At 37.9% G+C, this 72,089-nt stretch overlaps 1 pseudogene; it reads left to right on the plus strand.

Annotated features, from left to right (window-relative positions):
* Window positions 1-11,793: 11,793 nt before the first annotated feature.
* Window positions 11,794-25,868, plus strand: LOC101392323 (amidophosphoribosyltransferase pseudogene; annotated as a pseudogene).
* The last annotated feature ends 46,221 nt before the right edge of the window (window positions 25,869-72,089 follow it).

Raw genomic sequence — 72,089 nt, forward strand, 5'->3', positions numbered from 1 at the left:
TAAAACTAAGTGGCTGCCTATTAACAAATTCCATGCCAGTTTTATCCATCTGACACAAATTCATGACACATGTTTTCTATCTTCATTTTACCACAATTTCATACTGAAGACCCAAGGCTTACCAAACCAAATCCTCCTTTTATTTTCCTAGTTAGTCTTTCAAATATGTGTTGTAACAAAACAGTAAAGAAATGGAAGTGATCATAAGAGTGAGAACCAAATGGAGAGATAGGAAACATTTAGAGGCCTCTTGCCAGTATGGGATTGCTTTCTATGATTAGCCTTCAAAAATATTGCACAATTCATGTTGAAATGCTCTAAGTGATACTGTTACATCCTCTTGGAGACAATGCCTTATGTCTAAAAAGATTTTATTGTGAAGAAATTTTTAACTGATACTAAGCCCAAATTCCCCTCTAACTTTTACTCCCATGCTTTCTCATTAAACATTAGGCAATGGTAAAAAGAAAGTCCCCCCACCACTGTGACCTTCTTTTCAACAATTTCCACGGTTTCAAATCAAAACACCACAGTTGAATCCACTTTCTTTAGTCTGTATTCTTCCAGCTCTTTAACATAATCTCATTTTGACCAATTTGTTCTTCTTAAATTTGCTTGAGTCTCTTCCCATAAGACGATAAGGGATTTCTGGGTTCATCCATTGTCATTAGCAAGTGACTAGTTCCTTTTGCCAGTGGAAACTGTAGCTTGGTTTCAACAAAGGTGTTCTTCAGGTTGAACTTCTAACTACTGTATTCTAATTGCTCAAATTGCATAGAAAAGTCACCTACAGTGCTCTATTTATCAGAATAGAGACTTGATGTTTTGGGTAAGACACATCTTTAAAACTTGTTCCATGCTTGAAATCTTTCTGTCCACTTAACACAGTGGCACCTTTGTCCTATTTGAAATCTTGACTCTAATTGCTCATTTTGGTATGGCTATATTTGCTCAAAAACTGGAAATGTGTTATGGAAGTGTTATTTTTGTGAAGTACAAAACATTTACAAATGGCTCCTTCTCATAAATGTGGACCTCATGAGAAAATCATTCACCAAAGGATCCAGCTGTGTTGATACACTGACTTTCTTGGCATAGTCTGAAAATAATAAATTTGTAACAAGGGAAGTAGAAAAGTTCTGGCGTTCCTCAAGGGCTCCAGGGGTTATCCAAAAAATACGTTCCAGTTATGTTTAGGTTGTTGTGAAGTATATAAAGATAAATAATCATGGTTTCTGCCTTCATGGTGCTTAAGAAAGAGAAGTTATTCGTTATAAAAAACCATAATCCAAATATGGTAAATGCCATAAAAAAGGTACAAATTGCTAAAAGGATTCAGAGAATATAGATTGCTTCCAACTGTAGAAATCTGCAATAGCTGACTCAGTAACAAAAAATTAAATATTTCTTGACTGAATGAATGGATGAATGAATGATTGCATGTGGAGGACGTGGCAGATACTTGAGCTGAACCTTGAAGAATATACAGAATTCACAGGGAAAGAGATGGGGATGGTACTTTTCAAAGAAAGGAAAAACCACAAAGCTTCCTAAAGGGAAAGTTGGGATCATACTATGGAGAGATTAAAATGCAAGGGTAAACTCTTGAGTGTGCTTGTGTGTGTTTTCACTCCAGCCTCCCCTCTGACACACAGTCCTAGTCTTGTTTATCATCTGGAACTCTTTTGCCTGCCTGCATTTCTCTCAGGAGCATGCAGTACTCAGCTCTGACCTAAAGCTGGGTAGTCATCAAAAGAAAATTCATGCCTTTACCTTCAACTCCTGATGCCTGATACATATCCCCACCACAAAGGTTCAGTATGGTGCACTGTGACCTTGGTTATGGCCCTATTATAATGACAATCTGAAAATGGCCAGTCCCTACTATAGCAGGCTTAACTCCCATAATATCCTGAAAATTAGCCACTGGAGCATTCCTTTTTTCTCTACATATAATACCTTTCTCCACTCACTCCTTCCTACAAGGTCAAATCATGAGTTTCTTTCTTCGTGGAAGGTTAAATATAGTCTGGGAATATAGGGATTGTCCCAACCCCTTCACATCCTGGTTATTTCATTGAAATTAATGTTATGCATCCATCAGTGAATCAAGAAAGGGAAGTTGTACTGAATTAGAAGCAACATTGGTTTCATATGCTGTACACAAATTTGTGTACATCATGGGAACAAATCACGTACATGTCCAGGGAACTTTTAAGACTCACTGCTTTGAGAACATAATTATTTCATTTCTAAGGTTTCCGCAAGTGAGTTTTCAGGACTGTCAAATTGCCACTGTGTTCTACATCTCTAAGTCATCTCTCCAAGCTTACATAATATGCCAAGCATGCTTAATTCTGATCATTTTGGAAATCTGATGTTTTGTAACCTTAACTATACTAGATGTCAAAGATGATTGCATGATGTAGGAGTGCAGGGCCAAAAGTCTGCTAATTTATGTAAAGTTGCTTATAAAGGTTAAGTGGCATGATTCTTTTTCCTATATTTTATAATGCCAAACTGTAAACTCTTCAAGGACAGAACCTATGCCTTACCATTTTCTGCATCTCCAATACATAACACATAGTAACTGCACAGAAATAAGTTACTACTAATGAATGATGCCAAAGAAAACAGACAACCATTTACAAAAATATGTCCATAAAATATGTTTGCTCATTCTCTTCTACTTCATTCCATTCTTAGTTCTCCACTGTACTTGAGTTTGCCCTCCAGGTAGGGACATTGTATAAATTGGAAAAAAATGTTTCTTCCTCAAGTATAAATAAATAAATAAATAAACAAACAAAAAGTTAGTATATCATGCAACAATCTGAACAACCATACATGGCAGCCTTACGTGGAGGAGGAAACAGCCCTGGCTGAGTGTACAAACACACCAATACTCTTGCCAGTTCACACACACCCTGGATAGATGCTAAGGCACACATTTGATAGAAAGTGTTCATATTTTAAGGCCCTCTCCCTCACCCCAGATAAGGTGACTGTATCAGATTTGGAATCTTTCTGGGAGGTTAGAATCAGACACTGAGAGTGGTGAGAAAGAGAGAAAAGCAACCTTAGGGGACACATATGAAGTATAACAGGGACAAGGTGCAGCTTCACTTGTGTGTTTGCCAGTGAGTTTGTGCATGTGTGTTCTCTCAAGTGTGTAAGTGGCTGTATGTGCCAGTGTGGATTTACATAGGACAGTGCTCTCTTCTTCTTCTGTAGAACTTAATTGAGAGGTGTAGAATCTCCATACCCCCTGCCTCCTTCTCACATAAGTTAGTATCTATCCATAATATGAAAAGTGTCCCCTTAGATGGAACATCCTTTGGCAGTGAACAACCTGAACACCCATACATAACAGCCTTGCCCTCATCCTTGAGTTCTATCTGAATTTTACGCTATCAACTATACTAAGGGAAATCTAGTAGTCTTTTCTTTCTTTTTTTTATTTTTTTCTGTTATTATCTTTGATTAGTGGGGTGTGGGTGATTATGTTCTGTTCAACCTGCTTGACTAGAACAACTACAGCTGATGTGTCCAACCCAGTAGTATTTGGTGGTTGACACATTCCAGGCCAATTTCACTGGAGATTACCAAAAAAAAGAAAAAGGGTTCCAACAATCTAAAGAGTACGTGACTCCCCCATCTGGGACTCCAGCTAACTATATGTATAAAAATTATGGGCCCAGAACCTATGTTTGAACAAGTGGATTAACCTTACCAAAGATAATCTGGAGTTACAGTGGCCACAATGGGGAACTTTTAACCTAGATAAGCTTGTCCATTTATGAGATGCCCCAGAGAAGAAGGAGTCCCAAACTTCCCAAAGACAATAAGATGCATCTTTGATTAGTATGCAGAAGCTTCTAAGACTAAATGAATCAAAATCTGCCTCTTTAGAAGAGTTCAATACTGCCAGGAGTATTTACAGTTTGTCCTGGCTGAAACCTGATGATAAAATATTTGAAAGGATTTTTTTCTTTAAAAGGAACTCTATGGTTAGAAGTTGGCCAAGCTGGAGACTAATATTCATAGCCTGGAAGAAACTTTTTGAAGGCCTTCTTTCCTAAGCTAAAATGAAACTATTTACCCAGAGGTAAAGAAAAAATTCTGAAGCCTTTATGGAACAATTTATTTAAACATTCCAAAGACACACAGTTGTATATCTATAACATAGGAATCTTTCGATTTCCATCTTAGTTGGAAATCTTCTCCCTGATATAAAGAAGCAAATTGAAGATAATATAGTTGGATTGACGGGCTAGCCCCTTGATATCATTCAGGCTGCTAACCAATTCTTTGAGGAATTAAAAACAATTGTCCTTGTCTTACAAGTCAAGTCTTTACACAAAAACAAAAATGTGGCAAATTTTGTGGCAAAAATTGCTTCACCTTAAATTATGAAGCAATTTAAAGCCCACCTATCCTTTTAAAACATTTTTTTAAACAGTTTTATTTACTTATTTATTTATTTTTTGTGAGGAAGATCAGCCCTGAGCTAACATCCATGCTAATCCTCCTCTTTTTTTGCTGAGGAAGACCGGCTCTGAGCTAACACCTATTGCCAATCCTCCTCCTTTTTTTTCACCCAAAGCCCCAGTAGATAGTTGTATGTCATAGTTGCACATCCTTCTAGTTGCTGTATGTGGGATGCAGCCTCAGCATGGCCGGAGAAGCAGTGCATCGGTGCGCGCCTGGGATCCGAACCCGGGCCACCAGTAGCAGAGTGCATGCAATTAACCGCTAAGCCACAGGGCCAGCCCACCACCTATCCTTTTTACCAATATTTTTTTACCAATCCCGAGGGAGTAAAATACCCTGCACTGGTTACCAATCTCTGGGAGGACCCTAAACACTTGTACCTACTGCATCTTGGTATCAGAGTCATCAAGAAAAACACAACACAGTCAAACACTGGACAGAACAATGTTGTACTTACATAAGAAAGATACAGAGTGAGATCAGCTTCCATAGTGAGCATCAGTGCCCCATGGCCAGTGGGTGTCTCCCAGTAGCCAACACACAGCAATTGGCCTATGTGCATCCCTCTTGTGCTGCAGTGGGAAAACTTTGCTGTCTCCCAGCAGAGGACAGATATAACAGTGGGTTGGCCAGGTGCCATATGATGCACACACTTTAAATAGAGAAAAAGGAATACTCAGAAAGTTAAACAAGGAGGGATATTTCCATACAAGGTGATAAATTTGGCACAGGCTGAGTGGTTCTTTGTCTCTTGGTGGGGGTTGAAGGACTGGACACATGAAACTAGCTTTCCAGCAATTTCCAAATAAGATAAAATACTAAAATGGTAATTATTGAACATATTTTTATTGACTTCTGGCTTCTTATTACAGAGAAGCTAAGGATATTTGGGTCTGTTAATAAACAGGTCTTGTGTCACATTTAAAAATTTACTATGAGAAATAATATGCTTCTAAAAATTATGAAATGTATTCATAAATTTGCCAGTCTACAAAATGTTGGTGTAACAGACAGTCCACAATTGCTTGCTTCTTAGTTTTCACTAGAAATTAAAGTTTCTAAGGGCTAAGAATTCTAATCAATACATGTAATTAAAATTACTAGAAATAATTAGGGAAACAACTCTGTGTACAAGAAAAGTAGGATGCATTTTTTGTAAAAAAAAAAAAAAGTATAAGGTATGGAGATGCAGTTTTTTAAAGGAAAAGATAATATTTTTGTCCTAAAGTAAAATAATTGGTTGTTTTAGAACTAGAAAGAAGAGAATAAAGGGCAAAAACTAAATGGGTATGAAAATTAGGGAGAGAGAGAGCGAGTGAGGAAGGGAATATCTTATGTTGTCAAGCTCATTAAAATTGAATGAATTTGTTACAAGTGTTTTTAAAATAAACTTTAATATCAAGTGTATGCCAATGCAAAATTAAAATGTAATTTTCTTGCATTTGTGAAAAGTACAAAAAGTTTTCTTGGACTATTGTTCTGCTTTTGATAAGAAATTATGAAAAGTTTTCTTTACCTTTTGGGTAATCTACCTGAAAAGCAAAGATTGTGTGTCTTACCAAAATAAGTTCCTGTGCTTCATGTTGTCTTTATAAGGTCTCTGATTATTTGGGAGAGCTGAGTCTCCTCTATTAGAAGAGCTAAAGTTTTTACAAGAGCTACTTTTTTTTACAACTATGTAACTTTCTATGTTAGCCTTAGAAGTCTTTGTCACTTTGGTTGAATGGATAACCACGATCATATTTAATCAAGTGTACAAACTTTTTAATATATTTTACAAGTTTACCATAATCATATTCTAAATGAACTCTTTTTGACCTCAAACTAACTTGGAGGTTTTCCAGAGGGTCCCTGGAACATTTCAAAAGATTTGTTCTCTCTCTTTATAGAGATATTAAACTAATTAGGCTTATTTGATATGTTAAGTTACAGGAGAAATATTGTCAAATAAAAAGTGATGCTAAACCTGCTTTAGGTTATATGTGTATAAGTATAGGTTATTAATGTAACTGTTCCAGAAATTATGTGAAATTCCTAGAGATTTGATATGTGCCAGTATAAGGTTATCAATCATAATTCTAGTTATTACCTTAAATTGTCATTTTCCATAGAAATAATAAAATCTCCTTATCAATTGCATTATAATAAACTCTCATCAGATCTTTAATCACAACCACTTTTAAGTCTTTTGACATTTATAGTTATTGTATTACTCTGATGTTTTTATAAAAGTGCTTCCTCTTCAAAGAGATTCATGGAAAGGACTCTGACAAGTACAGGTTTCTGATAACTTTAAGATCATACTACTGCACTGTGGAAAAATTTTTGAACTCAAATGGAAAAACTGATGGATTCATAAAACTGCCAACCTATGATCAAGCATTAATCAAGAATTAATTACATGGGATTAAATGAACTGATGAGGATGATTATAATTTTTATGACTTTATTTGGATCATTGCTAATTCTTTAATGTTTTGTTTTCCAGATTTGAAAAATCATTTTCTTCTTTCTTGTAAGCTATCTCTAACTTCAGCAATTTGGTAAAGCATCCTTTTGTGAAAAAAAAAATGGAATATGTATTTTTTTCTCTATCTGTTCCCTCCAGTATTTGGAAACTCTTATTAAGTATTCATATTTTTAATGATAATGTAAGTATTTGCATAAGTTAAATAAGAATCTCTTCTCCTTGTAACAGGACACAATTGGGCAAGTCCTTGGCTTGGCTTCTTAGCCTAAAGAGGTTTTTAAAACTCTAATCTAAGATTACTTATTATTAGACAGTTTTAAGAAACTAAGGTTAACAAAGCCCTGTAGATACCACTAGAGCTTTAACTGGAATATCATACTTAAGAATATATATAAAATCTCGATTCTTGTTGCCCTTGTATAAATAATCAGGCCAAGTTTAAGGAGACTAGACTTATTTTACAAACAAATTAGTCATACTGTGATTAGCTTTGCTAAAAATTGCAGCACTTGTAGAGAGAAAAGTTATGTTTCTTTAGAAAACTATAACACACCCCTGTGGGTATCAGATTCTATTTCTGTTCATTGTCTTTGAGGTTTTGTTGTCTACTTGCAAACTGGACTGGATCCTAAATTATTCTAGTTTCCTCTGATATCTGACTACAACTCTCCAAACGTGTTTTTCAAATTTTCTTCCACCCTCTGCCTTGGAATCAGTAAGAACAAAAACTGCCCTTTTCCCAAAGCCCTACAAGCTGAAGCTAAACAACTTGATATAAACTTCAGAGAAATTATCACAACAGCTAGCGTACGGACAAACTTTGTGCCTGTTGTGCGGGCCACTCAAAAAGTTCACCAGAATCACCAGAGACATTCAAATTTCAAAAGATGCTTCAAGCCCAATGTTTAAGATCCCAAAATCTAGAAATCTTCTGGACTGGCTGTCCTCTGTATTAAGAAACCGTCTGAGACAATCATTAATCTTTGTTTTTCTTTTGTTTCTGTAGAAATGCCTGTTACTAAATACCTGATTGTTCATACTATATAGGCCTAATTTTGAAAGCCCACCTGCAATACTGCCTCCTGAAATGAGACACAATAGTTTAATTGAACTGACCTATTCTCAGGACTAAGAGACTGGTTCAATGACATAGGACAATCTACCAACTCAACTTCTAGACTATAAAACCTCTTGGGGAAGTTACAAAGACAGAGAATAAAGGTTGACAGAATATGCCACCCAAAATATGCCTCTTTGGCATAAAGAATTTTGTGAGGAGCTAAGGTGGTTTTAGATAATAAAATTACTTCAGATTACATGTTGGCTGAACAAGAGGAGTCTATGCCATAGAAAATACCTCCTGCTGTACTTAGATCAACACTTCTGGTATTATAGAAGCTCAAATACAAAAAATTAACAAGCTACTTGCCTAAAACAGGTTAATATCTCTTCAGGTACATTCTTTGATTCATTTGATACCAACTCATTTGTTTCATGGGGGCCCTGGTTAAGGAGCATACTTCAGTCTCTTGGTATAGTCCTCCTGATAGTCATCATTGTAGTCTCCCTGGTGCACTATGTTCTCTCAGGGGTCTTAAATACATGTTTGCAGCCAACAACAGTACATCAGATGGTCTCGCTGTGTTTGGAAAAACAGAAAAAAGATGAACAATGAGATGAATAGCAAAAACAATTCTTCCAGGGACCTGACATCATAACCTATGAGTTTCATGGCAAGATAAGAACAACTTAACCCTGATGGTGAATAAGAGTGGTGCTAATATCAAATTTTTGGTCAATCTCTCGTGTATGAGAGGATGACCAAAAGGGGAGAATTGTTAAAATAATTAAACAAGGAGGCCAGACTGGGATGGCTCTAATACCTTGGTAGCCTGTTGTAAGCAAACCAAAACTTAAGCCAGAGTCAATGCACTTGAATCCAAGAAAATGAAATTTAAGAACAACCAATCACAAACAGCCAACTAGACTTTCCCAAATAAGGCAACTACTTAAGCTGTAGCCAATCAAATAATTTCCTTGCTTTGCTTCCCCATATCTTCTCTATAAAAACCTCTCCCCTAGCTCATGTCAGTGGAGTGCTTCTATTTTTGGTTTGGTGCTGCCCAATTTGAATCAATGTATGCTTAAATAAACTCTTGAAAATGTTAATGTGCCTCAGTTTATCTTCTAACAGGTTATTTTAAATGAGATAACGATGTAGCGTCTGGCACATAATAAAGTGCTCAGTAGGTGGTAACTATTAATTATTCAAGTCACTTATAGATTAATGGGAAAATTGAAAAAACTCAGAGAAATAACTAAAATTGGAGGTAGAACAGGGTAAGTTATCACAAGAGATACATAAGTGAAAGTATGGTATTCCTTATTTTTTTGAGTACCTAGTATATGCTTTGCACAATGTTCAACTCTGTAAAAGATATAAGCATATAATCAGTCCCAATCCTCAAGGAAACTCAAGGCTTTGTATGGAGACAATAATGTGTATTTTCCTTTTATACATCCTTCATTTCTTCCATTTTCTTCCACTGCCACTACTGTCATTCCAGGCCAAATTCTTAACCATTTTTGCTGGCAATCATCTCCTACCTGGTCTCTGTGCGTCAGGGCTCTCCCCACTTGGGTCCATTTTGTGCATAGCCTCCAGATTAGGTAACTTAAAGCAACAGTTTTGCCTTGATGTTCTGTTCAGAAACTGTTAATTGTGTCTTGTTGTCCACAGTCCAAATTCTCCATCACTATAATATTTTAGCTGAGAGTACTGGATTCCTGCATTGAGCAGGAGGTTTGACTAGAAGATCTTTAAGGTTCACAGCAAATATGCTTTTATTCACCAAGCCCTGTGTATTAGTTCCCTATTGCTGCTGTGACAAATTACCACAAATTTAGTGGTTTAAAACAACACAGATTTATTATCTTAGAGTTCTGGATGTCTCACTAGGCTAAAATAAGGGTGTCAGCAGGACTTTGTTCCTTTCTGGAGGCATTACGTGAGAATTTGTTCTCTTGCCTTTTCAAGTTTCTAGAGGCTGCTTGCTCTCCTTGGCTTGTGAAACCTCTTTGATCTTCAAAGCCACCAATGGCTGGTTGAGTCTTTCATGATACCATCATTCTGGTTCTGACTCTTCTGCCTCCCTCCTCCATATTTAATTACTTTCTGATTAAATTGGATCCACCTGGGTAATGAAGGATAATCTCCTTATATTGAGGTCAACAGATTAGCAACCTTTATTCCATCTGCAGCTTTAATTCCCCCTTGCCATGTAATGTAATATATTCACAGGTTCTGTGAATTGGAACATTCATGTTTTTGGAGGAGGACAGGTATTATTCTGCCTATCACACCCTGTCTCTCCAGTCAGGTGGTAGTAGACTTCTTAAGGGTAAGACCTAGGTCTTAGTTATCTCTGTGCAAGACTATGATTTCAGTAATTGTTTATAAAGTTTACCCACCCAAAACAATTGATCACCAAATAATAAGGGTATATAATAAAAAATGCTGTATCATGACAACATGGATGGACATTGAGAGTATTATGTAAAGTGAAATAAGTCAGAGGGAGAAGGTGAAATACCGTATGATCTCACTCATTAAGTAGTAGATAATAACAACAATAAACAAACACATAGAGACAGAGATTGGATTGGTGGTTACCAGAGGCGAAGGAGGAGAGAGGATGGCGAAAGGGATTATTAGGCACATGTGTGTGGCGATGGATTGTAATTAGTATTTGGGTGGTGAACATGATGTAATCCATGCATAAATAGAAGTATAATGATGTACACCTGAAATTTATACAATGTTATAAACCAATGTTACCACAATAAACAAACAAACAAAAAACAATAAATAGCAAAATGCATGGCCCATGCGCACTCACTCTCTCTGTTTCTGTCTCTTTTTGTCTCTCTGTCTCTGTCTCTGTGTCTGTCTGTTTCTGTCTCTTTGTCCTTCTCTCTCCCTCTCTCTCTCACACACACACACAGTTTCTGACTCTGCTCTCTAAGGGGACATAACCCTGTTTGAGAATTACTATACCTTCTACATATCCCCATGAGTTAAGAAAATATTGCTCAATTTTACTTTTTGCCATGTGTATGATGAAAACTGCCAAATATAATGAAAACTGTCAGTTATTTTTTATTTTCCACATGTTAAATCATATTATAATGTTAATGGTTTTTTTCAAACTACTTAAAGATCCACATGGATTCTGATATTCTCCTACTTCCTCCCATAACTAAAAAATGCTAGAGATGGTTTTGTAAGTTGGTGAGCTTTGAATGACCGGGAAAATGTGAACTAGGAAGCAAGGAATGGGGTTCTGGGGGAGATAAATGGCATGAACAATGCTGGAAAAAGAAGAAGTCACATGGCGCATGGTGAGGCATTTAGAGGGGCCTTCTTGGCTAGAGGTAGTATTTCTAAAGGAAAAGGTAAGACCTTAGAAAGGTAAGACCAGATTGAAGAGATATTAAATACCAAAATGAGGTATTAGATATCTTCTAGCCAAATCTCATATCCTTCCCCATCCTCATTCAACCCAGGGAGAAAATCAGTTTAGTTCAATAGGTCTCTGCAGTCAACTTTTCACTTGTCTTATCACACTACTATTTTAGTTTGTAATAGATTTCTCTGTTTACTTCCCAATCAAGCTCTTTCTTCATTTACTGATTTTTTTCTTTTTATCTACCCTTTCCCTCCAAGTGCAAAGAAATGTCTTACTTAGAAATAGAAGAGAGGGCTGGAGCCTATTGGCACCCAGACCTCGTTGGGGATGGCAGGTCCTTCAACGTTTTTTGGAGGTGACATGGAACCTCAGGAGTTGGAGGTGTCAGAGGAATGTGGTGTATTCAGTGCATTGCCTCAGGAGAGCAACTCACACAGTTAGATGTGTCACATATAATCATCCATGGACTCATAGGGCCATAGCACCAGGATCAGGAGAGTGCTGATATTACGAACAGCGATGGGATTTTAGTGCCAAGATTCAAAACATACAAGGTAATGGGCCTTGTAAATCACATCTTTACTGAAGGCAATTTAAATAAATATATGTTTCAATTCTTGAAATTGGAAACGTGAGGTACACTACTGCAGAAAACTGAGTTGGAAAATTATCAAACATCTCATGGGAAAATAGTTGTGGCATACACTAGTGAATTGGTAAATGCTGCCACATTAAAGCTTTTTCCTTTTGTGTCACACTATTGATCCTGATTACCCAGTTACTGATGTATACACCTCTTCAAGAATGAGATAAAACGCCAGAGTGAGTAGCAAGGACTAAATACCTAATGAAGAAGGCCAGGACATAGTCCTGCTTATCATTCACAAAGATGCTAATTATGCATTAGTCATCTCATTCCTGTAACTGACATAAAGGCAAAAGGGAAATAAAAAACCTACAGAAACAGAAGGGTGAGTGGTGATTTCAGAATCTTGTAACTTTTTATCTATTGGTATAAGGTGTTGCCATGAAGTCTTGCCTAGAGAAATTGTGAAAATATCTAGACATTATGTCCAAACTCTTGACATTATATTAAGGTCTGAAGGAAATTCAATGGCTCTTTGTGTCTTTGAATATGCTTATTTTGCAAAACCAGACGGCATATTTGAAGACCAAATAGTAAGATACCATTTTGGTCAGCAGCTGGCAATTTAAGAACCTGTAAAAAGGATTTGGTAAGCATGGTTCCCAAATTTGCTATGCCTGCTGTTCTTGGTTACTCAGGAAAGTGTACACTTCTTTATGTGAAGGTGCTGTATAAAAGCTGATAGCTAGGAAGAACTTGCATCTAGTCAATAAGAGACTAAGAGAACTTGGTGTTGGAAAATGAAATTGTAGTATTATCAGACAACTTTAATGGTGAAATAATTGTTCCTATAGATGATTCACTTGTGAGAGACAATGTCATCCCACCCATAATAAAATTTCTCAAAGCACCTCATGCAAAAGAAATGCAAACTCGAGTAGCTTCATCACCAATAATATTTCCATGGTTTGTGAAAATAAACATTTCCACAAAAGAAGAGCTTATTGCCAATAAATCTGATCACGTTGCAGAATATCTGGGAGCAAACAGTGTCATGTATCTGTCAGTAGAAGTACTGGTTTCATCTCTCTCCCTCCTTATGTCTGTGACACCAGTGATACCAATGTTGGATATATTGCTATTATTCCACAAGTTCCTATTAGCTTTGTTAGTTTTTTTGGTGTGTGTCTGTGTGCATGTGTGTATTGTCTCTGTGTTGTTCAGTTTGGGTAATTTCTTTGGCTTGTCTTCTACTTCACTGATTCTATCATTTGTCACGTCCATTCTGCACTCCAGCTCATTTACTGAGTTTTTTTTAATTCAGTTACTGTACTTTTCAATTCTAAAATTTGCATTTGGTTCTTCTTTTCTTTCTGATATTATACATTTTTAATTTGTTTCAAATGTGTTTGTAATTTCACATTGAAATATTTTTATCATACCTGCTTTAAAATCTTTGTCAGATAATTTTTAGCATCTCTGTCATCTCAGTGTTGGCATCTATTGATTCTATTTATTCATTCAGTTTAAAATATTATTGGCTCTTAGTATGACAAGTGATTTTCAGTTGAACACTGGACACTTTCTGATTTTGTTATGAGAACTTGGATCTTATTTAAATCCTTTATTTTAGTTGGCATCCTCTGACTCCACCTGGTAGGGGAAGGGGGACACCTCATTACTGCCAAGTAGAGACAAAAGCCTAGGTTTCCCATGTGGTCTCCATTGACACCTGATGTGTGTGGGGAGAGGGGATCCTCTTTACTGCTAGGTGGGGGTAGGAGTTCTGGTTCTGCATGAGGTCTCCACTGATATCAACTGGAGGTTGTATTATTACTGTGGCAATGGTGAAAGTCCTCCCTATCCACTAGGCCTCAGCTGACATCATCTCAGCAGGGAGGTAGAGAAGCATCTTGTGTTGCCAAGTGGGGCAGAAACCAGGCTCCCCAAGTAGTCTTCACTGACATTGCAGTAAGATAAACTTCTTACTGGCTAGTAGGAATAAAAGTCTTGGCTTCTACATGGCTTTCCTTGACATCATCCTAGTGGAGGTGTTGGAACACCTCATTACAGGCTCACAGGCATGTAAGTTAAGGCTCTCCACTTGGCCTTAGATGGTATGGGTAGAACCATAGCTTTTTTTGTAGTGTTTGGCTGGAGTAGAGAAATTATTTTCTAAAAGGTTTTGATCTTATTAAGCTGCCCCTTTATTGGTCCATTGACTAGATAGAGCAGGCTTTTGATTGGGCATTATTTTGTCTGTACCTATTGGCATTCCTTGGTCACTTGTTTCTCCAAGACTAGAATATATGATGCTAAAAGAAAACACAGGGTCCTCACCACCATGTTGTCCCTAAAGTCCTGAGGTCCTTTTATGTTCAACCATCTCTCCCCTGCAACTTTTAGTCTGCTTATGTTTGTTTTATATATAATGTCCAGTGCTTTCAGTTGCAGGAGGAATAGGAAAAAGTACATTTACTCGATTTTCCTGGAAGTTCAAGTGATTTTAAAAAAGAGGTGACACAGGGTGAGTACTAAGCCAAAATCTCTAATTTGAATTTTGTGTTTGCCATTGTTTTTATTTTATTTTATTGAGATAGTTTATAGCAGAAAGTAGTATTTTTATGGTTTAGTGATTTCACAGATTTCTTAGTATATCTCTACATGACCTTATGTCATGAGTTTCTCAAGTCTGAATTAAATTATACTTTTGGAAACTAAAAATAAATTATAGGAAGAAAACTAAAACATTCACAAATACGTGGAGATTAAACAACATGTTACTGAGCAACCAAAGAGTCAAAGAAGAAATGAAAAGAGAAATCAAAAAATACTTTGAGACAAATAAAAACAGAAATACAACAAACCAAAACTTATGGCATACAGCAAAAGCAATTCTAAGAGGAAATTTCATGGCAATAAATGCCTGCGTCAAGAAACAAAAAAAAATCTCAAATAAACAACCTAATTTGATTCCAGGAGTCAAGATGGCGGCGTAGGCAGACTCTGAACTCACCTCCTCCCGTGGACACAGCCAATTTACAACTACTCGTGGAAAAATTACCCCTGAGACAGAACTGAAAACTGGATAAGAGGAACTCCTGCAACAACGGACAATCCTAACTGGGGTAGAAGAGGCAGAGACTCCCTTCCAGAGAGGCAAAACGCCGCCTTCACAAGCCGCCAGCGTCACGGCCGCCGGGAGCAGCACACAGGTACGCACCATCCCTGGAGGCGCGGGGCCCTGAGCCGGGGAGCGCCCCCGCTGTGGGCATTTTGTGGACCCAGCACAATCGACACCAGTGGCATAATATCTGACTTTGCTGCTACTAAAGCACTGAGTAGCACCCCCAGAAAACCCGGTTCACAAAGAAACTAAAACTGGCTCTTAAAGGGCCCGCGCACAAACTCACCCGTTCCAGAAAGCATCCTAAAATCACCAGAAAGAAAGGTGCACAGTGCTTTGGTGACAAGAGACTCACCTAATAGGCCCTGAGTGCATCTCGGTGAGGGGTGAGACCTCTCCAGGGACTGGGACATTGGCGGCGGCCATTGTTGTGGCCTGGTGTGAGAGTGCTGACACAGACGCCATTGGAGTTCTCCCTGAAACCTGCTAGCCCAGGGTCTGAACCACCCACTAGAGCACCGATTTAATCCAGCTCAGCCAGGGCAGGCAGCCCACCCTAGAGACTGACCCCACCCAACAACAAGCCCTCAGGCAACATGTGGGCCTGCATAGATTGGTGACTGGATTCTCTGCAGCCTGGCAACTGAGCTAACTTGAGTGGGGCAGGGTGTGCACAAGGAGCGGGTGGAGAGTGTGGGGTGGTGGCGGAGTGTGTGGGGCTCCCTCCTTGGAGAGACTGGGTCCGCTTGGGGAGGTCGGGGCGCTCACACGGGGCAGGACTGTGTTGACTGTGTGTGTGGACCTGTGGGCAACAGGGCTTGTCAGCTGCAGAAGACTTGTGCTTCTCAAAGACCCACATAGGAGGTTTGCCCCACCTTCCAAAGCCTGAAACAATTGGGTGCTCCTGTGCCTGAAGGCAGCCCCACACAGCTGCAATCCTCAGAGAGCTGACAAGAGACCTAATAGACTAGAGGTTTACAGCAATTGTAAGGCCCTGAGCCTAACAACCTGCCACACTGGGGGCCTACTCACTTAAAAGAAATACTGCAACACAAATGTGGTATTAGAATTTATAGCCAACTGTGCTGGGGCTCCCCACACCTGATAAAGAGACTGAAGGGCCCACAACAACTACAAGCAGCTGAGCATTACAACAGCTGGCCAGGAGCATAACTCAGCCTCGCTGGGCGCCTATAGGGAGAGCTAACAGGCCACAATAGAAGGACACATGTAGCCCACATAGGGGCCACCCCTGGAACATTGAGAACTGAGGGAAGCATACTGGAAGCCTCCTAAGGCATCACTTACATAAGGTCACCTATCCAAGAGCAGGAGACGTAGCTGACCTACCTAATACGTAGACACAAGCACAGGGAAAGAGGCAAAATGAGGAGGCAAAAGAATATATTCCAAGTAAGGGAACAGGACAAAACCCCAGAAAAGGAACTAAGTGAAACAGAAATGAGCAATCTACCCGACAGAGAGTTCAAACTAAGAGTCTTAAGGATGCTCACTGATCTGGGGAGAAGAATAGATGAACTCAGTGAGAATGTCAACAAAGAAATGGAAGATATAAAAAAAGAACCAATCAGAAATGAAGAATACAATACTGGAAATGAAAAATTCATTAGAGGGACTCAAAAGCAGAGTAGAGGATACAGAAGAACGGATCTGTAAGCTGGAAGAAAGACTAGAAGAAATTACCCAAGGCAAACAGGTAAAAGAGAAAAGAATTCAAAAGAGTGAGGACAGTCTAAGGGACCTCTGGGACAACATCAAGCGCACTAACATCCGTGTTATAGGTGTCCCGGAAGGAGAAGAGCGAGACAAGGGGGCAGAGAATTTATTTCAAGAAATAATAGATGAAAACTTCCCTAATCTAAGGAAGGAAACAGACATCCAGGTACAGGAGGCACAGAGAGCCCCAAAAAAGATAAACCCAAAGAGGCCCACACCAAGACACATCATAATCAAAATGTCCAGAATTAAAGATAAAGAGAGAATCCTAAAAGCCGCAAGAGAATGTCAAGTTACGTACAAAGGAAACCCCATAAGGCTATCAGCTGACTTCTCAGCAGAAACCTTACAGGCTAGAAGAGAATGGCACGATATATTTAAAGTGCTAAAAGGAAAAAACTTACAGCCAAGAATACTCTACCCGGCAAGGTTATCGTTCAAAATGGAAGGAGAGATCAAAATTTTCCCAGATAAGCAAAAATTAAAGGAGTTTGTCACCAAGAAACCAGTGTTACAAGAAATGTTAAAGGGACTGATTTAAGGGGAAAAGAGAAGACCACAAATAGGAAAAATTATCTATTTCCACGATTAGAACGTAATGGACACAAATGCACAAAAAAGAGGTTAGATATGATATCAAAAACATAAAAGGAGGAAGGAGGGTAGTTAAAGAGTACAGGTTTCAGACAGAGGTCAAACTAAAGTGACCATCAATTCTGTATAGAAGAAGTAAGGAACAGAGAAGGACTACTAAAACACTGAGAAAAAAAAAAGTTAAAAAATGGCAGTAAGTACATACTTATCAATAGCTACTTTAAACGTCAATGGACTAAATGCTCCAATTAAAAGGCATAGGGTGGCTGACTGGATAAAAAAACAAGACCCATATATATGCTGCATACAAGAGACACACTTCAGACCTAAAGACACTCACAAACTGAAAGTGAAGGGATGGAAAAAGATACTCCACGCAAATGGCAATGAAAAGAAAGCTGGGGTAGCAGTACTCATATCAGACAAAATAGACTTTAAAACAGAAACTGTAAAAAGAGACAAAGAAGGGCATTACATAATGATCAAGGGAACAATCCAACAAGAGGATATAACACTTGTAAATATCTACGCACCCAATGTAGGTGCACCTAAATATATAAAGCAATTATTAACAGACATAAAAACAGAAATAGACAGTAACACAATAATAGTAGGGGACTTTAACACTCCACTTACACCAATGGATAGATCATCCAAACAGAAGATCAATAAGGAAACATTGGCCTTAAACGACACACTAGAACAGATGGACCTAGTAGATATATACAGAGCATTCCATCCAAAAACCGAAGAATACACGTTCTTTTCAAATGCACATGGAACATTCTCCAGGATTGATCACATATTTGGCCACAAAACAAGTCTCCATAAATTTAAGAAGATTGAAATAATACCAAGCATCTTTTCTGACCACAACGGTATGAAACTAGAAATCAACTATAGGAAGAAAATCAGAAAAGCCACAAATAAATGGAGATTAAACAGAATGCTACTGAACAATGACTGGGTTAACGAAGAAATCAAAGAAGAAATCAAAAGATACCTGGAGACAAATGAAAATGAAAATACGTCATGCCAGAATTTATGGGATACAGCAAAAGCGGTTCTAAGAGGGAAGTTTATAGCGATACAGGCCTATCTCAACAAACAAGAAAAATCTCAAATAAACAATCTAACAATGCACCTAAAGGAACTGGAAAAAGAAGAACAAACAAAGCCCACAATCAGTAGAAGAAGGGAAATAATAAAAATCAGAGCAGAAATAAATGAAATAGAGACCAAAAAAACAATAGAAAAAATTAATAAAACCAAGAGCTGGTTCTTTGAAAGGATCAACAAAATAGACAAACCTTTAGCTAGACTCACCAAGAAAAAAAGAGAGAAGGCACAAATAAGTAAAATGAGAAATGAAAGAGGAGAGGTTACAACAGACACCTCAGAAATACAAAAGATTATAAGAGAATACTATGAAAAACTATATGCCAACCAATTCGACAATCTGGAAGAAATGGATAAATTCTTAGAATCATACAACCTTCCAAAACTGGATCAAGAAGAAGTAGAGAATTTGAATAGACCAATCACCAGTAAGGAGACAGAAACAGTAATCAAAAACCTCCCCAAAAATAAAAGTCCAGGACCAGACGGCTTCCCTGGTGAATTCTACCAAACATTCAAAGAAGACTTAATAACTATCCTTCTCAAACTCTTCCAAAAAATTGAGGAGGGGGGGAAGCTCCCTAACTCATTCTACGAAGCTGACATTACCCTGATACCAAAACCAGACAAGGACAACACAAAAGAAGAAAATTACAGGCCAATATCACTGATGAACATCGATGCGAAAATCCTCAACAAAATACTAGCAAATCGCATACAACAATACGTTAAAAAGATTATACACCATGATCAAGTGGGATTTATTCCAGGTATGCAGGGATGGTTTAACATTCGCAAATCAATCAACGTAATACACCACATTAATAAAATGAAGAACAAAAATCACATGATCATCTCAATAGATGCAGAGAAAGCATTTGACAAGATACAGCATCCATTTATGATAAAAACTCTGAATAAAATGGGTATAGAACGAAAGTACCTCAACATAATAAAGACCATATATGAGAAACCCACAGCTAATATCCTCTTCAATGGTGAAAAACTGAAAGCTATCCCTCTAAGAACAGGAACCAGACAAGGATGCCCACTGTCACCACTCCTATTTAACATAGTATTGGAAGTCCTAGCCAGAGCAATCAGGCAAGAGAAAGAAATAAAAGGGATCCAAATTGGAAAGGAAGAAGTGAAACTGTCACTATTTGCAGATGACATGATTTTATATATAGAAAACCCTAAAGAATCCACCAGAAAACTTTTAGAAGTAATAAACGAATATGGTCAAGTTGCAGGATACAAAATCAACATACAAAAATCAGTTGCATTTCTGTACACTAACAACGAAGTAGCAGAAAGAGAAATTAAGAATACCATCCCATTTACAATTGCAACAAAAAGAATAAAATACCTAGGAATAAACTTAACCAAAGAGGTGAAAGATCTGTTCACCGAAAACTATAAAACATTTCTGAAAGAAATTGAAGAAGACACAAAGAAATGGAAAGATATTCCGTGCTCTTGGATTGGAAGAATTAACATAGTTAAGATGTCCATACTTCCTAAAGCCATCTATAGATTCAATGCAATCCCTATCAAAGTTCCAACAACACTTTTCACAGAAATAGAACAAAGAATCCTAAAATTTATATGGAACAACAAAAGACCCCGAATAGCTAAAGGAATCCTGAGAAAAAAGAACAAAGCTGGAGGTATCACACTCCCTGATTTCAAAATATACTACAAAGCTATAGTAACCAAAACTGCATGGTACTGGCACAAAAACAGACACACAGATCAATGGAATAGAATCGAAAGCCCAGAAATAAACCCACACATCTATGGACAGCTAATCTTTGACAAAGGAGCCAAGAACATACAATGGGGAAAAGAAAGTCTCTTCAACAAATGGTGTTGGGAAAACTGGATAGCCACATGCAAAAAAAATGAAAGTAGACTCTTGCCTTACACCATGCACAAAAATTAACTCCGAATGGATTAAAGACTTGAATGTAAGACCTGAAACTGTGAAACTTCTAGAAGAAAACATAGGCAGTACGCTCTTGGACATCGGTCTTAGCAACATCTTTTCAAACACCACATCTGACCGGGCAAGAGAAACAATAGAAAAAATAAACAAATGGGACTACATCAAACTAAAAAGCTTCTGCACAGCAAAGGAAACCATCAACAAAACGAAAAGACATTTTGACAATTGGGAGAAGATATTTGCAAACCATACATCTGATAAGGGCTTAATCTCCAAAATATATAAAGAACTCATGCATCTCAACAACAAGAAAACTACCAACCCAATTAAAAAATGGGCAAAAGACCTGAACAGACATTTCTCCAAAGAAGATATACAGATGGCCAACAGACACATGAAAAGATGTTCAAAATCACTAACTATCAGGGAAATGCAAATCAAAACTACAATGAGATATCACCTCACGCCTGTCAGAATGGCTATAATTAACAAGACAGGAAACAACATGTGTTGGAGAGGATGTGGAGAGAAGGGAACTCTCATACACTGCTGGTGGGAGTGCAAACTGGTGCAGCCACTATGGAAAACAGTATGGAGATTCCTCAAAAAATCAATGATAGAACTACCATATGATCCAGCTATTCCACTGCTGGGTATTTATCCAAAGAACTTGAAAACACCAATTTGCAAAGGTACATGCACCCCTGTGTTCATTGCAACGTTATTCACAATAGCCAAGACTTGGAAGCAACCTAAGTGCCCATCAAGGGACGAATGGATAAAGAAGCTGTGGTATATATACACAGTGGAATACTACTCAGCCATAAGAAACGACGAAATCCAGCCATTTGTGACAACATGGATGGACATTGAGGGTATAATGCAAAGTGAAATAAGTCAGAGGGAGAAGGTCAAATACCGTATGATTTCCTTCATTAAGTAGTAGATAATAACAACAATAAACAAACACATAGGGACACAGAAAAAAAATAACAACCTAATTTTACACATCAAAGAACTAGAAAAACAAGAAAAAATGAAGCCTAAAGTTAATAGAAGGAAGGAAACAAAGATCAGAGCAGAAATAAATGAAATAGTGACTAAAAACACAATAGAAAAGATCAATGAAATGAAGACCTGCTTCTTTGAAAAGATAACCAAAATGACAAATCTTTAGCAGATTAACTAAGAAAAAAAGAGAGGACTCAAATAAATAAAATCAGAACTTATAGAGGAGATGTTACAACTGATACCTCAGAAATACAAAGCATCATGAGAGATGCCTATGATGAAATATACACCAAGACATTTTAGAAGCTAGAAGAAATGGATAAATTTCTAAAAACATACAGCCTTGGAAGGCTGAATCTTAAAGAAATAGAAATTCTGAACAGATTGATTACTAGTAAGGAGATTGAATCAATAACATCCCAACAAACAAAACTGCAGGATCAGATGGTTCCACTTATGAATTCTACCAAACATTCAAAAAATAATTAATACATTTCCTTTTCACACTCTTCCAAAAAATAGAGAAGGAAGAAACACTTCCAAACTCATTTTACAGGGTCAGCATTACCCTGATACCAAAACCAGACAAGGACTGCACAAGAAAAGAAAATTGCAGGTCAATATCCCTGATGAATATAGAAGCAAAAATCCTCAACAAAATATTAGCAAACCGAATTCAACAATGCATTAAAATGATCATACACCACAATCAAATGGGATTTATTCCAGGGATTCCAGGATGGTTCAACATCCATAAATCAATTAAAGTGATACACCACATTAACAAACTGAAGGATAAAAATCATATGATCAACTCAACAGATGCAGAAAATGCATTTGACAAAATTCAACATCCACTTATGATAAAAACTCTCAACAAAGTGGGAATAGAGGAAATGTACTGCATCATAATACAGGTCATATATGACAAGCCAACAGCTAACATCATACTCAATGATGAAAAGCTGAAATCATTCCCTCTAAGATCAGGAACAAGAAAAGGATGCCCACTCTCACCACTTTTATTCAACATAGTATTTGAAGTCCTAGCCAGAGTAATTAGTCGAGAAAAGAAATGAAAGGCATCCAAATTGGAAAGGAAGAAGTAAAACTGTCACTATTTGCAGATGACATGATGTCATATATAGAAAACCCTAAACACTCCATCAAAAAACTACTAGAATACAGGTATATTTCAAAGATGTCACATGTTCAGTTCCAGACCACCACAATAAAGTGACTATCTCAATAAAGTGAGTCACACAAATTTTCTGGTTTCTCAGTGCATATAAAAGTTATGTTTACACTATATTATAGTTTATTCAGTATGTAATAGCATTATGTCTAAAAAAACAATGTACATACCTTAATTTAAAAATACTTTATTACTAAATAATGCTAAACATCATCTCACCCTTCAACAAGTCATAATCTTTTTGCTGGTGGAGGGTCTTGTAAAAATGTAATATCTGCAAAGCACAATAAAGCAAAACACAATAAAATGAAGTATACCTGTAAATGAATTCAGTAAATTTGCAAGATACAAAATCTTATATACAGAAATCTGTTGCATTCCTGTACATTAATAACAAACAATCAAAAAGAGAAATTAAGCTACAATCCCATTTATAATTGCATGAAAAATAATAAAATATCTAGGAATAAATTTAACCAAGGTGAAATATCTGTACACTAAAAACTATAAGAAATTGATAAAGAAATTTAAGAAGACACAAATAAATGGAAAGATATTCCGTGCTCACGAATTGGAAAATTAATATTGTTACAATGTTCGTACTACCCAAAACATCTACAGATTCAATGTAATCCCTATCAAAATTCCAATGGCGTTTTTCACAGAAGTAGAGCAAACAATCCTAAAATGTCTATGAAACTACAAAAGACTCCAAATAGCCAAAGCAACCTTGAGCAAGAATAACAAATCTGGAGGCATCACACTCCCTGATTTCCAACTATATTACAAAGCTATCATAATCAAAATAGTATGGCATTGGCATAAAAACAGACACACAGATCAATGGAACAGAAAAGAGAGTCAAGAATTAAACCCACTTGCAGATAGTCAATTAATTTATGACAAAGGAGCCAAGAATATACAATGGGGAAAGGACAGTCTCTTCAATAAATGGTGCTGTGAAAACTGGACAACCATATGCAAAAGAATGAAACTGGACCACTTATCTTACACCACACACAAAAATTAACTCAAAATGAATTAAAGACTTAAATGTAAGACCTGAAATCATAAAAGTCCTAGAAGAAAATACAGGCAATAAGCTCCTTGACATAGGACTTGGTAATGATTTTTTGGATTTGACACCAAAAGCAAAGGCAGCAAAAGCAAAAATGAACAAATGGGACTATATCAACATAAAAAGCTTCTGTACAATAAAGGAAACCATAAACAAATGAAAAGACAACCTACATAATGGAAGAAAATATGTGCAAATTATATATGAGATAAGAGGTTAATATCCAAAATATATAAAGAACTCATACAGCTCAATACCAAAAAAATCAAATAATCTGACTAAAAAATGGACAGAAGATCTGAATAGAGATTTTTCCAAAGAAGGCATGCAGATGGCCAACAAGCACGTGAAAAGATGCTCAACATCACTAATCATCAGGGAAATGCAAATCAAAACCACAATAAGATATCACCACACATCTGGTAGAACGGCTATTATCAAAAAGACAAGAGATAACAAGTGTTGGTGAAGATGTGGAGAAAAGGGAACCCTTGTGGACTCTTGGTGGGAATATAAATTGGTCAGAATGTAAATGTAAAAAACTACCATATGATCTAGCATTTCTACTTCTAGATATTTATTTGAAAAAAAAATGAAAACACTAACTTGAAAAGATATATGGAACCCCATATATCTTTTGCAATTTTCTTTGCAGCAATATTTACAATAGCCAAAATATGGAAACAATCTAAATTTCCATTGACAGATACAGGGATAAAGAAATTGTGATGTATAGATATACATATACATATATACACACAATGGAATATTATTCATGCATAAAAAAGAATAAAACCTTGTCATTTGTGACAACATGGATGAAGTTTGAGGGCATTATGCTAAGTGAAATAAGTCAGACAGAGAAAGACTAATATCATGTGATCTCACTTATATGAGGAATCTAAAAAAAAATCACACAGTTACAGAGAGGAGATTGGTGGTTGCCAGAGGTTGGAGTTGGGCGAAATGAGTGAAAGGAGTCAAAAGCTACAATTACAGAGTGACGTCAGCATCACAGCAGAGTGAGTTGTTCCCTTTGTCTCTTTCCTTTAAGTTGCAACCAATCTGACATCCATTGACCAACAGAGGATTCCCTACACAGCACAACAGGATGTATAAGAGGTTCAGGCATCTATACAGCTGAAGGTGGATGGAATGGCCTCCCAGGAGGCAGTGTACCTAGGGGAGAAGCCCCACCCCCAGAAGCAGTGATTCAGGGTGTAGATTCTCACACTGGCCTGCACACCTGTGAGAAAACAGGTGCAGCTTGCTCCCTACCTTTCTCCCAGTGGACTTAGCCTGCTCACCCATGAGCAGTCCTGGTCCTGGCAGGGGTGGAGAGGGTGAGCTGGTTTGGTACTTGCCCATCTTTCAGTGCTCTCAGCATGCTAACCTGTGAGCGGTCCAAGCAGAAGTGGAGAAGGCAGGCCAGCTTGCTACCTTCCCATCTCCCAGCGGACTCACTCTGCTCCCCGCTGAAAGATTGTGGTGGGGGCAGAGAGGGCAGTCAGATTGTTCCCTGCCCATCTCCCAGCAGATTCAGTGTGCAAACCCCTTCCACCTCCTTGGGTAGTGGCCAGGTCTTTCCTACAGTGTGGATAGTATACAAAACTAAGATTTCCCCAGATGCAGTAGGAGGCATTGACCTGAGTTTTCAAAACACAACAACTAGCACCAGAGACCAGAGGCTGCACAGCAGGCAACAATAAAATCCTCTCCCTGCTTAGTCCCTGCTCCCCACTAGCAGTGGCAGGTGGAACTTGTGACCAGAGGGTTCAGGAACCACAGCAGAACCAGTGCCCCAGACCCCAGTGGTGGCACCCCCAACACCAGCTCCACCAGCAGTGGGAGTTTAATACAATTCCCTGGGTCCCTGGAACTCCAGCAGTGACAGCAACAGTAACACCTGTGAACCCAGAAGCCCTGGCAGCAGTACAACAAGTACACCCAGACAACCCAGGAAAAGCAGAACACATGGTACATGGGGCAGCAGCATCCGAGCCTGTAGAGAGCCAGCGGAGAGTCAATGGAGGAAAATGAGACCCAGGTGACCCCAGAAGCAGTAGAAGTGCTCACAGCCTGGTGACCCCAGTAGTGACACTTGAGACTAAAGTGAGATCATAAACTGCAAGGCATCAGCAACCCCAGAGGCACAAGTGGCAAAAGGAGGGCACTGATGATACCCCTGGCAGAGGCAGTGGAGGGTGGAAACTGCAGGCTCTCAAATACAATCAGAAGCAGCACAGAACCAAAGTACCCAAAGTTGTACTCAAATAAGAAAGGTGGTTACTACTACAAATGCACTAGCAAAGGATCAATTCATCAAACACCATGAAGAACTACAGTAACAGAAGAGCAGAAGGAGGAGAACAACTCTCCAGAAACCAAACTTGAACTCACAGAACATTACAATAAGATTGACAGAGAATTCAAAGTAGCTATTATAAAGAAACTCAACGGGATACAAGGAAAGTCAGAAAGATGGTTCAAAGAGCTCAGGAATAAAATTAATGAACAGAAAGAGTACTTTAGCAAGGAGATTGAAACTCCAAAAGAATATCAGAAATTCTGGAGATGAAGAACACAATTAATGAGATGAAAAAATAATGTAGAAAGCAATAAATATAGAGCAGACAATATGGAAGAGAGAATTAGTAAGCTCAAGGATAGAAACCTAGAAATGATTCAGGTAGGGGAGGAGAGAGAACTAAGATATTTTTAAAAAATGAAGAAATTCTTTGAGAAATATCTGACTCAATTAGGAAAAGTAACATAAAGATTATGGGTTTCTCAGAAGGAGAAGAGTGGGAGAAAGTAGCAGAGAGCTTATTCAAAGAAATAATAGCTGAGAACTTCCCAAACCTGGGGAAAGAACTGGACATGCAAGTACATGAAGCCAAGAGAACTCCTAATTACCTCAATGCAAAAAGATGTTCTCCAAGGCATATAATATTGAAACTGGCAAAAGTCAATGACAAAGAAAAAATATTAACAGCAGCAAGATAGAAGAAAATAACCTACAAAGCAACTCTCATCAGGCTTTCAGCAGACTTCTCAGGAGAAACCCTAGAAGCTAGAAGAGAGCATAATGATATATTCAAAATACTGAAAGACAAAAACTACCAGCCAAGAATACTCTACCCAGTGAAATTATCCTTCAGATATTACAGAGAAATAAAAGCTTTCTCAGACAAATAAAAGCTGAGGAAGTTCATCGCCACTAGACCTGCCTTACAAAAAACATTGAAAGGAACGCTCCTATTTGAAACAAGACACAAAAGTTTACAAAACCTTTAGAAAGGAGATAAATAAACAGACATAATCAGAAAATTGCAGCTTCATATCAGAATAGGTTAGCAAACACTTATTATAACATATGAGATAAAGGGAAAGAAAGCATCGAAAATAATTATAACTAATGCAATTTGGTCAGAAACTCACAACACGAAAAAGAAGAATTTGTGACAACAAAAGCATAGAAGGGGAAGAGGAAAGGGATGGAACCTGAATAGACTAATTGAGATAAGAGGCTATCAGTAAAAGGACTATCTCATCTATGAGATCTTTTATGCAAACCTCAGGTAACGACAAAAGAAAAAAATCAGAGCAGAGTTACAAAGCATAAATAAAGAGAAAATAGATAAAAATATCACAGAAAACCACCAAACTGAAATGGCAGACAGAAATACAAGGGAAAAGAAACAATAGAAGTATAGAAAAACCAGAAAACAAAAGATAAAATGTCAGTATTAAGCTCTCACATATCAATAATCACTCTAAATGAAAATGGGTTGAATTTGCCAAACAAAAGACACAGAGTGGCTGAGTGGATTAAAAAACAAGACACACACACACACACACAAAGACACAATAATATGCTGCCTCTAGGAAACACATTTCGGCTCTAAAGACAAACACAGGCTCAGAGTAAAGGGAGGGAAGGTGATGGTTCAAGCAAATGACAAGCAAAAGAAAACAGGAGTAGCCATACTTACATCAAACAAAACAGACTTCAAGATAATAAAGATAACAAGAGAAAAATAAGGGCATCATATAATGATAAAAGGGGCATTCCACCAAGAAGACATAACACTTAATGATATATATGCATCTAAGGCAGGAACACCTAAGTATATAGAGCCAGTATTAACAGACCAAAAGGGAGAAATTGACAGGAACACACTAATAGTAGGGGACCTTAACACCCTGCTTATGCAAATGGATAGATCACCTAGATAGAAAATTACAAGGAAACAGTGGACTTAAATGAAACAGTAGACCATATGGACTTAGTAGATACAGATAGAACATTACAACCAAAAATAGCACAATATACATTCTTCTCAAGTACACATGGAACATTCTCAATGATAGACCATATGTTAGGAAACAAAGCAAGCCTCAATAAATTTAAGAAGATTGAAATCATATCAAGCATCTTTTCTGACCACTATGCTATGAAATTAGAAATCAACTACAAGAAAAAAGCTGGGAAACTCACAAATATGTGGAGACTAAACAACATGCTACTGAACAACCATAGGATCCATGAAGAAATCAAAGGAGAAATCAAAAAATACCTGAATACAAATGAAAATGAAAACACAACATACCAACTCTTACAGGATGTAGCAAAAGTCCTACCAAAAGGGAAATTTATAGCAATATAGTCATACGTCAACAAACAAGAAAAATCTCAAATAAGCAATCTTACACTATACCTAAAAGAACTAGAAAAAGAAGAAAAAAGAAGGCAAAAGTAAGTAGAAGGAGGGAAATAAAAATCAGAGCAGAAATAAGTGAAATAGAGACTTAAAAAACAACAGAAAGGATCAATGAAACTAAGAGCTGTTTTTTTGAGATTAAAAAAACCTTGAAAAAACCCTTAGCCAGACTCACTAAGAAAAATAGAGGAGGCTCAAATAAATAAAATCAGCAATGAAAGAGAAGAAATTACAATGGACAACACAGAAATACAAAAAATTATAAGAGAATACTATGAAAAGGTACATGCTAACAAATTGGATAACCTAGAAGAAATGGATAAATTCTTAGAATCATACAACCTTCCAAAACTGAATCAAGAAGAAATAGAGTATCTGAATATACCAATCACAAGTAAAGAGATCGAAAAAGCAATCAAATACTTCTCAAAAAACAAAAGACCAGGACGAGATGGCTTCTTGGGTGAAATATACCAAACATTCAGAGAAGATTTAATATCTCTCCATCTCAATCTATTCCGAAATATTGAAGAGGATGGGATGCTTCCTGATTCATTCTATAAGGCCAGCATTACCCTGATACCAAAACCAGATGAGGACAACACAAAAAATGAAAATTATAGGCCAATATCACGGATAAACATAGATGCAAAAATCTTCAAAAAAATATTAGCAAATTGTATAAAACAGTACATTAAAGGGATCGTACACCAAGATCATGTGGGATTTATTCTAGGGATGCAGGGATGGTTCAACATCCACAAATCAATCAATGTGATACACCACATTAACAAAATGAGGAATAAAAATCACATGATCATCTCAATAGATACAGAGAAAGTATTTGACAAGATCCAACATCCATTTATGATAAAAACTCTCAATAAAATGGGTACAGGGCTGACCCAGTGTTGTAGTGGTTAAGTTCACTCATTCTGCTTTGGCAGCCTGGTGTTTGCTGTTTTGGATCCTGGGTGTGGACCTACTCACTGCTCATCAAGCCATGCTGAGGCAGCGTCCCACATAGAAGGAACTAGAAGGACCTACAACTAGGCTATACAACTATGTACTGCGGCTTTGGGGAGAAAAAACCAAAAGAGGAAGATTGGCAACAGATGTTAGCTTAGGGAAAATCTTCCTTAATAAAGAATGGGTATAGAAGGAAAGTACCTCAACATAACAAAGGTCATATATGACAAACCCACAGGCAACATAATACTCAATGGAGAAAAACTGAAAACCATTCCTCTGAGAACAGGAAGAAGACAAGGATGTCCACTCTCACCACTCATATTCAACATAGTACTAGAGGGTATAGTCAGAGTAATTAGGCAAGAAAAAGAAATAAAAGGTACCCAAATAGGAAAGGAAGAAGTAAAATTGACACTACTTGAAGATGACAAATTCTATATATAGAAAACCCTAAAGAATCCAACAAAATACTTTTAGAAATAATCAATGAATACAGTAAAGTTGCAGGGTACAAAATCAACATTTCAAATCAGTTGCATTTATATACACTAAAAATGAACTAGCAGAAAGATAAATCAAGAATACATTCCCATTTACAATTACAACAAAATGAATGAAATACCTAGGAATAAATAAATTTAACCAAGGAGGTGAAAGAACTATACACCAGAAACTACAAGATATTATTGAAAGAAATTGAAGAAGACATAAAGAAATGGAAAGATATTCCATCCTCCATGCATTGCAAAAATAAACATAGTTAAAATGTCCATATTACCTAAGCAATCTATAGATTTGATGCAATCCCAATCAAAATCCCAATGACATTCATCATGGAGCTAGAACAAAGAATCCTAAAATTTATGTGGAACAACAAAAGACCCTGAATAGCTAGAGAAATTCTGAGAAAAAAGAGCAAAGCTGGAGGTATCACAATCCCTGACTTCAAAATATACTATAAAGCTATAATAATCAAAACAACATGGTACTGGTACAAAAACAGACACACAGATCAATGGAACAGAATTGAGACCCCAAAAATAAAACCACATATCTATGGACAGCTAATCTTCGACAAAGGAGCCAAGAACATACAATGGAGAAAGGAAAGTCTCTTCAATAAATGGTGTTGGGAAAACTGGACAGCCACATGCAAAAGAATGAAAGTAGACCATAATCTTACACCATGCACAAAAAATTAACTCGGAATGGATTAAAGACTTGAATGTAAGACCTGAAACCATAAAACTCTTAGAAGAAAATATAGGCAGTAAACTCTTTGACATTAGTCTTAGCAGTATCTTCTCCAATACCATGTCTACTCAGGCAAGGGAAACAAAAGAAAAAATAAACAAATGCGACTACATCAGACTAAAAAGCTTCTGCAAGGCAAAGGAAACCATGAACAAAATGAAAAGACAACTCCCCAACTGGGAGAAAATATTTGCAAATCATATATCTGACAAGGGGTTAATTTCCAAAATATATAAAGAACTCTTACAACTCAATATCAAGAAAATTAACAACTTGATCAAAAAATGAACAGAGGATATGAACAGTTTTTCAAAGATATACAGATGGCCAACAGGCACATGAAAATGTGTTCAACATCACCAATAATTAGGGAAACGTAAATCAAAATTACAATGCAATATCACCTCATGCCTGACAGAATGGCTGAAATTAAGAAGATGAGAAATAAGAAGTGTTGGAGAGGATGTGGAGAAAAGGGAACCCTCACACTTCCAGTGGGAATGCAAACTGGTGCAGCCACCATGGAAAACAGTATGGAGATCTCTCAAAAAATTAGAAATACCATATCCAAAGAACATGAAATCAATAATTCAAAAAGATTTATGCACCCCTATGTTCATTGCAGCATTATTCGCAATAGTTAAGACGTCGAAGTAACCCAAGTGCCCATCAACGTATGAATGGATAAAGAAGATGTGGCTATAGATACAATGGAATACTACTCAGCCATAAAAAATGACAAAATTGTGCCATTTGCGACAATGTGGATGGACCTCAAGGGTATTATGCTGAGCAAAACAAGTCAGACTTAGAAAGACAAATACCATATGATTTCATTCATGTGTGGAAGATAAACAAACGAACACATAGATAAGGAGAACAGATTAGTGGTTACCAGAGGAGAACAGGTTGGGGGAAGGGTGAAAGGGATAAAGGGACACATGTGAATGGTGATGGATAAAAACTGGATTTCTGGTAGTGAATATGATGCAGTCTATACAGAAAGGGAAATACAGTGATGTACCCCTGAAATTTACACATTTTGTAAGCCAATTTGACCTCAATAAAATAATTTTTTAAAAAGCTACAATTCTAGTTATGAAATAAATAAATGAGGATGTAATATACAGCATGGTGACTATAGTTTGTTAACTATTGTTAACTGTATTGCATATTTGAAAGTTGCTAAGAGTAGATGTTAAAAGTTCTCATCACAAGAAAAAAAAATTCTGTAACTATGTATTGGGATGGGTGTTAACTAGAATTATTGTGGTGATCATTTCACAATATATACAAAGATTTAATGATTATGTTGTACACTTGAAAGTAATTTAATGTATGTCTATTATACCTCAATAAAAATAAATAAATTATAATTTTGACCAATTTGATCTCAAATGTTTAATTGCTTCTAAAATTATGTAAATAGAGTATTATCAACTACAGAGAGTATAAAATATGTTTTCACAGGGTATATTTTGTAGTGAACTAAAACTAAGTCTACTTCTTCCTGACCTTTTTTTGATGTCTTGGGGACAAATGTATGTGAGATGTATGTTAAAAATGCAAAGTGTCTGAGTTTCTTCACTTTCTTCATTAATCTTTTCTGTATATATGACATATATTTTCATTCAACTGTTGTTCATATCAGGAAACATTTGATATCCATTCTTGATTACAAGCAACAGTCCTAACTTTCAAAATGTTGTTTAACTTTCCTTGTCTTTCATAATGAACATATGGCTTTGCTTAGGACAAGCTAAGGTTTCACATTAAGTATGCCTTGAATGCGTATGGGACATGTCTAGTATCTGCCAAGGTAACTAATTTCTGCTGCCCACAGTCATTTGTTTTTCCACGTGCAGATTTTCTAGCTGCTGGCTTCCCACTTTTACTGATGATTCCATTTCTGCCAACAAAGAAATTGTTCTTGTTTTAAGTAGACATTCTGTCCATTGACATAGAAATGGGGTGAGATGTTAGCTCTGTCATCTCATAGATTAACTATTCCATTACATTTAAGGAGTGTGGCTAGCATTTCCCAACTCCTGTGTTACAAATGACATACCAGCACCCCTTGGGGCATGAACCCCCTAACCCATAGATGTACAACCAGAATTATAAACAGGTTAATTCTGCCATGTACCTTTTTTGTATGTTTGCTGGGAATCTCAGTGTGAAGGAAAGTATACACATACGCATACACACACACACACAATAACTTTACTAGGGGAATTTAAGGTTAGCAGTACCCCAGTTTCCACCTGAGTCCATAATTCTCTCATCCCAATGAGATTATGTCTTCAATGAAATGAAAAGTAGCTGCTCCTATAAAAACATCAGGGATCTTTGACCATAACGAGATTCATGTAAGATTCGTTAAAACATTTCACAAGGAAAAGAGCTCTGATAGAGTGGTGAGTCTTGTAATCAGCCTCAAGACAACTCTATTGGGGTAAAAGATTCCACCAACCATCTACATTACCGCCTTTCTAAAAAATCCCTCCCCAGAATTAATTGGAAGACTGGTATGGTTTCTGATAAAACAATGATATAATACATACATCTGATTCAATTGCCTAGGCTAGTTAATAATCTGTGACAGAAATAGGACAACTACTCTCATGTTTTAAGCACAAATACTATAAGAGGTTGACCCAAGGACTCCCACTGGAAAATAACTAAGGCAGAAAGGCCCTGATGATGTCCTACTATCCTGAAGATTAGTGAATAATAACAATGATAAATAAGTCAAGTGAACAGAAAAGCATATGAAGAGGGAAAAATTTGGTTGCTAAAGTTGTTGGAATTCAGGACAAGGAAAGACATGAAAATGGGTGAGGGGCTTGAAATTTCTGAAGAGATAAAGGATAGAAGAAATAGGAATATGACTGCTGTTAGGCCGAAGGACAAGAGAGTAGGATATAGGAATATTTACAGTTCCTTCTAAGGGACTTATGAGCTACAATCTTGCTATTATTCAGTCTTACTTTCCTCTAGTGCCTTTCCCAAGTGAAAAGGGAAGGTTGGAACATAATAAAAATAATTGCTATCACTAATATAATGCATACTATTTGGCAAGCACTGTTCTAAGCACTTTTTATATATTTTCTTACTTATTCCTCAGAACAACTTTATGAGGTAAGGATTACTATTATCTCTATTTTACAGATTAGGAAACTCAGATATAGAGGGGCTAAGTAATTTGTCCAAAATCACATAGTAAGTAAATGGTGGAACCAAGATTCTAATCCAGGTAGTCTTACTGCTGAGTTTCTCCTTCATGTTCATCTCTCCTGCACTCTCTGAAAGGGACACATTGAGAAAGGCCAAACAAAGCCTAATAAATTGGGACTAAAAATTAGAAAGAAGGTTGAACACAAAAGGAAAGAGTAGAGAATCCTCCAGTTGGGAACAGTTCTTTGTGTACACAGATGAAGCAAATTGCCAATGGCCACAGGAAAAAACATCGCAAATAGAAATTGTATCATTAGCAAGTCCATCTTTTGGTTTAAAGCTTGAACCTTTGAGAAAATGTAAATCCATCCTAGAAGAGATAATCCAGCCAGATTTTCCCCTTAGTTACTTCTCAGTGCATGTCCATTTATTAGATTCCTTAGAAAAAGTCCATCTTGATAGTGGAACAAGAGAATGTGGAGAGTATGAGATCACTGTGGACCTGAAAGTGAAGGCTGAACTGAGCTCCAACTATGCTGCTTTTACAAGTTGGCCAAGACCGCATGCTGGAAATAGTGAAGACAGAGAATCCAGTGTATTACAGTTTAGCCATGAACATCAATCTTTGTTAATGCAGAAAATTTGGGGAAAGAATAAAATAATACGAAGCTAATGAGGGATGTTGACAGAGATTCAGACATATGCTATGTCAATTACCTTTATAGTAGGAGGTACAAAGTCTCACCTACAGCTCCCCCAAAACCCAAGAGAAAAAGAAATCCAAAGCTATAGAAAGAGAGGAAAGTGATGGCAAGATGTGTAACCAGACTGCAAGTGTTATAGGGGAAGGTTTTCCACATTATTCTGTACTTTATCTTTTCCTAGCAAAAGAAAATATAGATCTACATGTGCAAAAATGGAAAAATCCAGGTTAATTGCCCAGTCATTTGCTTGTTCCCCAAAATCCAGGCCTATAGTTTCGCAGGAAGGATATTTTAGCCTCATTTGTATCACCATCTTTAGTTTAGCACATGAATAGTTACCACAGCTGGAAGGCATTAGTGTTGTCCAAGTCAACAATTTTCCATAAGCCAGAGAGAAAAGAATTTTCAGTGTTTGTTGTGACACATGAAAAATTGGAGTCTTAAACCCTGCTTAGAATTAAAGTGACTTAAGATGAGAAGAAATGAGATGAAAAGAAATGTTGAAGTGTTATAACAAAGTCAATCACTGCTGAATCATATTGGAAACAGAATCAAGCAGACAACCACTTCAGATTCATAGACAACTTGCTATAAAGGAATGTTGGAAAGAGTAATGGGTTTAAAATTAGACCTAAACCTTTGGTTTTGTTTATAGAGTACATACGTCATTAGATCTTCCAGTTCATTGCTGCCTGCTCTTCTGCTCAGGTGCTCACATATATCACCAGTGCAATTATTCTATCTAGAACAAGCCCTCTGTTAGATTTCAGAAGTCAGCCAAGTTTTATGTCAGCACTCTCGAGTTTTCCTTTCTGGGTTCTTTTTCTTCCTTTTCATTGTCCCCCATTTTTACTTCCTTCAACCCTACACCAACCAGGGTTGAGATTTGGTCCTGTGAAGCACTACATGTTAAATGTATTTTTTCATTCAATAGTTAGTCATCAGTGCCTTCAAGGAGAAAGAGCCAGTGCCAGGTTACAGGAAGAGTAAAGTAATCCAGATCTGAATTCTACCCTTAAGGAGCTTACAGTCAATGATAATTGCATTTCCCTGCATCTGTCTCTAAAATCTGGTATTCTGGTATGATTTCAATGTTCATTTGAATCACTGTAGAAAGGGGAAACCTAATAAATCAAATTTAGACGTTCTGTCCTTTGCACATCTCATTACATACAGAAAGAGAGAAAGGTAAAATTAAACATTTTTATTTTATGCTTTTTCAGGCTCTATTCAAATGTTTTCTGAGGTATGATTACTGAAAGACTGTGGAATGATAATTAATTATATTCTGCAAACTAAAAGAATCACTTCAGGGAAGCACATCTCTGATCAGAGCAGGTTGGGAAATTTTAAACACCTTCCCCCTTCAATACAAAATAGTAAAATAAAACAAAATTTATTTGTTTATGAAATCGTTCAGCAAGAATTATTGAGCATATACTGTGTGCTAGGCATGGAGTTAAAATGAGTTTCAAACAAGGACATAAGGCAAGCTCCACATGGTGGTCTTTTGCCAGTGCCTCACTATGCCTTTATTGAGGGAACAGCAAAGCACTTCTGTCTTAGCACTCATCTTTGTACCCTTCCTGTTACATTTTCCATAGTCTTCCTTAAAGTATAGTTATTCATAAATATTTCACTTATAGGGCGCTGAAAGATTAAACATGTCAGCTATATTCAGTATCAAAGACCTAGTAATAATAACAGAAACAGCTCATATTTATTAAGCATTTGATGTGTAACAGGCACTGTGATAAGTGCTTTATGTGCTTTTATCTCATTTAATCTTAGAAACACCCTATCAGGTGTTGTTATCTCTGTTGTTATCATCTCTGTTGTTATCTCATTTGTCAGATGAAGACATCAAGTCACAGAACAGATAAATAAGTGGCTGAGCCAAGATTTGAACCTAGACTATCTGGCTCCAGAGCCTGCACTTGTAATTGTTACATTATACTGTGCTTCAAAATAGAAAAATAAATTATGCAGGGTTAAAAAGAATAGGGTAAAAATCATCTAGTCCCCTGGCCAGCCCCATGGGTGAGCGGTTAAGTGTGTGCGCTCCGCTACTGGCAGCCTGGGTTTGGATCTCAGGCGCGCACCAACGCACCACTTGTCGGGCCATGCTGAGGCAGAGTCCCACATACAGCAACTAGCAGGATGTGCAACTATAACATAGAACTATCTACTGGGGCTTTGGGGAGAAAAAGGGGAAAAAAAAAAAAAGGAGGAGGATTGGCAATAGATGTTAGCTTAGGGCCGGTCTTCCTCAGCAAAAAAAAAAGAGGAAGATTGGCATGGATGTTAGCTCAGGGCTGATCTTCCTCACAAAAACAAATCATCTAGTCCCTTCCCTCTCTTATTGTTAAATCATGAGGATTCAACTGAAATGCTACCTCCTCCACTCACTCAGTTCCAGCAAAAAGCCATCATTTCCTTTTCTGATTTCTCATTGCCCCACGTATTGACCTCTCTTAAGGCACCTTTCAACCTAGAATGTAGGGCTCCATGGAAACAGGGGCCAAGATCTCATATATATTATTTATTTATTTATTTTCTACCTCAGCCACAGCCTATTTAGCACAGTGCCTTGAATACTATAGTTGTTCATTAAATGTCTGTTGAGCGAATGAACAGGATGAAATGGGATAACATATGAATTGCTCGATGACAGTTATCTCTCTCTAGATCATACACCTCTTTGTATCACTCACAATGCCATACATATAGTAGGAACTTATTATTTCTTGAAACTGTTGAAAAGTCCCTAAATCCCTGTACCCAAATGAGCACTTGCTCAGAGTAGGAAAGCATATTGACTATTCTGCAAATCTTCTATGAAGGCCACCTCCATGCAGAGTCAACATTATGCAGGGGTAAGGAGCCCAAAACAATGAAATCTGGAGTAGGCTCCTCATTCTGATACTCCCCCTATCTCCCCATCTGATTAAACTTTAATAATAACAACAATAATAATGTCAAAAAATGTAATGCTAGCAGTTACCATAAGTTCAGTATTTTCTATTTTCTAAGCACTTAACATTTATCATCTCGTTTAATACCTATTGTAACTCTATGAGGTAAGTATTTTTATTTCCAATTTATAGATAAAGAATATCAGGCTCAGAGAGGTTAACTGACTTACTTAAGGTCACACAGCTAGTAACTGACAGAGCTGAGATTCAAACCAAGTTCTCCTGGATTCTAAGGACTGTGCCCTTTCTACTACATTTACTATGTATCTCAACAGATTCATGAAGCTCTTATTTTTGTGTTCCAACCCACTACTCAAATACAGATTCTGTAGACAGAACACCAAATCTTGTCAGTTTTCCCAATTTGGAGACAGCATGGTTGTACCTAAGAGTTTAAATGCTGGAATCAGACAGACCTGGGTTTGAATACCTGCTCCACCACTAATAAGCTATATATCCTTGGACAAGTTACTTATCCTCTCTCAGTCTCAATTTTCTCATCTGTTAAAGGGGAGTAAAACTACTACCTCATAAGACTATTGTGAGGAAAAATGAGACAATGCATATAAAGGGCCTCAGACACAATAAATACTGAGCAAAGGGTACTTATCTATGCTACCCAAAAAATATCCCTGACTATTTGTCATAATTATGCCAAGTGTTGATAATCTGTCAACATTTTTCTGATAGGAAACACATAAAAGAGTTCTTATAACTGTCAATTCTTACAAGCCACTTGCAAAGCAAAATGTAATCTATTCTGCTGAATGGGAAAAATGAAGACACTGTTAAGGCAAGGCTCCACCAGAAGGCAGAGAGAGCAGAGGCCGCTATTAAATCAGCCCCTATGCTATTGCTGATAAAACAGGTCATGGGTTGCCAGTTCTTAAGTCTAGACTCCAGTCTACACCCAACTCCAGTACACGAAGAAAGTTTTCTTAGGGAGTGCTTAGGGCTTTCTCTAGCCCAAATTGAATTTGAATTGAGACAGGATCTCTGACTCCTCCAAAAACAAATTTAGTTTTTCTCTCCACTGAAGAGAAAAAATATTTCCTGGGAATAAGAGGCATATTTTGTTGGGATTCAACGATGTATAGTGATTTCCCAGTTGGTTTACAAAACCAAAGTTGATGGAAACACAAATTGAAGAGTCTGTTCACTGATCTTAACCTATCTGTAGCACAGGTACACACAAAAAATTTTGGATCACTCTTTACACTCACCCCTGATGTCTCCAATCCCAAGTCAAGAGATATTTTAATACTGGCATTATTACATATAGGATTGCCTGACCAGAGTCATTTCTAGGCAGGAAGTGTAAAATCTATGTATATGATCTAAATCTAAAGGTGACCAAATGGGACAACTTTGGGTTCAGAGAATTGCTTGACCTCTCTGAGAAACTGCACTTCGACCAAGTTATTTCCCCATTTTGGGCACTGGATTGTACTCTAAACATTGAAGTATTAGATTAGATACTCTTCAGAGGCCCTTCGAGCTCCAAAAGTTTCCATTCTAAGATAATGGAGAGTTACATTCTGTGAAGTGTCTGCACAAGCTGTAAGGCATGTGGTGGAGTTTAAGAGAGTAACGACTGGTCTTCATCATTTACAATGTCCCTTTGTGCTTTGTGCTGGTAAAACATGTTTTCATGGTTAACTCTGCTGACATGGAGAAAGGCCACAAGGCCCCATGCTTCAACATTTTCATATCACCCTTAATTTTGCCCATATAATCACTTAATAAACTCATAGATGCATAAGAACAATTCAAGTAATCATGTGTTTATTATTTGTACTTTGTCAAATATACTAATTGAAAGTAAAGCAATGACACAGTCAATGATATTTAGCTTTAACAAGGCACAGAAACTATCATTAGAAGGAAAATTAGGGGCCATAGTCTCTATCTCTAATTATGCCACAAGTTTTCAGAAATAACAACTTGATTTTCTCTGTGTGCCAAATACTTTCCTTACTTCAAACAAAAGTCAATTCCTTTCTCCCAAAGGTTAATGATTTTTTTAAAATCGCCCTTTCCCATATACTTGGGGAGAAATGGTAAAATTATTGTCAAAATATCAGCTTATGTATTTAAAATGCTTTGGTAGTATTTGCAAAAAGTGAAGGAAATTTTGACACCAATAAAATAAAAGTCACCATGGTATAAAGGAAGCAATGGATAACATGAAGCAGGAAGAAAGAAGAAATACATCCTATGAGAGAATCAGGATAAAAAAGACCTTGTCAGACAGGAAAACTGAGTAAAATATAACAGGAGGATAAATGTAAAATCCTGCACACAAGTATAAACAGCCAACTATACAAGAGCAGAATCAAGGAAGGGTTGGTTTAGTAGCACTATGTGTAAAAACAACTATTGTTGTTTCAGTGGCTATAAGATCAATGTAATTCAACAGGATCTGCCAAAAAAAATGAGTGAAATCTTAGTCTGCATTGAGAAGGGTTTCCATAAATGGAACTCTGTGTTCAATTCTGGAATCTATGGTTTGACAGGTACGCACTCAAAGGGTGAGGAAACTTGAAAACCCACTGTGATATGGTTCTGCCTAAGTTGTTCAATGTTACCTTTTGTTGTGTATCCACAAAGACTCTTCTCTCCAACCATGCTGACCAACTAACAATTGCCCCAAATGTTTCTTGCTTTCCCATACTTCCATCCCAATTTTGTTTCTCAGCCAAAGCACATTGTCACCTTTGGTAAACATTTCTAACATCCTCTACCCCTCCGTAGGTTGTGGTTTGTTCCTGTGTGCACCCTATGCTTACCTCCATGACAGCACTTACTGCACGGCTATTGACTTTTTTCTTTGTCTCTCTACCTAGAGCTATTTGAGGGCAGAGATTGGATATTATTCATCTTAATATCCTCAGCATCCAGCACAGTGCCTGATATACAGCAAGTGCTGAACAAACTACTTAAAAAAATAAAAATTATACGGGGCTGGCCCGATGGCCTAGCAGTTAAGTTCACATGCTCTGCTTCAGTGGCCTGGGGTTCGCAGGTTCGAATCCTGGGCGCGGACTGATGCACCACTCATCAAGCCATGTGTGGTGGTGTCCCACATACAAAATAGAGGAATATGTGCACACATGTTAGCTCAGAGCCAATTTTCCTGAACAAAAAGAGGAGGATTGGCAACAGATGTTATCTCAGAGCCAATTTTCCTCACAAAAATAAAAATAAATATTATAAATGGTCAGCCAGAGGAAATTTAGCTGTTTTGCCTGCAGAATAGAAAAGGTTGGGACACAGTAGTTACCTTCAAATATTCCAAGGTCTGTCATGGGAAAAGGAACTGAGTTTATTTCTTTCAGCCTGAGAGAGCAAAACAAGAACTAGTATGTAGAAGTTATAAAGAAATATGAAGCTTTCACTTCCATGTAAGTATTTTCCCACAAAAATAGAATGTTTCTTTAAATTATAATGTCTTCCATCCATAGAAGTGATCAAGCAGAGATTGGACTTTTTGAGGCATGGGAGAGTGTGTTCAAACATTATATAGAGATTTAAGAGTTTAAGTTCCTCTAGCCTTTATAACTCTTAAGTTTTTGGAGCTCTACAGTAAGGATCAAATCAATTGAGTTCTAGTTCTGGCTCTGTGACTTACTAGCCAGACGATCTTGTTAAGATATTAAACCTCTTTGTGTTACAGATTCCTTATCTGTGATATGACAGGATTAGACTAGAATGTTTCTTCCAATCAAAAATTTTATGGAATAAATATAAATGTTATAAATATTATATATATAAAATTAATAAATTTTATAGTTAAATAGAACCTATACTTTATAAAACATATTCCCATTTCCCCTCATTTGATCTTTGTAACATCCCTGGAAGTTAGTGGAAAGTTGCCGCTATTCCATTTGACAAATTAGAAAACTCTGGCCCAAAGAAATTAAGTGATTTGCTCAAGATTTAATGTTCTTTCTACCACATCATATTGAATTTAAAACTGAGACTTTATGGACAGTTTAATCGTCTACTTTTTGAAATCCAGATATCCACACTAACATCCATGGAAGGAAACTAAATCCTCCATGGCATGTTTTCATTTACCATTAGTAAATATAATTAGGAAATTCCTGGATAAATTTGGGCATGTCTTTATGAATACAAACTTCTGAAGCTAGTTGAAATGTCCCACCCAAAACACATAGTCCTAGACCGTTATCTCATTGAGCAAATAAAAATTTGAATAAAAGGAAGTTAAAAATCTAAATGAAAACAAAACAAAAAAAAAAATGAGATTAAGCCTGTTCCTCAAGACCTGGCCATGAATCAATATTAGGACTAGCATTTAGGAGTTACAGTTTAAATCCTACATATTTTTTAAAAATCCATCATTTAATTCCCAACCTATGTCAAAGCACTTGGCTAGATGGAGTTCTTTTAGTTTTATAATTGCAGTACCTTTTAACCATGATGAAAAATTAAAATATAATGAGATTCGTTATTCTACCTGTGGAAAATCCATTTGTTTTCACTATATTGAGAACTCAGGGTAAAGTACAGTGATAATTGTGAGTACAGGGCAAACAAGAGCACTACTCCGAGTCATCTGTTGTTCATTGAACATCTAAATCAATTCATTTTCTTCCAAAATCAGCAGAGCATTTTTGTTCTCCCACAACTATTGAAAATCATAATTGCTATCAAAACTGAACCAATGGAAGGACATAGTGTTTCTCCAATTGTTTTATTTTACAAAGAATATTTAGTGTGCTGCCAACTTTTCCCTTTGAGGGTCAGCACAAATTTGTTCTCCTTTTTCTTACTCTGAATATTTAAAAGTAAGCTCCAATGCTATAGCATTTTTCCTGAATCTATGTTGTTGTGACAGGAGTATGGGTATTATCTTCAGTGAAGAAATATATTCTCTAAGGAAAACAAAAATGAATTTCTCCTTAAAGAAGAAACAGTATTTGGGGCATGTCATCAATTGATGATAACAACCCATCTCTGAAAATACTTTGTTAACATTCTGTTGAAATCATAGGAGACTCCCAAGAGTCTAAGCAGTTTCTGAATTTTCAGAGAATGTCTGTTTCTTGTGACAACTCTTCCATCAAAGTCAAAAGACAACTGAAATGCATTTTTCAATCAAGTTCTTTCTTTCTCCCTAGTGAGTATACTTCTCTGTAACATCTCGGGTTTAGTTTGTTCTTTCTTTGGAAGCATCAACAATGGGAAAGAGTTATTAGAAAAGAGGACAAATACAATTCACAAAATTACTCAAATGACTCTGGCTCTGGAAATGTCTCAGATAATGAATCTTCCATCTTGATATATATCAAATGTAATTTAAAAATGGGCTCAAATATGAAGCCTCCTTGGCTAATTGGCATTGCGGTTTTCATAAATATTTTTACTTTCATTGACTACATAAGAACGATAAAGTTGTAAATTCTGAACTAATTTAGATTGGTAAATCTTTGAAGTTCTACAACTAGAGCTATAGACACAGATATGGCAAAAATTCTTACTCATTTCATTGCCATACCTAACCCAAAATGCAAGATCTGTGTAAGGAATAAGATCATTTCATGCTATAACTCAATCCCAGACAAATCTGGCACTCACTTGCAAAAACTGAAATATCACTGACTTCGTACAATCCCCACTCACATGGTTCCATTTGTGCTGCTTTTTGTTGTTATTGTATTGTGTTTTTTTGTTAGTTTTGCATTTGATCCTCTTAAGAGTTTCTTAAGGGCACAAAGCAATTAGAAAGAAAGAAATTTGAGCAAAGGATATTTTCCCAGATTAAATGAAAAGTTCTCTTCATAAAATAGTAAAAGAATACTATTCAATATATCTTGAAAACTTAAAATTCAAACTCTTCTAAGTATTAGGTGGTCACAAATTTTGCATTTGGTTTTAATGATTTCTTAAGTATAAAGCACTTGGTGCTTGAGTTCTCTTAAACTTGTTAGAATCTAGAAAATTAAGCTTTTTGAAAAATTTTTATTCACAAAATATTTAAAAATAGCTTTGCTACAATTACCACAGTCTTCAACTATGCCCCAATTTTAATTAATGAGATATTTTTGCAGTGCTAACAGAAAGATGTGTTTTTCACATATAAGTAATGCTCCATAACCACACAAGGATTTTCCTCTGAATTCATTTTTATGAGGGATAACTTATTTTATTTCCCTTCAAAGATTTGCAATTTTTTATTGTTGAAGAAAGAGGAACTTTGGGTATCACCTAGTTTTAAAGAATGTAAGCAACCTTAGAAATCATCTAGTCCAACCCTCTCATTGCACATATGGGAAAAGTGAGGCCTAAAGAAGGGAAAGTATTCACACATAATGAGGGGGTAAACCAATATGAGTGCTCAAATAGTGTTTTATGAATGAGCAAATGGATAGAAGAATTGATTAGTGGATGATGGATAGATGGATGGATGGGTGAGGGGATGGGTACATAAACTGATGGATCAATGGATGAAATTAGTGGCAGAGTCAGGGCTGGAGGCTGCTTGTCCTAGCACTCACTTCACTGCACTTCCACTAAATAATATTGCCTCTCTAAGCCAAAAAAAAATCATATTTATGTATATTTTAAAAAAATTGATTTGGTAATGTGATCTAGTATAAAAACTATAAGCTTTGAAGGCATACAGACCTTTGTTTGAGTCTCAACTCTGCCAGCTAACAGCTATGTGATGTTGGGAAAATGAGTTAACCTTGCCAAGTCTTTTTTTAATCCAAACAATCAAGATAATGAAGTCAAAATGAAATTAAATAAAGTATCTGTGTAAAGCATCTAGCAAGTGCATCACACACAGTAGATGCTCAATTAGTGTTTGTCATTCTCGGTCTCCATGACTTTTAAATTTTTATTTATGTCCTATAAAATGCTATATTATCTCTTCTGAAAATCATGAAACTTCTTTACCATATGTGGTTCTAATTCAATGTTTCTCAAAGTGTGGTCCCTCAGACCAGCAGTATCAGCATCACCTAGGAATTTGTTAGAGATGCAAATTCTCAGGCCTCACCCCAGACCTACAGAGTCAAAAACTCTGGGGGTGGGGCCAAGAAATTTCTGTTTTAATGAATTCTTCACGTGATTCTGACATACTTCAATGTTTGAGAACCACTAATCTATACCATTGGTACCTCTAGATTCATTTTTCAATGCTGTAGAGCCAATTAAAGGCATGAAGACTTTTGATTGTGTTTTTGCCTAAGGTCCCCTCTGAAATAGGACATCACATCTGCATGTCATGTTATGCCAATCCATGATCCAGGAGGTGACATTAAGTGACACTGGAACTCCAGTCATGGCTGGTTAATAAAACATAATAAATTTTACCTGGTCAGCCAGTACATTGTGAGCATATCCTTTGTTTGCAATGACCTCTTTAAACTGCCTCAACAGTTTTGTGAGGAAGCCACTGTACATCTTTGTTAAAAACCAAAACCTTTGTATTTCTTAAAATATTACTTTAAGTTATAAATTGCTCTTTATAATAGTAATTCAAGACTAGTCAATACTCATACTGATAATTCAGTGAAGAGTGGTTTGTTGTTTGCTTTGATTTGGTTTGGTTTAGAAATAGCAGAATTGAGCATGGACACATGTACTCTAGGTCATTTGATTCAGATGGACATGCTTAAAGAAAGCTTAATAAGTTGACCCATACAGCCCTATCCAGGTGACTCCCTGAATTCTGGACATAATGCTTAAGAGGAAACAAATATTTCCTGAAGGTGGTGCTGCCTTTGCAAACATAAACCTCTATAGTGATGACAGTGCCATTCTCCTCTTTGCCAAGTTTTGACCCAGGAGCTGGAGGCCCAGGGTACAATGATAATTGTAAATGTGAAAATTAATAAACAGAAACCTCACTTAAAATGGAAATGGGAGGCCAAAGGGGGAAGTCTCACTCCCTACATCAATAGCAGAGCCCAACATGAAGAAGAACGACTTCCTCTTCTTGACTGGCAAGAAGGTCAGCCAATGAGAGACTGTCACAACTCAGCCAATGAAAGTCCATTACACTTTGAATTCCCAGTCTCCTCCAATGGACTCTTTGCTTATAATGGTCCTCCCAACTTCCTCTTCCCCTGTATAAAAGAGTTTCTCTTCCCCTTGTTGTTCAAGACTTGCATGTGGTTCGCCATGGTTGCAGACCCCAAATTAAAATTCTTACTGGTCCTGAATAAACCCATTTTTTCTGGAGAAATAACTGGCCGTGTATTTGTTTAATGTCAAAATTTTGGTGGCCTATACAGAGATCCAAAGAAAACCCTGGCAACTCTGATGTTGGTGAGTAAACAGGTGCAGTATCCACAAAACAGCCTATTGAGCTCACTGCTTTTCTGGCTGACCATGGGGTTTGAAGGCAAATCTTTCTCCTGGATCTGAGCTTCTGTCTTCCTTGCATTTTGAAGTTCTCCAGGCTCTATTTGGGATCTATTTTAAGGCTTTGTCTTTTGCTGATTAAGGCCTTGTTTTGTCCACAAGTGCTCAGTTGGCACTTTGGCCTGACTCTTTTGAACCAGGTTGTTCCATTGGAACTGGCTGCTCAGCTTTCAGTCTGATTCCTCTGGAATAGAGACTGTTTTATTATAACTGTACCATTCAGTCTTCTGCCAAATTCCTTTGGAACCTGGCTATTCTATTGGAACTGTGTTGTTCAGACTTTAGCCTAATTCCTTTGAGAATGGGCTGTTCTAATGGAACCGCGCTTTCAACTTTCAATCTAACTCATTTGGGATTAAACTGTGCTAATGGAACTGTACTTTCAGCCTTTGGTCTAACACCTTTAGAGTTAGGCTTTTCCATTGGAACTGTGTTGTTTAGCCTTCAGCCTGACACCTTTGGAATTAGGCTGTTCTATTAGAACTGTGCTGTTCAGCCTTCAGCCTTACTCCTTTATGATTAGGCTGTTCCCTTAGAACTGTGCTGCTATTAATCCTGCAGGCTCTTTGAGATATTCAAGCTGTTTGAGATGTAAGCTGTTTAAGCTGTATAAGCTGTTTAAACTGTTTAGGCTGTTTGAAAATTATTATTTTACTCTAGAAAAAAACTTCTGAGAAATATGATCCTAGTTATCTAAATATTTTTAGGGCATCCCTCCTATAGGGACCCTGGCTGATTTTATGTTTAAAAACCACAGTAATTTCTCATGCACATTTCTAACTAAATGGACCAACTTAACTAAAGTAATTTAGAATACCGTATGATTTCCTTCATTAAGTAGTAGATAATAACAACAATAAACAAACACATAGGGACAGAGATTGGATTGGTGGTTACCAGAGGGGAAGGGGGGAGGGAGGAGGGTGAAAGGGATAATTGGGTACATGTGTGTGGTGATGGGTTGTAATTAGTATTTTGGTGGTGAACATGATGTAATCTATGCAGAAATAGAAGTACAATGATGTACACCTGAAATTTTTACAATGTTATAAACCAATGTTACTGCAATAAACAAAAAATTTAAAAAAAAAAATAAAAAAAAAATAAAAAATAAAAAATAAAAAATAAAAAAAAAAAAAAAAGAATACCAATGGCCAATACCATGGGGAACTTTTGAACTTCTCAAACTTAGTTTTCTTAAAACCAAATTGGGGGCCAGCCCAGTGGCATAGTGGTTGAGTTTGCATGTTCCATTTCAGTGGCCTTGGGTTCATGAGTTCAGATCCCAGGCACAGACCTACACATCACACATCTGGCTATGCTGTGGCGGCATCCCATATGCAAAAATAGAGGAAGACTGGAAGAGATGTAAGCTCAGGGCCAATCTTCCTCAAGCAAAAAGAGGAAGATTGGCAACAGACATTAGCTCAGGGTCAATCTTCCTGATCAAAAAAAAAAAAGGTAAAAAAAAAATTGGGCCATGATAGCTCTGTAATTTTCACAACTGAATGGAAGGCCTATTTCAATTGGTATTTTGAGGCTTCCAAAAGTTATCAGGAGTCTAAAATTGCCTCTTTGCAAAATAAAATTTCAAGATTAACTGAGGCAAACAAATGACTAAAGAAACATAAAATGGCTTTTGAAACATGTTCCTCTCCGCTGGCTCCTTGTGCTCAGGCCTCACCTCTGACACCATCTTCCTCCTTCTCTCCTATACTATCTAAAGCTCCTCTATACCCTCAGTTACCTCATACTAACTCTCTCACTGAATTTCCTCTTTTTCCTGAACCTTTCCACACTCTCTCTTTCTCTGAACATAACAGAAACTGTCCCTTTAAAATTAAGCCTTCTAAGGATCCAAAGGCTAAACTCTTAATTTCTTATATTCCCTGGACTAAAGCTGAACTGTGAGTCATTGTCAAAGATTTTCCCAAAGTAACCAAAGATCCTCACAGATTTGCTGAGGAATTTAATATAGTCATCTAAACTTATCAACCTGGTTTCTCTGACTTATATCAGCTAGTTCATATGCTTGTTGGTGAAGGCCAGACCTAGCATTGCATGAAAACCACTAATTGGGAAAATTCTGAAAGATCTCTAGAATTACAACCAGGAAATAAATCTACTGACTTACTGTATGATAAGGCTTGGACAATCACCAGACTTCATCAGGCAATTCCTAGGGCTTTCCCAAAGACTGTCATTTGGAAAAAACTTCAGGCTTGTGCAGAAAAACCTGATGAACCTGTTCATAACTATTATGATAGACTTGATTGCTTTTAAAGAAAATTCTAGTCTTCCTTCAGATGTTGGTTCCACCAGCTGGTACCAGATGTTGGTAGCTTTTAACTGTATGTTTATTAATGGGCTGAGCTGGGACCTCTCCCTTCTAGTAAAAAGGACCAGGATGGGGAAAAACTATGTCCACTCCAGATGTAGGTAATCAGGCAAACCAGCTCTCCTAGACGAGTCACCTAAAACAAAGACCACTAAAATTCTTATTCTTCAACTCCAGCAAATGAAGGCCCCTAAACAAAATCAAAATGCTCCTAGTTTTTGTTATTATTGCAAAGAGCTAGGACATTGGAAAAGAGATTTGTTACAAATTGAAGCACTTCAGGTGCCTTCAGCCCTCTAACCAGCCTTCCTAATGTCCTCCAAATTCCTAATGACTGGGCTCTGAAGAAATGCAGGGGCTCTTCTCAATCCTCCTTCTTAATTGGCTTGGAGAAACATTTCTTCAGATTGGAGATGAATCTCTTTCTGTCCTTATTGACACCTAATTTACACACTTGTTGCTCAGCCCCCCTACTATAAAGCAGCCCCTGCCTTGGATTACTAAAACAATTCAAATAGTGGGGATTTCTAATGAACCTCAACAGGTTCCTATCTCTGAACCTATTCCCTTTTGTTTAGACCCTTTGAGAGACACACACCCTTTTTTCCTTAGTTCCTCCACCTCTATTTGTCTATTAGGCCAAGACTTCTTGGAAAAGTATCATGCCAGAATTTTTTTCTCCCAAAAGGGGAAAATAATTCTAGAATTTAACAGTAGTCATAAAAATGGCCAACCTGGTGAACTAAATGACCCTTTGACATCTTTTATTTGCTCCATCTCTGATGGTACTAGAGCTGATTCTGGAAACACTGATAATTTATACCTATTCAATCAGCTACCATTCTCCTTATAAGCAAAATCTCCAACTGATTTTGGTAAAATTCACAATGAACCACCCATCAAGATTCAAATAGATCCCTCAAAACCTCTCCCCAGAATTAATCAATACCTTATAAGTAAAGAAGTCCTTCAAGGTATAAAGCCCATAATAGAAGATTTCAGGGCTCAAGGCCTCATTATTCATTGTAATAATCTCTGTAATACTCCTATTTTACCTGTGAGAAAACCCAAGGGCTGAGGGTGAAGGTTTGTCCAGGACCTCCAAGCAATAAACAATATTGTTATCCCTCAACACCCTGTTGTTCCTAACCTTCATATGCTACTACCATCTATTCCCACTGGAAACAAATGCTTTATGATAGTTGATTTATGTTGTTCATTCTTTAGTATTCCAATTGATGAAGCTAGCCAGTACTTTTTTGCCTTCACTTGGGAAGGAAAACAATTCACCTGGACAGGAATGCCTCAGGGTTTTACTGAGAATCCTCTTTATTTCTCACAAATCCTGAAGGCTGATCTGGATGATATAAAGTTCTCCTAGGGTTCCACTTTGTTGCAATATGTGGATGATTTGCTTCTTTGCTCTCCCTCCCAAGTCTTCTCACAGGAAGACAGCATCCACTTGCTAAAGCTTTTAGCATTAAAGGGATATAAGGTCACCAAAGAGAAATTGCAGTTTGCCCAAACCCTGGTTTGATATTTAGGGCATCTTATGTCAGAACAAGGGCTACACCTAGCTCCAGACAGGCCTCATGGTGTCCCAAGTTTTCCAAAAGCCAAAACTAAGCACTAACCGTGAGGTTTCCTTGAGTTAGCTAGTTATTGTCAAAATTGGATTCCAACTTTCTCTTTTATGTCCAAACCTCTGTATATTTTACTAAAAAACAACAACTCTTCCCAATTTTATGGGAAGAACCAGATGACATAGCCTTTAAAGACTTAAAGGGAAGTTTAATGAACCACTTGCCCTCAGACATCACAATTATCAGATTGCCTTTTTCCTTTTTGTATATGAAAAGGAAGGGAATGTCCTTGTGGTGCTCATCCAAAAACACGGGGACCACTATTGACCCAGAGGGTATTATAGCCAGCAAGTGGACGCTGTGGCATAGGGATATACCCCTTGCCTTAGAGCCATTACTGTCACTGCCGTTTGGTTAAGGCCACTGAGAAAATTGTTGTGAGATCCCCTTTAACCATTTTTGTACCTCATGCAGTAGAAGCCCTCCTAGATTCTCATCACAATCAACATATTTCAGCCAGCCACCTCACCTCCTACAAAATTCATTTGTCAACTGTTCCTCACATAACTCTTTTATGTTGTAATAACCTTAACCCTGCTACTCTTCTGCCCTTTGTTATTGACGAAGTCCCTCATGACTGCTTAATGCTGACAGATCGCCTCCTGACTCCTCTTGATGATCTACAGGAAACTCCTTTGAGTAATGCTGACTTGGCTCACTGATGATTCTTATTCAAAGGGTGACAATGGCAAATATTGTGCTATGTATGCTATTGCAACTCCTTTTAATATTGTTGAGGCAGCATATTTACCTTTGGCTACTTTTGTCCACCAGCCTGAATTATATACTCTTACATGGGCTTGTACTTTAGCCAAGGGAAATACTGCCAACGTTTATAGTGATAGTAGATATGCTTTTAGAGTAGCTCATGATTTTGGAACATTGTGGAAGCAACATGGCTTCCTTACTTCCAGTGGAAATAAAATTAAAAATGGCCCCTATTTCAGGAATTACTAGATGATATACTTTTAGCTGCAGCTTTAGCTATCATTAAGATTCCAGGGAATTATAAGCTTGACTCTCTGGAAGCTAGAGGAAATCACCTTGCTGACATATCTGCAAAGAATGCTGCCTTAAAGGAACCAACAGTAACCAAGCCTCTGTCATGGTCCAAAGGGATATTTCCCCAAATGATAACTTAGATAAACTGTCTAGAGAAGCCCAACAATTGGTCTCAGAAAAGGAAAAACAAGATTGGAAATTCAACAATTGTTGGTTTAATAAAAAGGGAAAGCTCTGTTTCAGATCAAATAACAACCTAGTCCTACTAGAGACTCTAAAATTCTCACTCCTAACCACTGCACATGCATTAAACCATTGATCTACTGACAAAATTATAGCATTCATGAATCAACATTGGTGGGAAAATATTAATAAAGCCCCAAAAAGTGCCTACTTAATTTGTCCCACTTGTCCAAAATACAATCCAGGGAAGCTTGTTTGTACTGCTTTCAGACATTTTAAACTGATTAATGGACCATTTGAGGTTTGGCAAATGGATTCCATAGAACTTTCCCTGTCTTGCGGATATATGTTTTAGTCATGGTTTTTATGTTTTCTCACAGGACTGAAGCCTTCCCTTGCAGACAAGCTACTGCCTCTTCTGTGGCTAAAGTCCTTTTGGAAAGGACCATCCCTACCTGGGGAACTTTTCTCAAACTTCATAGTGATTGAGGAACCCATTTTACTGGTCAGGTACTTTGACAAGTCTGTGCAGTTTGTCTGGTTTTACAACACTTTCACTGCACTTATCACCCTCAATCCTCTGGTTTAGTCAAATGCCCTAATGGCATTGTTAAGACACAATTGGCAAAATTTGTAGAGACCCTCCAAATACCTTGGCCAAAAGCATTGCAATTGGTCCTTCTAAATCTCGGATCCACCCCCTTTGGAACTCATAAACTCTCACCCATTGAGATAGTCACAAGACGCTCAGTGCACTTGGCTCCTTCTTTTTTTGACCCCCAACTGACAAAAGGAGATATAGTCTAATATTGCAAAAAACTAATTTCTTCTATTAAAAATAACCATGTTTTGGTAGAGCAATCTTTTCACAATGTACTTCAGGGAGACAAAGACCTTAAGCATTACATCTTGCAACCTGGACATTTTGTCTATTGGAAAAGACATCTCTAGGACTCTCTTTAACCTCACTGGAAAGGCCCCTATCAGATACTATTAACTTAACTTTGTCCTGCAAAACTCCAGGGAACAGACTCTTGGATTCATCTGACACACCTAAAGAAAGCACCAAACCCTGACTGGACCTGCACATCATCTGGTGACCTAAAAGTGAAGATTCTCCAGAATTAAAGTAGACAACATCTGATGAGACAGCTTTCTCAAGATATCCAGCCCAGGTCTGTTGGAAGTTTGTCTGCCAAACCTTTGATGATCACATAATGCTTCAGATGATCTCCAATGCCTATAATCTTAATAATATATGGACTTAAGAAAAGAAAAATGCCTGAGAGTTTTCTCTTCTGCCCCTCCTTGTTACTTGAATGTGACCTCAATAGCTTTCAAATCTGTACACTTTCTCTCTGACATGGGACATGATACCCAAGGAAGGTCCTGCCTGGCTTTGAGAGACAAAAGGCCAACAAAACTGGAAAAACCTGGCTCTCAATCAGCGTGCTTTCAAAGAAATATCTAGATCAAAAGAGGGAAATATGGAAATTATTAAATAAAAACCTCATTTAAAATGGAGTTGGGAGGTCAGAAAGGGGAGCTCTCATGCCCTGTGATGATTACAGAGCCCAAGAAGAAGAAGGACTTCCTCTTCTTGCCCAGCAACAGCTTAGCAAATGAAAAACTGTTACAACTGACCCAAGGAAAGCCACTACACTTCAAGTTCCTAGTCTCCTCCAATGGACTCTTTGTTTACAATAGCCCTCCCAACTTACTCTTCCCCTCTATCAAAGAGTTTCTCCTCCCCTTGTTACTCGGGACTTGGACGTGTCTTGCCATGGCTGCAGACTCTTAATTGCAATTCTTTGCTGATACCGAATAAACCCATTTTTGCTGGAGAAATAACTGGCTATTTGTCTAAGGTCAACATAAGAAAGAAGAGTGGCTACCAAAAGGCTTTGAAGGGTCAGCATAAAGTTCTTAGGCCAATTAAAATTTAATCACCTGGATGATAGATATGAGAGACTCTCAACTACAGGTATACCTCATTTTATTGAACTTCATTTTATGGCACTTTGCAGATATCGTGTTTTTTACAAATTGAAGGTTTGTGGCAATGCTGCATCAAGCACGCCTATTGGTACTGTAGGCTCAGATGATGGCTAGCATTTATTAGCCACAAAGTATTTTTAATTAAGGTGTGTACATTATTTTTTTAGACATAATGCTATTGCACACTTAATAGAATACAGTATAGTGTAAACATAACTTTTATATTCACTGGGAAACCAAAAATTTCTTGTGACTCATTTTATTGCAATATTTACTTTATTGCAGTGGTCTGGAACTGAACCCACAATATCTCTGAGGTACGCCTGTACACTGAAGTTTAGGACAATTCCAATTGTACTCTGAATATTATTATTTCAGCTGGGATAGTAAGCAAAAAAATGGCTCTCGTAGACCAAGTCTACAGGCCCTAAAGCTAAAACAACTGAAGTTTCATATCAGCTATGAGAAGAAAACTCATTTTGATTTTTAATGCTATTTCCACTATATTTCTACCATGCTTAAATCTAAGCTCTTCAAGGGCAAAAGGTAAAATCCAACAAACTTCTTAAGGACTTCTTAACTATGTACATAGTAGATGGCTGCAGACTGAAGAAAATTATAAAACTGGAACAGCAGGAGAATGGCAGGGAGAAAGATAATGAGGAGACACAACTTCTTTACCTGGTCTCATCACCAGTTCTCTCACCCCTCTGTCCCACAAATAGGTATGATACTGGGTAGTGTTGATCCAATTCCTGGCACTTATATTATAATGAACTTTGAGATTTCTGAGTAAATATAATTAAAAGCTATAGTCTCTTGAGTAAAAACTATAGAAGTCATATCAGAAGGTAGACTATTTAGTTAGATATGTATACAATTGGCGATTTGTAGATAATATTAGATGGTACATAGACAAACTTTGTTTTTAACACTATCTAGCATATCAAGCTCACAATGCCAAAAAACCTAAGGTTTAGAATAATGATAAAATGGATGTTTAAATTTAAAATAGAGTCAATTTAAAGAGAAATAGTAAGCAATTAATAATAAAAGTGATGAGAATATAGTAGACATTAGGAAAGTGGTATGAAAATGACCAAAATTTAAGCTTAAGGAAAACTGATTTTCAGTAAAATTCAAGCCTTAGGAGAACAGGATATACATTTATAACCTGGACTCATTGAATCGTTATGGTCAATTAATGAAATATTCATTATGTCTAGTCTGTACTTAATGAATCAGAGTTTTTGAGCTGGCAGGGACTCTACTAATCAAATTGGCAAATGACTTAGAAGGAAAAGATTTTAATTTGGAGTGAACACTGGGACTTGATTTGAAAGCGAGAGGGAAGGAGAGAGGGGGAGAGGGGAGAAAGAGAGAGAAAGAGAATGCACTTGAATTTTCATCAGTTTCTAAATGTTCTTGCTTTTGGTAAATTCAAACATTTAATTTGGTGAGAGTCTCTTTTTAGTGACCTAGATTTTAGTTCAGGACTAGATGTCTAATTAATCTGTGCCTCAGATACAAAAATATTTTATCTTTGACTGTCTCAGAAAGATAGACATATCCAAAGGTTATACAACGTGGTTTTATTCACTCACGCAAACAAGAGAATGTAGTGTTACCTGGAATAATAGAAGTTTTGGGGGTCAAAGACCTTGAGTACAGATGGTCTTCCTCCAGATTTCCTGAAGACTACATTCTCTTGGATATATGTTTTACTGGACAGAGAAAAAAGAAGAAAGAAAAAAATGGCTCTTATCATTGTTTTTTTTAAAAAAGAAGTTCCAAATAGGACTAGATGTACTATTACATCTTTGAGTCTGTGTCTTGACTTAATGAAAAAATAGACCAAGGGGAGTTTGCATTGCTCCTACTTATCTTGCTAAAGCACTCATTTAGAAGTCTAATTATAATGATTATAATGATTTATGGTCAGTACTGACAGTATTAACTATTTCCCCACTGATTCAGAAATATAGAGAACATATACAAACCACATACACACACACATACACCACTTTCTTTCTATCATCTATCAATCAATGAATATATGTATATAGATATGGATATATAAATATATCTGAACATTTCATAACAATTATAATAATATTTTAAAGTTCTTGAGTTTTTAAATTTTCCAAATATTTTTGCATCAGTCATTTCTAACAGATAGTCTCAAAAGGGGGCAGGAAGCATGAAGAGCTTGTATTGCTAAGTAGATTAACCTCATTTCATTTTTAGATATGGTTGCTATTCTAGAAGATTAGTGGAATAGTATAGACCTAGTATATCTGGATTTTAGCAAGTCATTTTACAAAGTCTCTCATGATGTCCTTGTGAACAAAATGAAGAAATGTGGGATGAATCATAGGATAGTTAGATGTGGAACATGTTGAACAGATATATCCACAAGCTGCTGATTAATGGATTTCTATTGAGCAAGGATAGGCTAGTTGTACCACATTGAGCACTGATCAGACCATAGTACTGGGGCAGAAATAAGGGGTCACAGAAGAGTGCCAGGATGAAGAAGGGCGGTCAAAAGCATATCATACAAAAAACAGTTAAAGGAATTGAGGCTGTTTCCTCTGGAGAAGATTTATGGATAACATTAGCGCAGTCTTCACAAACTTGAAGGGCCATTATATTGAAAAATTAGAACTTATTATGTGTGTTTACAAAAGGAAGGATAAAAACTAATGGGTGAAAATTCTAGTGAGACAGATTTGAACTCAACATAAGGAAGAATTCTCTGGTAATAGTAAAATGGGCTGTCTGGGGAGATGGTGAGTTCCCTGTTCTAGAAGACCGAGGAGGGACTGGATGAGTGTTTGTCAGAGATGTTGAAGAGAATATTATGGAGTGAGAGACTGGGTTATATGTCTTTAAAGCTTCCTTAACTCTGAGAGTGTATGAGTCATTAACTTATTCATTCACTCATTCCACAAATATTTATTTAGCTCCTACAAAGTGCCAGGCACCATTGTAGGCACTAGAGAAACAGTGGAGAATAAGACAAATTTCTTGTCTTAATGAGGTTACATTCTATTGGAAGAAATAGGTAATGAATAAGAAAACAAATAAATATTTAAGATAAGGTCAGATAGTGAAAATGTTAGAAATAAAGTAACATCTTTGAATCATTTGATCCTTATAACCACCAGAACTGAGATCTTTTAATTTAAAGACCAGTACTGTACCCATTAAACTTATTTTTTCAAACAGTTCAGGCCTGAGATTTGTCAGACCAGATTGAGAGAGAGAAACTAACATTAGTGATTCCCTCTAAAGTATATTACAGGATTCTCATAAAAGGAATTAACAGTGTGAGATTCATAGTCAGTGAAAAACCATGTTTCTTGACTCCTAACCCAATAACTTCAGAAGAACATGGCTTTAGGAATCATAATGTAAATAAAGAAAGCGACATATGCTAGTTCACAATCTTCAATCACTGTTATAAATGACTGTTTCACAGACATTGTGTGAAACAGAGAACAAAACAGGGGGGGCCTACCTGAGCAGGCAAATGGGTGCTACTATCAGGTCAATCATAGATAAATCATTAAGTAGTTTTTTTTTTTCCTTTGATGCAGAGATAGGAAATGTTATCTTTGAGAAACCCTTCAAGTCATGCCACCAACTCTCCTATGTGGCAAGTCTCCACATTTTTTATTTTTTTTTATTTTTTTTTTTTATTGCAGTAACATTGGTTTATAACATTGCCAAAATTTCAGGTGTACATCATTGTACTTCTATTTCTGCATGGACTACATCCTGTTCACCACCAAAATACTAATTACAACCCATCACCACACACATGTACCGAATTATCCCTTTCACCCTCCCCCTCCCCCTTCCCCTCTGGTAACCACCAATCCAATCTCTGTCCCTATGTGTTTGTTTATTGTTGTTATTATCTACTACTTAATGAAGGAAATCATCACGGTATTTGGCCTTCTCCCTCTGACTTATTTCACTTTGCATTATACCCTCAATGTCCATCCATGTTGTCACAAATGGCTGGATTTAAGTCGTTTCTTATGGCTGAGTAGTATTCCACTGTGTATATATACCACAGCTTCTTTATCCATTCGTCCCTTGATGGGCACTTAGGTTGCTTCCAAGTCTTGGCTATTGTGAATAAGGCTGCAATGAACACAGGGGTGCATGTACCTTTGCAAATTGGTGTTTTCAAGTTCTTTGGATAAATACCCAACAGTGGAATAACTGGATCATATGGTAGTTCTATCCTTGATTTTTTGAGGAATCTCCATACTGTTTTCCATAGTGGCTGCACCAGTTTGCACTCCCACCAGCAGTGTATGAGAGTTCCCTTCTCTCCACATCCTCTCCAACACATGTTGTTTCCTGTCTTGTTAATTATAGCCATTCTGACGGGCGTGAGGTGATATCTCATTGTAGTTTTGATTTGCATTTCCCTGATAGTTAGTGATTTTGAACATCTTTTCATGTGTCTGTTGGCCATCTGTATATCTTCTTTGGAGAAATGTCTGTTCAGGTCTTTTGCCCATTTTTAATTGGGTTGGTAGTTTTTGTTGTTGAGATGCATGAGTTCTTTATATATTTTGGAGATTAAGCCCTTATCAGATGTATGGTTTGCAAATATCTTCTCCCAATTGTTAGGTTGTCTTTTCGTTTTGTTGATGGTTTCCTTTGCTGTGCAGAAGCTTTTTAGTTTGATGTAGTCCCATTTGTTTATTTTTCTATTGTTTCTCTTGCCCGGTCAGATGTGGTGTTTGAAAAGATGTTGCTAAGACCGATGTCGAAGAGCGTACTGCCTATGTTTTCTTCTAGAACTTTCACAGTTTCAGGTCTTACATTCAAGTCTTTAATCCATTTGGAGTTAATTTTTGTGTATGGTGTAAGGTAAGGATCTACTTTCATTTTTGCATATGGCTATCCAGTTTTCCCAACACCATTTGTTGAAGAGACTTTCTTTTCCCCATTGTATGTTCTTGGCTCCTTTGTCAAAGATTAGCTGTCCATAGATGTGTGGGTTTATTTCTGGGCTTTCGATTCTATTCCATTGATCTGTGTGTCTGTTTTTGTGCCAGTACCATGCAGTTTTGGTTACTATAGCTTTGTAGTATATTTTGATATCAGGGAGTGTGATACCTCCAGCTTTGTTCTTTTTTCTCAGGATTCCTTTAGCTATTCGGGGTCTTTTGTTGTTCCATATGAATTTTAGGATTCTTTGTTCTATTTCTGTGAAAAATGTTGTTGGAACTTTGATAGGGATTGCATTGAATCTATAGATGGCTTTAGGAAGTATGGACATCTTAACTATGTTAATTCTTCCAATCCAAGAGCACGGAATATCTTTCCATTTCTTTGTGTCTTCTTCAATTTCTTTCAGAAATGTTTTATAGTTTTCGGTGTACAGATATTTTACCTCTTTGGTTAAATTTATTCCTAGGTATTTTATTCTTTTTGTTGCAATTGTAAATGGGATGGTATTCTTAATTTCTCTTTCTGCTACTTCATTGTTAGTGTACAGAAATGCAACTGATTTTTGTATGTTGATTTTGTATCCTGCAACTTTACCATATTCGTTTATTACTTCTAAAAGTTTTCTGGTGGATTCTTTACGGGTTTCTATATATAAAATCATGTCATCTGCAAATAGTGACAGTTTCACTTCTTCCTTTCCAATTTGGATCCCTTTTATTTCTTTCTCTTGCCTGATTGCTCTGGCTAGGACTTCCAATACTATGTTAAATAGGAGTGGTGACAGTGGGCATCCTTGTCTGGTTCCTGTTCTTAGAGGGATAGCTTTCAGTTTTCACCATTGAGGATGATATTAGCTGTGGGTTTCTCATATATGGTCTTTATTATGTTGAGGTACTTTCCTTCTATACCCATTTTATTCAGAGTTTTTATCATAAATGGATGCTGGATCTTGTCAAATGCTTTCTCTGCATCTATTGAGATGATCATGTGATTTTGTTCTTCATTTTATTAATGTGGTGTATTACGTTGATTGATTTGCGAATGTTAAACCATCCCTGCATACCTGGAATAAATCCCACTTGATCATGGTGTATAATCTTTTAACGTATTGTTGTATGCGATTTGCTAGTATTTTTGTTGAGGATTTTCGCATCGATGTTCATCAGTGATATTGGCCTGTAATTTTCTTCTTTTGTGTTGTCCTTGTCTGGTTTTGGTATCAGGGTAATGTCGGCCGTAGAATGAGTTAGGAGCTTCCCCCTCCCAAATTTTTGGAAGAGTTTGAGAAGGATAGGTATTAAGTCTTCTTTGAATGTTTGGTAGAATTCACCAGGAAGCCGTCTTGTCCTGGACTTTTATTTTTGGGGAGGTTTTTGATTACTGTTTGATCTCCTTACTGGTGATTGGTCTATTCAAATTCTCCACTTCTTCTTGATCCAGTTTTGGAAGGTTGTATGATTCTAAGAATTTATCCATTTCTTCCAGATTGTCGAATTGGTTGGCATATAGTTTTTCATAGTATTCTCTTATAATCTTTTGTATTTCTGAGGTGTCTGTTGTAACCTCTCCTCTTTCATTTCTCATTTTACTTATTTGTGCCTTCTCTCTTTTTTTTTCTTGGTGAGTCTAGCTAAAGGTTTGTCTATTTTGTTGATCTTTTCAAAGAACCAGCTCTTGGTTTTATTAATTTTTCTATTGTTTTTGGTCTCTATTTCATTTATTTCTGCTCTGATTTTTATTATTTCCCTCCTTCTACTGATTTTGGGCTTTGTTTGTTCTTCTTTTTCCAGTTGCTTTAGGTGCATTGTTAGATTGTTTATTTGAGATTTTTCTTGTTTGTTGAGATAGGCCTGTATCGCTATAAACTTCCCTCTTAGAACTGCTTTTGCTGTATCCCATAAATTCTGGCATGTCGTATTTTCATTTTCATTTGTCTCCAGGTATTTTTTTATTTCTTCTTTGATTTCTTCGTTAACCCAGTCGTTGTTCAGTAGCATTTTGTTTAATCTCCATGTATTTGTGGCTTTTCTGATTTTCTTCCTATAGTTGATTTCTAGTTTCATACCGTTGTGGTCAGAAACGATGCTTCGTATTATTTCAATCTTCTTAAATTTATGGAGACTTGTTTTGTGGCCTAATATGTGATCAATCTTGGAGAATGTTCCATGTGCATTTGAAAAGAATGTGTATTCTTCGGTATTTGGATGGAATGCTCTGTATATATCTACTAGGTCCATCTGTTCTAAGGTGTCGTTTAAGGACAATGTTTCCTTATTGATCTTCTGTTTGGATGATCTATCCGTTGGTGTAAGTGGAGTGTTAAAGTCCCCTACTATTATTGTGTTACTGTCTATTTCTGTTTTTATGTCTGTTAATAATTGCTTTATATATTTAGGTGCACCTACATTGGGTGCGTAGATATTTACAAGTGTTATATCCTCTTGTTGGATTGTTCCCTTGATCATTATGTAATGCCCTTCTTTGTCTCTTTTTACAGTTTTTGTTTTAAAGTCTATTTTGTCTGATATGAGTACTGCTACCCCAGCTTTCTTTTCATTGCCATTTGCGTGGAGTATCTTTTTCCATCCCTTCACTTTCAGTTTGTGAGTGTCTTTAGGTCTGAAGTGTGTCTCTTGTATGCAGCATATATATGGGTCTTGTTTTCTTATCCATTCAGCCACCCTATGCCTTTTAATTGGGGCATTTAGTCCATTGACGTTTAAAGTAGCTATTGATAAGTATGTACTTACTGCCATTTTTTAACTTTTTTATTTTTTTTTCCTCAGTGTTTAAGTAGTCCTTCTCTGTTCCTTACTTCTTCTATACAGAATTGATGGTCACTTTAGTTTGACCTCTGTCTGAAAGCTGTACTCTTTAACTACCCTACTCCCTCCTTTTATGTTTTTGATATCATATCTAACCTCTTTTTTGTGCATTTGTATCCATTACGTTCTAATCATTGAAATAGATAAAATTTTTCCTATTTGTGGTCTTCTCTTTTCCCCTTAAATCAGTCCCTTTAACATTTCTTGTAACACTGGTTTCTTGGTGACAAACTCCTTTAATTTTTCCTTATCTGGGAAAATTTTGATCTCTCCTTCCATTTTGAACGATAACCTTGCCGGGTAGAGTATTCTTGGCTGTAAGTTTTTTCCTTTTAGCACTTTAAATATATCGTGCCATTCTCTTCTAGCCTGTAAGGTTTCTGCTGAGAAGTCAGCTGATAGCCTTATGGGGTTTCCTTTGTATGTAACTTGACATTCTCTTGCGGCTTTTAGGATTCTCTCTTTATCTTTAATTCTGGACATTTTGATTATGACGTGTCTTGGTGTGGGCCTCTTTGGGTTTATCTTGTTTGGGGCTCTCTGTGCCTCCTGTACCTGGATGTCTGTTTCCTTCTTTAGGTTAGGGAAGTTTTCATCTATTATTTCTTGAAATAGATTCTCTGCCCCCTTGTCTCGCTCTTCTCCTTCCGGGACACCTATAACACGGATGTTAGTGCGCTTGATGTTGTCCCAGAGGTCCCTTAGACTGTCCTCACTCTTTTTAATTCTTTTCTCTTTTACCTGTTCACCTTGGGTAATTTCTTCTAGTCTTTCTTCCAGCTCACTGATCCGTTCTTCTGTATCCTCTACTCTGCTTTTGAGTCCCTCTAATGAGTTTTTCATTTCCAGTATTGTATTCTTCATTTTTGATTGGTTCTTTTTTATATCTTCCATTTCTTTGTTGACATTCTCACTGAGTTCATCTATTCTTCTCCCCAGATCAGTGAGCATCCTTAACACTCTTAGTTTGAACTCTCTGTCAGGTAGGTTGCTCATTTCTGTTTCACTTAGTTCCTTTTCTGGGGTTTTGTCCTGTTCCCTTACTTGGAATGTATTCTTTTGCCTCCTCATTTTGCCTCTTTCCCTGTGCTTGTGTCTACGTATTAGGTAGGTCAGCTACGTCTCCTACTCTTGGATAGGTGACCTTATGTAAGTGATGGCTTAGGAGGCTTCCAGTGTGCTTCCCTCAGTTCTCAATGTTCCAGGGGTGGCCCCTATGTGGGCTACATGTGTCCTTCTATTGTGGCCTGTTAGCTCTCCCTATAGGCGCCCAGGGAGGCTGAGTTATGCTCCTGGCCAGCTGTTGTAATGCTCAGCTGCTTGTAGTTGTTGTGGGCCCTTCAGTCTCTTTATCAGGTGTGGGGAGCCCCAGCACAGTTGGCTGTAAGTTCTAATACCACATTTGTGTTGCAGTATTTCTTTTAAGTGATTAGGCCCCCAGTGTGGCAGGTTGTTAGGCTCAGGGCCTTACAATTGCTGTAAACCTCAAGCCTATTAGGTCTCTTGTCAGCTCTCTGAGGATTGCAACTGGGTGGGGCTGTCCTCAGGCACAGGAGCACCCAATTGTTTCAGGCTTTGGAAGGTGGGGCAAACCTCCTATGTGGGTCTTTGAGAAGCACAAGTCTTCTGCAGCTGACAAGCCCTGCCGCCCAGAGGTCCACACACACAGTCAACACAGTCCTGCCCCGTGTGAGCGCCCCGACCTCCCCAAGCGGACCCAGTCTCTCCACGGCGGGAGCCCCACACACTCCGCCACCACCCCACACTCTCCACCCGCTCCTTGTGCACACCCTGCCCCGCTCAAGTCAGCTCAGTTGCCAGGCTGCAGAAAATCCAGTCACCAATCTATGCAGGCCCACACGTTGCCTGAGGGCTTGTTGTTAGGTGGGGCCAGTCTCTAGGGTGGGCTGCCTGCCTTGGCTGAGCTGGATTAAATCGGTGCTCTAGCGGGTGGAGCAGACCCTGGGCTAGCAGGTCTCAGGGAAAACTCCAATGGCGTCTGTGTCAGCACGCTCACACCAGGCCACAACAATGGCCGCCGCCAATGTCCCAGTCCCTGGAGAGGTCTCACCCCTCACCGAGATGCACTCAGGGCCTATTAGGTGAGTCTCTTGTCACCAAAGCAGTGTGCACCTTTCTTTTTGGTGATTTTAGGATGCTTTGTGGAACGGGTGAGTTTGTGCGCGGGCCCTTTAAGAGCCAGTTTTAGTTTCTTTGTGAACCGGGTTTTCTGGGGGTGCTCCCCAATGCTTTAGTAGCAGGCAAGGTCAGATATTATGCCACTGGTGTCGATTGTGCTGGGTCCACAAAATGCCCACAGCGGGGGTGCTCCCCGGCTCAGGGCCCCGCGCCTCCAGGGAGGCTGCGTACCTGTGAGCTGCTCCCCGCGGCCGTGACGCTGGCGGCTTGTGAAGGCGGCGTTTTCCTCTCCAGAAGGGAGTCTCTGCCTCTTCCACCCCAGTTAGGATTGTCCGTTGTTGCAGGAGTTCCTCTCATCCAGTTTTCAGTTCTGTCTCAGGGGTAATTTTTCCACGAGTAGTTGTAAATTGGCTGTGTCCACGGGAGGAGGTGAGTTCAGAGTCTGCCTACGCCGCCATCTTGACTCCGCCTCTCCACATTTTTTATATATCTGCCTCAGAAATCATGCTCTAGGTAAGCAAATGTCCACACTGAAGATAGGGATAGCAAAATTGCAACCTACAAAATTGTATGTAACACAGTCAGATATAAATCTCTACTTGTGACAGCCACCCACTCACTCCGATGCTCAGACAAGATAGGGCTATTTGAAACATGAAAAGGCAAACAAATGGAAGGACTTTCTCAGGGAGGCGAACTAGACCAAAAGTAAATTCTAAAATGAATTGGAGAGGGGCGGAGTCTAGATGGCGGCGTAGGCAGACTCTGAACTCACCTCCTCCCGTGGACACAGCCAATTTACAACTACTCGTGGAAAAATTACCCCTGAGACAGAACTGAAAACTGGATGAGAGGAACTCCTGCAACAACGGACAATCCTCACTGAGGTGGAAGAGGCAGAGACTCCCTTCTGGAGAGGAAAAACGCCGCCTTCACAAGCCGCCAGCTTCACGGCCGCCGGGAGCAGCTCACAGGTACGCAGCCTCCCTGGAGGCGCGGGGCCCTGAGCTGGGGAGCGCCCCCGCTGTTGGCATATTGTGGACCCAGCACAATCGACACCAGCGGCATAATATCTGACTTTGCCTGCTACTAAAACATTGGGGAGCACCCCCAGAAAACCCGGTTCACAAAGAAACTAAAACTGGCTCAAAAAGGGCCCGCACACAAACTCACCCGTTCCAGAAAGCTCCCTAAAATCACCAGAAAGAAAGGTGCACAGTGCTTTGGTGACAAGAGACTCACCTAATAGGCCCTGAGTGCATCTCAGTGAGGGGTGAGACCTCTCCAGGGACTGGGACATTGGCGGCAGCCATTGTTGTGGCCCGGTGTGGGCATGCTGACACAGACGCCATTGGAGTTCTCCCTGAGGCCTGCTAGCCCAGGGTCTGCTCCACCCGCTAGAGTACAGATCTAATCCAGCTCAGCCAGGGCAGGCAGCCCACCCTAGAGACTGGCCCCACCCAACAACAAGCCCTCAGGCAACGTGTGGGCTTGCATAGATTGGTGACTGGATTCTCTGCAGCCTGGCAACTGAGCCCACTTGAGTGGGGCAGGGTGTGCACAAGGAGCAGGTGAAGAGTGTGGGGCGGTGGCGGAGTGTGTGGGGCTCCCGCCGTGGAGAGACTGGGTCCGCTTCAGGAGGTCAGGGCGCTCACACGGGGCAGGACTGTGTTGACTGTGTGTGTGGACCTGTGGGCGGCAGGGCTTGTCAGCTGCAGGGCTTGTCAGCTGCAGAAGACTTGTGCTTCTCAAAGACCCACATAGGAGGTTTGCCCCACCTTCCAAAGCCTGAAACAATTGGGTGCTCCTGTGTCTGAGGCCAGCCCCACCCAGCTGCAATCCTCAGAGAGCTGACAAGAGACATAATAGGCTAGAGGCTTACGGCAATTGTAAGGCCCTGAGCCTAACAACCTGCCACGCTGGGGGCCTACTCACTTAAAAGAAATACTGCAACACAAATGTGGTATTAGAACTTACAGCCAACTGTGCTGGGGTGCCCCACACCTGATAAAGAGACTGAAGGGCCCACAACAACTACAAGCAGCTGAGCATTACAACAGCTGGCCAGGAGCATAACTCAGCCTCCCTGGGCGCCTATAGGGAGAGCTAATAGGCCACAATAGAAGGACACACGTAGCCCACATAGGGGCCACCCCTGGAACATTGAGAACTGAGGGAAGCACACTGGAAGCCTCCCAAGGCATCACTAACGTAAGGTCACCTATCCAAGAGCAGGAGACGTAGCTGACCTACCTAATACATAGACACAAGCACAGGGAAAGAGGCAAAATGAGGAGGCAAAAGAATACATTCCAAGTAAGGGAACAGGACAAAACCCCAGAAAAGGAACTAAGTGAAACAGAAATGAGCAACCTACCTGACAGAGAGTTCAAACTAAGAGTGTTAAGGATGCTCACTGATCTGGGGAGAAGAATAGATGAACTCAGTGAGAATGTCAACAAAGTAATGCAAGATATAAAAAAGAACCAATCAGAAATGAAGAATACAATACTGGAAATGAAAAATTCATTAGAGGGACTCAAAAGCAGAGTAGAGGACACAGAAGAATGGATCTGTGAGCTGGAAGAAAGACTAGAAGAAATTACCCAAGGTGAACAGGAAAAAGAGAAAAGAATTAAAAAGAGTGAGGACAGTCTAAGGGACCTCTGGGACAACATCAAGCGCACTAACATCTGTGTTATAGGTGTCCCGGAAGGAGAAGAGCGAGACAAGGGGGCAGAGAATCTATTCCAAGAAATAATAGATGAAAACTTCCCTAACCTAAGGAAGGAAACAGACATCCAGGTACAGGAGGCACAGAGAGCCCCAAACAAGATAAACCCAAAGAGGCCCACACCAAGACACATCATAATCAAAATGTCCAGAATTAAAGATAAAGAGAGAATCCTAAAAGCCGCAAGAGAATGTCAAGTTACATACAAAGGAAACCCCATAAGGCTATCAGCTGACTTCTCAGCAGAAACCTTACAGGCTAGAAGAGAATGGCACAATATATTTAAAGAGCTAAAAGGAAAAAACTTACAGCCAAGAATACTCTACCCAGCAAGGTTATCATTCAAAATGGAAGGAGAGATCAAAATTTTCCCAGATAAGGAAAAATTAAAGGAGTTTGTCACCAAGAAACCAGTGCTACAAGAAATGTTAAAGGGACTGATTTAAGGGGAAAAGAGAAGACCACAAATAGGAAAAATTATCTATTTCCATGATTAGAACGTAATGGATACAAATGCACAAAAAAGAGGTTAGATATGATATTAAAAACATAAAAGGAGGGAGGAGGGGAGTTAAAGAGTACAGATTTCAGACAGAGGTCAAACTAAAGTGACCATCAATTCTGTATAGAAGAAGTAAGGAACAGAGAAGGACTACTAAAACACTGAGAAAAAAAAAAGTTAAAAAATGGCAGTAAGTACATACTTATCAATAGCTACTTTAAACGTCAATGGACTAAATGCTCCCATTAAAAGGCATAGGGTGGCTGACTGGATAAAAAAACAAGACCCATATATATGCTGCAAACAAGAGACACACTTCAGACCTAAGGACACTCACAAACTGAAAGTGAAGGGATGGAAAAAGATACTCCACGCAAATGGCAATGAAAAGAAAGCTGGGGTAGCAGTACTCATATCAGACAAAATAGACTTTAAAACAAAAACTGTAAAAAGAGACAAAGAAGGGCATTACATAATGATCAAGGGAACAATCCAACAAGAGGATGTAACACTTGTAAATATCTACGCACCCAATGTAGGTGCACCTAAATATATAAAGAAATTATTAACAGACATAAAAACGGAAATAGACAGTAACACAATAATAGTAGGGGACTTTAACACTCCACTTACACCAACGGATAGATCATCCAAACAGAAGATCAATAAGGAAACATTGGCCTTAAACAACACACTAGAACAGATGGACTTAGTAGATATATACAGAGCATTCCATCCAAAAACCGAAGAATACACGTTCTTTTCAAATGCACATGGAACATTCTCCAGGATTGATCACATATTAGGCCACAAAACAAGTCTCCATAAATTTAAGAAGATAGAAATAATACCAAGCATCTTTTCTGACCACAACGGTATGAAACTAGAAATCAACTATAGGAAGAAAATCAGAAAGGCCACAAATACGTGGAGATTAAACAAAATGCTACTGAACAACAACTGGGTTAACGAAGAAATCAAAGAAGAAATCAAAAAATACCTGGAGCCAAATGAAAATGAAAATACGACATGCCAGAATTTATGGGATACAGCAAAAGCAGTTCTAAGAGGGAAGTTTATAGCGATACAGGCCTATCTCAACAAACAAGAAAAATCTCAAATAAACAATCTAACAATGCACCTAAAGGAACTGGAAAAAGAAGAACAAACAAAGCCCCAAATCAGTAGAAGAAGGGAAATAATAAAAATCAGAGCAGAAATAAATGAAATAGAGACCAAAAAAAAATAGAAAAAATTAATAAAACCAAGAGCTGGTTCTTTGAAAAGATCAACAAAATAGACAAACCTTTAGCTAGACTCACCAAGAAAAAAAGAGAGAAGGCACAAATAAGTAAAATCAGAAATGAAAGAGGAGAGGTTACAACAGACACCTCAGAAATGCAAAAGATTATAAGAGAATACTATGAAAAGCTATATGCCAACCAATTTGACAATCTGGAAGAAATGGATAAATTCTTGGAATCATACAACCTTCCAAAACTGGATCAAGAAGAAGTAGAAAATTTGAATAGACCAATCACCAGTGAGGAGATCGAAACAGTAATCAAAAACCTCCCCAAAAATAAAAGTCCAGGACCAGATGGCTTCCCTGGTGAATTCTACCAAACATTCAAAGAAGACTTAATACCTATCCTTCTCAAACTCTTCCAAAAAATTGAGGAGGGGGGGAAGCTCCCTAACTCATTCTACGAAGCCAACATTACCCTGATACCAAAACCAGACAAGGACAACACCAAAGAAGAAAATTACAGGCCAATATCACTGATGAACATCGATGCGAAATTCCTCAACAAAATACTAGCAAATCGCATACAACAATACGTTAAAAAGATTAGACACCATGATCAAGTGGGATTTATTCCAGGTATGCAGGGATGGTTTAACATTCGCAAATCAATCAACGTAATACACCACATTAATAAAATGAAGAACAAAAATCACATGATCATCTCAATAGATGCAGAGAAAGCATTTGACAAGATACAGCATTCATTTATGATAAAAACTCTGAATAAAATGGGTATAGAAGGAAAGTACCTCAACATAATAAAGACCATATATGAGAAACCAACAGCTAATATCATCTTCAATGGTGAAAAACTGAAAGCTATCCCTCTAAGAACAGGAACCAGACAAGGATGCCCACTGTCACCACTCCTATTTAACATAGTACTGGAAGTCCTAGCCAGAGCAATCAGGCAAGAGAAAGAAATAAAAGGGATCCAAATTGGAAAGGAAGAAGTGAAACTGTCACTATTTGCAGATGACATGATTTTATATGTAGAAAACCCTAAAGAATCCACCAGAAAACTTGTAGAAGTAATAAACGAATATGGTAAAGTTGCAGGATACAAAATCAACATACACAAATCAGTTGCATTTCTGTACACTAACAATGAAGTAGCAGAAAGAGAAATTAAGAATACCATCCCATTTACAATTGCAACAAAAAGAATAAAATACCTAGGAATAAACTTAACCAAAGAGGTGAAAGATCTGTACACCTAAAACTATAAAACATTGCTGAAAGAAATTAAAGAAGACACAAAGAAATGGAAAGATATTCCGTGCTCTTGGATTGGAAGAATTAACATAGTTAAGATGTCCATACTTCCTAAAGCCATCTATAGATTCAATGCAATCCCTATCAAAGTTCCAACAACATTTTTCACAGAAATAGAACAAAGAATCCTAAAATTTATATGGAACAACAAAAGACCCCGAATAGCTAAAGGAATCCTGAGAAAAAAGAACAAAGCTGGAGGTATCACACTCCCTGATTTCAAAATATACTACAAAGCTATAGTAACCAAAACAGCATGGTACTGGCACAAAAACAGACACACAGATCAATGGAATAGCAACGAAAGCCCAGAAATAAACCCACACATCTATGGACAGCTAATCTTTGACAAAATAGCCAAGAACCTACAATGGGGAAAAGAAAGTCTCTTCAACAAATGGTGTTGGGAAAACTGGATAGCCACATGCAAAAAAATGAAAGTAGACCCTGACCTTACACCATACACAAAAATTAACTCCAAATGGATTAAAGACTTGAATGTAAGACCTGAAACTATGAAACTTCTAGAAGAAAACATAGGCAGTACGCTCTTCGACATCAGTCTTAGCAACATCTTTTCAAACACCACATCTGACCGGGCAAGAGAAACAATAGAAACCATAACCAAATGGGACTCCCTCCAACTAAAACGCTTCTGCACACCAAACGACACCATCAACAAAACGAAAAGACAACCTAACAATTGGGAGAAGATATTTGCAAACCATACATCTGATAATGGTTTAATCTCCAAAATATATAAAGAACTCATGCATCTCAACAACAACAAAACTAACAACCCAATTAAAAAATGGGCAAAAGACCTGAACAGACATTTCTCCAAAGAAGATATACAGATGGCCAAAAGACACATGAAAAGATGTTCAAAATCACTAACTATCAGGGAAATGCAAATCAAAACTACAATGAGATATCACCTCACGCCCGTCAGAATGGCTATAATTAACAAGACAGGAAACAACATGTGTTGGAGAGGATGTGGAGAGAAGGGAACTCTCATACACTGCTGGTGGGAGTGCAAACTGGGGCAGCCACTATGGAAAACAGTATGGAGATTCCTCAAAAAATCAAGGATAGAACTACCATATGATCCAGCTATTCCACTGCTGGGTATTTATCCAAAGAACTTGAAAACACCAATTTGCAAAGGTACATGCACCCCTGTGTTCATTGCAGCGTTATTCACAATAGCCAAGACTTGGAAGCAACCTAAGTGCCCATCAAGGGACGAATGGATAAAGAAGTTGTGGTATATATACACAATGGAATACTACTCAGCCCTAAGAAACGATGAAATCCAGCCATTGTGACAACATGGATGGACATTGAGGGTATAATGCAAAGTGAAATAAGTCAGAGGGAGAAGGTCAAATACCGTATGATTTCCTTCATTAAGTAGTAGATAATAACAACAATAAACAAACACATAGGGACAGAGATTGGATTGGTGGTTAGCAGAGGGGAAGGGGAGGGAGGAGGGTGAAAGGGATAATTTGGTACTTGTGTGTGGTGAAGGGTTGTAATTAGTATTTTGGTGGTGAACATGATGTAATCTATGCAGAAATAGAAGTACAATGATGTACACCTGAAATTTTTACAATGTTATAAAACAATGTTACTGCAATAAAAAAAAAATAAAATAAAAAAATAAAAAAATAAAATGAATTGGAAACAGCCACCCTGCTCTGGCACAGTCAGTGAAATACAAAGCAGAGTCTACGCCCCCCTGGTCACCCCCACTCCCCTGGGTGGTGAGTCAAAATTAAACATCACCTGATGCAGAAAACAAAGCCAAGTTTAGTCAAGCCTAGAGAGGTGTTGCCAAAAAAGAAGGAGGTAAAACAAATAGTCAGATGAATTTTCAAAAAGGCAAAAACAACCAAAACAAACAAACACAAAAGATCGTTTAAAAGGATAATAGCAAATTTCCCAATTCTGATTGAGACAGAGGAATGGGGACTACATATAGTGCATTGTCCTGTCTGCCAAAACCTATAGTACTCATGTAAATCACCCTGAGATGAGGCCACATACAAGTGATGATATCTGGGGAGGGAAAAGACTGGGCAGGACTCATGTCTCCAGAGTGTAGAAGTTGTTTTCAACTCCTAGTTCCTGAGCACTTAGTTAAGGAGACTCCATATTGTTATAGGACAGAAAGCTGGACTCAGTAGGGGCATTTGAATGAGGTTTTGGAGATTACTTTCCACAGGGCTGGTCTTTTATTGTGTAATCTGCAAAATGTGGACATCTTTCCTCTCCTCTCCCTGCTCCCAAGGCCTTTTACCCCTTCTAGTGGCCCCTATCCCTCAACCCAGTGCTATCGCACTGAAGTGTCAGTGACTACATAGAATGCCCCACCCAGGAGCCTCTCTTACAGGACTTAGTATAAGAAGATGTATTCGTTTCCTAGGGCTGCCATAACATAAATAAAATAAATTGAGAAATTTATCTTCTCCAAGTTCTAGAGGCCGGAAGTTCAAAATCAAGGTGTCAGCAGGGCTGTGCTCCCTCTGAAAGCTCTAGTGAGGAATCCTTCCTTGTCTCTTTTAGCTTCTGGTGGCTCCTGGCATTCCTTAGTTTATTGATGCATCACTCCAATCTCTGCCTCTGTCTTCACATGAGCTTCTTCCCTGTGTGTGTCTCTGTATCTTCACATGGTCTTCTTATGTGGACACCAGTCATTGGATTTAGGGTCCACTGTAATCCAGTATAACCTCGTCTTAACTAATTATATCTGCAAAGATCTTATTTCCCAATAAGGTCATGTTCTGAGATTCTGGGTACATGGAGAAAATTCATGAACATGAATTTGGGGAGGACACTATACAACCTCATACAGAGGCAATATTAAATGCAAAAGAATATATTTTTCTTAGCAGAAGAAGGATGATAAATGTAAAACAGCAAATTTTCAGACAGTGGAACTAGAGTAAAAGGGACAATTTTGGAGACAGGATAGACATTCAAGACCCACAGATCCCTTATCAAGTAGACAAATACACCACCTGAGTTGATTTATTTTGGGGGAAAAAACCACAGAAAACTGAAGGTTTTAGTTACTCTGTAAATGTTAGGCTTTTAGAGATATCAAAATTACATT

Source organism: Ceratotherium simum, chromosome X, assembly GCF_057802395.1.
Source record: "Ceratotherium simum simum isolate JZ-2026a chromosome X, ASM5780239v1, whole genome shotgun sequence".
NCBI lineage: Eukaryota > Metazoa > Chordata > Mammalia > Perissodactyla > Rhinocerotidae > Ceratotherium > Ceratotherium simum.